The sequence below is a fragment of the Diospyros lotus genome, chromosome 14 (genome assembly GCF_014633365.1).
Source record: "Diospyros lotus cultivar Yz01 chromosome 14, ASM1463336v1, whole genome shotgun sequence".
Lineage (NCBI taxonomy): Eukaryota > Viridiplantae > Streptophyta > Magnoliopsida > Ericales > Ebenaceae > Diospyros > Diospyros lotus.
Window position 1 is genome coordinate 1797372 of NC_068351.1, and position 72089 is coordinate 1869460.

Here is a 72089-nt window from a genome sequence, read left to right on the forward strand (position 1 = left end):
CCTTTTTTTTTTCTATTTTTCCTTACCTCACGCACCCGAAGCCGATCGTCTTCTCCGATTTCCCCTTCATCGGCCAACCATTGGTTTGCCTGGAATCCCTTGTTTTCTTCCTCTTTCTTGCTCTATTCTTCCTTCCGAACATGATGGTCTTACTGGTGATTCGAAAATCCAGCTAAAACACCCTCAAATCCGCTAATTTCAGTGCGTCTCCGACGGGTCTTCCAATTTTCCGACGAAGCTTCGAAACCTCTTCAACCCAACACCAAAATCCCTCAAACTCTCCAGAAATTCTCTCCCTCACTTAGAGAACAAAAGCCCTCTATCACTTTCCCTCAATTTTTCCTTGAATGCTCGAATTTCTTGGTTGAAGTTTGGTGAAAACTCTCGGCCATAACCCACCTATTTATAGTCGTTTTCGGCCGATTTTCTAGCCAAACCGGTCGTTTCTTTGCGTCGGTCATCTTCCCCTAGGGCTTGATGGCCTAGCCTCCTCCTTGAACATCAATTTGACGTCTGTTGTCGGCGGCCACAGTGTGACTGTCGGCTATTTTGCAGTGTTCACACTGCTATTTGCATTTTAACCCCTCAACTCTTGCCCCCTTTCACTTTGGCCCCTTGCTCTCAAGTTCTTAGGTTTCAAAAATTATACTTTAGCTTCATAACATTGAAAAATTACGTTTTTGCCCCAATAATAATAATACTTGAGCCCACAAAGATTTTCGAGTATTACAAACATTCCACCAGCTATGCCTATACATATATGTTTTATTTAATCAAGGCCTGCACCCTATTACATAGGGCTTAACATGCAACTAACGTAACAATCCCCTCCCTTTAGGGAATTTCTTGTCCTCAAGAACAAGAAATGTGTAACAAGCTGGCAGAGTTGGAAAATTGTTGGAGAAGGTTTGTCAAATACTCCCATGTATTGTTGTCCTTATGGAGGGATGGCCATTTGACTAGGACCTGGGTGAGAAGAGCTCCATTTCTGCGAATCACTCTTCTGTCTAGGATGGTAGTGGGTATTACTTTATCTCTATCTTATTTTGCTATAAGAGGGAGGTGAGGCGCTGGATCTCTGTGCTCCTATAGCTTTCTTGAGGAGGGAGATGTGGAATACCGGGTGCATCTGGGTCTCCTTTAGTAGTTGCAGCCTATAGGCTACTATCCCTATCTTCTCCACTATGGGGCTTAGTTTGGAGATGGGTTGATGGGTCAATGCCTTGAGATGATGTTGGTTAAGTTTCAAATAAACCTCTTCCCTGATTGAAAATTCTCTCTCACTCATTTTTTTGTTGGCCAACTACTTCATTCTATTTTGTGCCCTGGCCAACTCCGATTTCACCAATCTCATAGCCTCCTATCTCTGCTACAAATAAGTCCCCACTGCAGCTACTGTAGATTGCCCTCCAAGAGTTGGTAGAAGCCTTGGCTTATAGCCATCGGGGGCCTCGAATGGGATCATCTTGATTGAGCTGTGGAAGCTTGAATTGTACCACCATTGGGCTACTGTCAGCCATTTGTGCCATCCCCTTGGCTATAGAAAGCTGAAACATCTTAAGTACCACTCTAGGCATTGATTCACCCATTCTAATTGGCCATCAATTTCAGGGTGATAAGCAGTAAATATCAACAGCTTAGTGCCTAGTAGTCTCAATCAACTTCCTCCAAAATAGGTTGGTAAATATCTTATCCCTGTTCGATATTATGGACTGTGGGATTTCATGTAGCTTCACCACACTATCCATGAATGTTCTTGCCACCTCTTGTGCTATGAACAAGTGAGATAGGTCGATGAAGTGGCTGAACTTAGAGAATCTATCAACCACCACCATAATGTAGTCCTTCTCTTTTGATCTTGGAAGCCCTTCTATAAAATCCATAGTTATATTAGTCCACCATTGGTCTGGTAGTGCCAGGGGTTGCAAGAAGCCAAGATGGGCCACGGTCTCATGTTTACATCTTCTGCATACATCACATCATCCCATATACATCTCCTTAACTAAGGCCAAAAGAATACCTGTTGTACCTTACTGTAAGTATTCTGAATGCTTGAATGACCTTCAATTGGTGACTCATGTAATGCGTGTAGGATCCTTCCCTTCAATTCCTCAGTATCTTCAATTACCAACTGTTTTTTATACCTTATTACTCCATTAGTAAATGAGTAATTTGGCTTACTACTGGCATTCAGGCTGTTCCAATAACCCTTTGGTCCATTCTCCCTGTTGATAGTTGTTTGTAACCTTTTGTAGATATAGATACACTTACTCCTTCTTCGTGGTAGTGAGACAAGGCATTTGCTGCTACATTTTCCTTTCCTTTCCTAAATTGGATTATATAATCCAATCCCATGAGGTTGGTCATGCCCTTCTTCTGTAATTAAGTATGTAGCCTCTGTTGCAACAAGAATTTTAGGCTCTCATGATCCATTTTGATAACGAACCTTCCCCTTTTCAAATAGCATCAATTGATATTTTACTCTTGTGTTGGTTTTGATGATGGAAAGCAAATGATTTATATCTTAAGTTAAATATATGGTTTTTAAGTTTTCAAACAAAAATCAATTTCAAGTACCTTTGTGAAAATGAAAAGCAAATGATCTATAATTTTCTATAGATGGAGATTTGCATGAACAAGTATAAAGATTTAAAAGAATCTCCTAAATGATTTTTCAAATATTAGTTTTGAACCGTTGGTCAAAATAAAGCAATATTTTTTTGAAGGCAAAAGGAACATCTTTGTGTTCTTGATAGATTGATATTTTGTCTTTGATATATCTTTGATGATAAAAATCAATGAAATTATTTTATCAATGGTTATTATCTTGGTGCTCCAAATTACTTTTATATGATCTATTAAGCACCAAAATTAATTTCATCATACAATTAAATGTCAAAAATATTGTTATAATTTTCTTGATGACATTTGAAATGTTATGTTTCTATTTGATCAAATTTATTGAATGAAAATTAAATCCAATGCCAAAATATCTTGTGATAATTTTTTTAATGGCATTTGAAATATTATGTTTTTTAATTGATTAAAAAGTGTTTCAAATCTAAAATCAAGCGTTTGTTATAGTCGGTTGATAAAGTATTCAAATTTTAGTTTCCATTTGTCGACTAAGTATAGCCATCTGTTGACTAATAGAATATATAAATTGTTTCTGTTGATTAAGTATTGTTTTATTGCTTAACTTTGTCAGTAGAAGGTTTGGCTTTGTTGACTAACAGATTATGTATTTCAAGTTTTGTCGACTAATCTTTCAAGTCTGTCGACTAAGTCTTAAATTGTTATATGAATCTGTCAACTAACAATTTTATTCTATCGACTAACTCTCTTCACAGAAAACCATAACGGCTAGTTTTTGGCACATTAAATCTTGGCCAGCCACCCCAACGGTCAGATTTTTGGAATTTTCCACCATCAACTATAAATAGGTGGTTGAAGAAACATTAAATAGCTTTTAGATCATTCATTGCCCAACTACCAAGCATTCAAATCGTCCTCGCGCTTGAAAGTTTTATTCTCTCTTTTACTTTCATATTGAGGCTTTATACTTAAATGTTGTTATTCATTTCAAGCCTCTTATTTTCTATAGGTGAGAACTTGTAACTAAGAGTTTTCACTCTTAAACTCTCTTATCTCTTTGTATTGTACTTTACCTAGCATGAGCTAGAGGGCCAACGTGTGTAGGAGGTTTGTAATTCTTCTTAGTCTTGGACTAGATGACCTACTTGGTTAAATAGGGGGATTTAATAGAATTATTTTCAAAATCTTTAGTGAGGAACTAAGATAGTAGACTAGGCTTGAAAAGCCGAACCACTATAATTCATTGTCTCCTGTTATAGCTTTTAATTTTCACTTCGTTTAGTATTACATATTGATATTCATTTTCAAGTTATCAATCATCGTTGCAAATCCAGAATTTTTCAAACTTAAGTTAAATTTTTAAAATAACCCAATTCACCCCCTCTTAGGTTTTGGTGCCATTGTTATGCGTTTATATCATCAATCTCTAGCATAAATGGCCTGCTAAAATCAGGTACTCCAAGCACTAGTACTTCACTCAGTGCTTTCTTCAACTTCTCAAAAGCCTCCTCAGCCTTAGGGTTCCATTTAAAACTTTCTTCAGTAACTCAGCATGAGTGACTTCAACTCTTCAAATTTGAGCTGAAACTCGTGTACCGTTCCCCCTTGCTTCAATTTGTTAAACTCCTTCACAATGTCCACAGTCCTCCGTTCACCAAATCTTTCACACAGACCTCTAGCGAAGTCATCCCAACTGTAACCTTCTCTCACCCCTAACCAGCCTTGAAACCAGATATCTCCTACATCGTTCAAGTATGTTGCGGCCAGATTAACCTTTTGGTCATCAGCCACCTAGTGGATGTTGAACAACTTCTCGCACCTCCTGATCCACCGCCTTGGTTTCATCTCATAAAAAATGGGCAACTCTAATTTATGCACTGGGAAATTAGAGTGGCCAGAATTCACTAGAACTCCTGGCCTCCTCTTCACTACGTCTTCCCCCATTCACATTGGATCACCCCCCAATTTAGAAGATCCGACCACTCTTTGACTTGTGCCAATACTTGGAAGTATTGGATCTGAATGTTCACGAGGGGGAAAGTTAGGGGATATCCTTACCTACACCTGGTTCGAGATCAAATGCAGCAATTCATGCTGATGTTCTGAAACCATGTTACTGTGTTCCCGCATCTCCTCGTGAATCTGGTTGCGCATATCTCCTTGTAACCGATCCGCCACGGCCTCCAACTTCTTATCCACCATAATTCCAATCATATCCTACATGGCTTCTACCCGTTGCTGCACCTCCATCACCGTAGCAGTCACCTGTTGCAGCTGCATTTCCATCTACTTCATGCGGATACCATTGGCCATTGTAACTAAGTCTTTGAGAAGCCTCGGCCAGGAAAGCTCTCTAATACCAATTTGTTAGATTCCCGATATGACTAGAGAGTTCTCAATTGCTTGAGAATGGCTAATGTGGGAGAATTGGGAAGTTTTTTTTTTTTTTGGGGGGGGGGGGGGGGGTGGGTGGAGAGAATTGAGAAGTATAGAAAGAGAGAGAAGGAGAATTGAGAGGGAAAGAGAATTTGAGAGGGAAATTGATTTCCAAATTTCACTCAACATATGGGGGTAGGTGTGGATCAGTTGTATTTATACTGATCTATGGCCTAAATGGGCGCCAAAAAGAGTTATCCCACCCCACTTGCCTTACAACTTGCCATGTGACATGCTAGAACATTCCACCAGCTATGCCTATACGTATATGCTTTATTTAATCAAGGCTGACAGCCTATTACATAGGACTTAACATGCAGCTAACTTAACACATTTTTTCTTGGTAAATCTACAGTTTCCAAATGTGTTTTTGTCACTAGTACAAGTTTCTGCATCTACCTCTATATGTACAATTCTCTGGAGTGTTTCACCGCTTCAGTTGAAAAGAACTTACACTAAAATTATTTACTATGTTACAGGCATTCTCTGGAACACAGAATGTTTCTAGTCTACAAAAGGATGAAGCATGGAGAGTTAATGTACCAATCCAGGGCCGTGACCTTGATCATGGTTATCTTTGTGGCACCATGGAAGTTCTTAATGTTCCTATGGAAGACACACCAGTAAGCCACTTTTGTTTCTGTTAGGATAATGGATGACCATTACATCCATTTATTTGTTTTTGCTGTGGATTACACCCATTTATTTTATGGTACGTAAACTTTGGTATATAGTACAGCAACTGGGAGCAAACTTCTGGAATGCCATTAGATCTATAAGGCTGTCAATACTATTGCAAACTGCAATTAGCAATAAAATTCTAGAGCAGTGGGGTTTTATTTTATTTATTTATTTTTTGTTTTCATTTCTCTTTTTTGGTGCTAAGTAGTGGGGGTTTTGTTTTGTTTCAACCCAACATGCGTGCCCTCCATCCGATAAGTATAAGTGCTTGACAGTCACTGTGTTTTTAAGGATACCTATGAGGGTTTTGGTTCTTGGTTTTTAGTTGGAAGTGTTTCTTCATTGAAGCTGTACTCGTCGAGGTCGAGATAGATCAACCTCCCCGAATATATTTTTTGCCTGTGACAAAAAAAGATTTCTCTGGGGTTTATAAAAGAACCATGCCATAGAGCAGCAGAGTCTTTACGGTTTATAATTTAGCAATGCCATGTAATAAAGAGCCATGCTTTATGCATCCATGTGTGTCATGTGCCTTTCCCCCTCATTTTCGTGTTACTGGAGGACCTTGCTTGCCATTTCAATTTGCTCAAGTGATATCATCATGAGTGATACATCATCACTTATTTTGACTTGCCTGCACCTAGTTTTTCAGGTAGGAGAGAATTCTATAAATTTCCAATATGGAAATAGTGTACTTCGGATGCATTCAACTGCTTGTTTGCTTAGTTGCAGCTTCTTTTTTCGAAATGCCCAGTAATTTAACCATCCAAGCAAAGTTTCACTGTTACTTTGCGAACTTCATTGAGCACTCATTGCCTCTGTTGGTTGTGTGATTTTCAGGTTGTGACCTTCTGGGAGGGGGAAATTGTCGACACCAAGAATTATACATTCTTCACTGGGAAATGGGAGGCAACATATGTTCTTTTTCTTTTCGTTGGCCTGGAAATCATTTATTTTCAAACTAAGATGATAAACCAGAGTCGATTATTGATGAAGTTGAACTCCAGCTATATAGTGGGAAAGCCTTTTCCCTCATCTCCGAATTGTTTTCAGGTCAGAAGGTGACGTAAGGCACTGGACCAAGTTTCCATCTTTCTCTCCCCTCCTGGTAAGTAGTCAATAGTTCTTCACATGCAGATTTTGCGCTTCCCTGACCAACTCTGCTCTTTCCAGAGCCAAGTAGAAGTTGATGGGGGCAGATCTCTCGAGCTAAGTAACTATCCATACATATTCATGGTAACCTGGTTCGAATTTCCACTGGCTGGTAAAGAAGCTTTGCTTGGTTAACTAATTGCCTGGAATTACGTTTGTCTTGTCTTTGACCGTGCAGAGATGGAAAGAGCAGTACTTTGTGAAGAATCATGTTAGAGGGTATTATGACGAAAATACCCTGCGCCTCACATGCGTCTCACGCGTCTTTATGCGCCTCATGATGGGTTTTTTTGTCATTGGTACACCTTTATGTAGCTCAAAGAGTACACAAAGGTATACCAATAGCATTTTCTCTTTGTGAATGTTAGAACCGACTGTGGGTTGACTATTGCTGGTTTCTACCATGTTTGCTTCTCCTGTAGCGATGGCTCCATCAATGGCTTCTACTGTGATCCTAATAGCAGGTCAGCCTCCTGACCCAATGATTAGTCAACCAGTCTCATTGTTGAAAACACAAAATTGTTGCTGTGGTAGCTTCTTGTTTCTGCCCTGTACTGAATTGCATGTTTGCTCGCAGTTTTCACATTCCTCGCTCTCTAAATCTTATACCTTAAATCCTAAACTCTATGCATTACATTTTTATGTTTTCCTCTTCTAACAATTGATGAAGACTACCCAACCCTCTCTGCAGCCCATTTCAGAAACTTGAGCTGAAAACGACGAATGAAGGAAGATCAGGGTTCAGCTTTTCTTCCTGGGGTGCATTTGCGCCAAGTAGACTGTGAAAACACTCATCAAGTGCTGATGATTACCCGTCTGCTTATGTTGTTGTGGTATTTGCCGTCTGTAGGTTGTGAACTTTTCTGATTGTAGCTGGCTTATAAAGCTCGCTTATGGAGACTAGTCTTCATCCATTGTTACTGCAGTATATGTGTGTGTGCGTGTGGGTAAATTTCATACATGTACTACCTGGTGGTTTGATGCGATGATTATGGGTCCACCAACCATCGTCGATCACATGTTAGAATATCGATGATTATGTACTACATGGTAAATTTCATACATGTAGTCTGTGTGTGTGGTTTGATGCGATTATTATGGGTAAAGAATAGTCTTCTTCTCTCTAGATCCACCACAAGCCATCGTCGGCTTATGGGTCCACCAATCAGTAGCAATTCATTTCGCCGATCACATGTTTTGTTTTTTGTTTTTTTTGGTTTTATAAATTTAATTAAATGTAAATTAACTATAGATTATTTTAATTTTATAAAGAGTATCCCTAATCAAATTACATCATTTTAACTTATACTAGACAATATTAACATTTAAAATTTGAAAAAAGGGGTGTGCGCTAAAAAAATAGACTTTAAAAGTTAATTTTAAAATACAAGAAATGTTCTGAAAAATAGCATCAATTGCAAAGGTACCTTATATGTATGTACAACATACTCTTCTTCCTCTGCATAAATCTACACACACACACACACATATATATATATATAAGAATCAAAGCAAATAATTTCATGCACGAATCAACAAACAAATTAACCTTTCCTTCTCTCTCTCTCTCTCTCTCTCTCTCTCTCTCTGTGGTAGAGTAAAAGCCGGCTGAATCTTTCATGCGAAACTGTTTTCAATGTTGCAAATTACTTTGTTCGCTTCCTCTCTGTCGATCATTGCAGAGTAAGTACTAGCTTTTTCTTGTATGAATCTTCTCTCTCTCTCTCTCTCTCTCTTCATGGATTAATCATATTCAGTAATTGTAGTAGTATTCTCATGTTAGACATATTTTCTGTCTTAAATAAACACGCAGAGATGGAAAAATTGGATGGTTGAGTTAGTGGCTGTTGCATGCTTATCTGTAGCCTCCAAGTTTGGTGAGACAACCCATCCTTCTTTGCATGAAATTCAGCTAATTGTAACCATAATTAAGGACCTTTTTCTATATTTTGTGCGTTTGTGTGTGTTGTAGTCTTGGGTGCATAACGTGAAATCTCTCACCTTAAAGGCTCCCACACACTGTCCCACGTACGTGGGAGGAATTAATCATGATACGTAGTGGCTCACCAGATAGGAGACACAGTGCATGGTGTCCACAAAGAATCACTCCTACAGGAGGGTGAAACTCTCACATTACGACTGCTATGATTCGAATCTGCGTCTTTGTATCCAATCTGCTACCTACATCCTTGTGTGTGTTGTAGTCTAACCTGGCTCTATTACAGTTTATTATTATGTATATGCATACGGTGAGATTGCAGATGGAAGATCTGGACCATTCCTTTCAGTCTAGCTTGATCCAGTGGATAGAATTGACACTTCTCAAGGCGTTAGGGTGGCGATTTGGCTCTATAGCACCTTATTCTTACGTAGAATTACTGTTTTTTTTTCACCCTGCCTCTAGAGCTACACTGAGGAAGTAAATCGAGAAATGTGCCTAAATGATTAGGGCGATAGACCTTAACACCACTAATATCACTCTTAAAGTCCTCCCCAGAAGGAAGCATTCTGCTTTCCCCATGAATCGAACTCATACTAAAAATCACCAAACAAGTTTTCAGTCTATCCCTTTATCACTTGACTATGCCCCTGGGGCTACGTAGAATTACTGTTGATGTGGAATAGAGATGCCCTCAGTTATTTCCTGTTTAAAGAGTTAACAGCCAGACTCACTGAGTTGCTTCTGTTCACTCTTTCTGGTAAAATTAATATGAATATATTATCTATCAATTAAGTAAAATGCCAACCATTTTCCAAATCCTTTTCATTTTTGATTCATGTATATATATATATATATATATGATCTTTGTTAATATTTGTGATTCAAAATATATCGATATGTTATATATTTAATAAATCAATTCATGTAATTGTCATATAGCATATATTGTTATATTTTGATGTTAAATAAATTGATGTTTTTTACATTTGGGTTGCATCACATTTGCATATGAGTTTATTTTATTATGTATGCGGGTTGCATTTACATGTTCTTTAATATGTTCTAATTTGGGTTTTGCATATAAAATAGGCCATGGGTCGTTGGTGTTTTATAGCGAATCGAGCCTAAGCCCAAGCCCAAGTCTACCATTTATCATGAGTTGGCCCGTGTATATAACCTTCATATGGGCAGCTGAACAGTTTTTTAATTCTAATGTGCAAGTAGCAAACAAAACGCAAGGGAGAATGCAATCGTGCAAGAGAGAAATCATAATTTTGTATCTTCTCTTTCATCTTAAAATCAAAGTGTTGTGATAGTGAGAGAGAATGGCGAGGGTGAGTGCTATGAATGACTTGTTTCCTTAAAGTTCTTATACTCGTTTTTCACTGATTGTAAATACTATAAGTGGTTTCTTTATTTCTTATTGATTGCTTGTGATATCTGTAAACCTATTATATATATTAGTGGATTGACTAGGGGTTGAAAGTCTCTGTTATGAATAGGATTCAATTTGGATCCGAACACGTATATCTCTTGTGAGTCTTGTTTTTGGGTGCGTTGTGTTATGATTTTTCATTTTTGTTTTAATTTTCGATTTCGAATCATTTCTTTGTACTTCTCTTGGCCTTAATCTTGTGGCTGTGTGATTGATTTCCAGGTAACATCAACAATCTTGATGTACTTAATAGAGTAGATATACCCATTTCAGTCAACTTTAATTGATCTTGTGTATTTTTCATAGTTTTCTAGGTTTATATGATCATCAAATTTGAGGGTTCTTGTATATGAATCCATTAAAAATCAATTTAATTTTGCAGATTCCAAGTTCCTTGAGTTTTGGCCATGCGTCACCGCCATTTCTGCGCTAAGATGTACCATCGAGGACGCGGCTCCATTAACAAATAATCCTCACCTCGCCCATGTCACCAATCTCATTCCAGAAGATCAAAAGGTGAAAATAATTATTAGATATTTCATTCATTTGCTAGCTGTGATGTTAAATGAACACTGCATGTCTTGCTTAGATGTTGAGGAAGGTTGGTTTTTTGGGATTATCGTCATTGTACAACTCTTGGTATTCGTGCCTTCGATTACATTAGGAGAGATAAATCATCATTTAACCTTTACATAGGATAAGAATCGAACTTGCAACCTATTAAATTGACACTGACATATTACTCATCCGATCACTCAACCTATTCTTTGATTTCTTTTTTTTTTGAGTAGCGTCCCATCACGAACGCTCTCACTTACTGACTCCAAAATATGATGAAAGAGTTAAATCAAGGAATCTGATAGTCTTTTTTTTTTTTTTTTCTGTTGAGGAAGCTTGGTTTCTGGGTTTTCCTCTGCCATTATAAGATCAATGGCTCCAAGAGGAAGATGATCTTCCTTTATTAACAGGCAAGTTTTTGCAAAATGAACCCTTTTTGGTCCATTCTGTCCCTTTCATGGCTACAAAGACTAAGGCCGGCAGCACAATTGGAGCGACCGACTTAATCTAAAATAATAGACAATTTTTATTACAAAAACATTTATATAATTTGTACATTATCATTAATTAACTTACTATGACACTATTATTATTATTTACCAAAAAAGATAATACTATTTCACAATTTTATACATACAAAATTAATCCATAGAACAAAATATTTTTTATTTTAGCTGTCTTATTTGAAAAAATAGTCTTTTGAGTATATTAAATGAGTAGAACACCCAACTCCTCATTTCATCTTTTTCTTCTTTATCAAAATTCTTCAGCCACTTTATTCGTATGATGCACGAAAATGTTTATGGGATACTGTTTTTACATTTTTAAAATATTTTTTGTATTAAAACGTCAAAAAAATACTAAATTTTTTTTTCAGTCGTTTCTGTAATTTTAAAAACCTTTTGAGATTATTTTATAATATTAAAAAATATTAAAAATGTATTTTTAATTGGAGAAGTTAGAAATAAAAAAAATTATTTTATATTATATAATATAAAAATATAGAGGATTTCTTTTATATTATATATTATAATAAATAATTTTCTATATTAAAAACGACATTTTAAAAAAAATATCATTTTCCATTTCTATGCCATCTTCTTGGCACCAAGTATAAGTTTGAAACCATAAACGATGATATGTTTTTTCTTCTCAATTAAAGATATATCATCCTTACAATAATTATCATTTTTACAGAAAATTTAGAAACTCTTCAATAATAATATTTTTTTAATTATTTAACAAAGTTAGAATAATTCTAAAGCTATTCTTATAAAATATCATTTTTCAATTTAAAAATGAAAAATACCTAATTTTTTGTAATATGTATAATTTTGAAAAAAAATCAAAATAAAAAATTACTAAATTATCCCTTAAATCCCTTATTCTTACAAAGAGAAAAATATTTTTTTTAATATTAATAAATACAATATTATATCCAGACTACTTAAGTTGTATGAAAACGAAAATAAGAAATAAATATAATATAAAACAAAAAAAAAGAAAATAACATTATAAAAAAAAGTAAGAAATAGAAATATGAGAAAATATGTAAATACAAACAAGTAAAGGACCTTTCATAAATCTAATGTTTAATATAAAAAATAATTATTTAATCAAAAAATAAACATAAATTTCATAATGAATTCAAACAAATATAAATAAAAGTTCTATTCTCCATGAACCATGATTTATTAATTAAAAATAAATAATAAATTTAAAAAAAAGTCTGTGTCTAATCAAAATTTTACCTCTAACTCTTCGTGGACAAAATCCATAAAGACAGTTTATAATATTTTTTTAATATTAAAAAATAAATTTAAAATATTTTTAAAATTATAAAAATGAATCAAAAATATGTTTTTAGTATTTTAAGATGTTTCGATACCTAAACACTTTAAAAACGTCAAAATGACGCTACCAAGATATTTTTGTGTATCATAATAGACTGCAAACATTTTCAACATATTATTGTGGAAGCAAAACACAAAAAGGAACACCTCACATGGTAAGAAAGACTTTTAAGAGATGTTTTTACATCGAAGTCTTCGGACCCACCCCACCCAAGAGATCTATTTTAAGAAAGTAGATTTTTTGACAATTCATATAGCATTCAGTACTAATAATTAGAAAATACTAATTATTACTTAATTAACTAAACACTTTTTACGTCCTTCTAACATGGGGAAGTTTCTGGGCACTTTTCGGACTGGCCAAAAAAACGTGCCCACAAGAAACAAAACAAGAGGAATGAAGGAAAGGAAAGGAACCAACCAACCCAGGTTTCAATATTATCCTAAAAAGTTCAAAGTCCGAGTCACCCCTCCCCCCTCAATCTCCCCCAATCTTCATCCCCTCCGCGTTCACAGTCATCCCCACCAAATATATGGATACATCGTCCCCTATTTTCCCCATGTTCAAACTTTCTTCGTTCACATTTCAACTCCAAGCTCGCTTTTCTCATTAAATATGTTGTCCTTTTGATGGAAGTCTCTTCCTTTCCGTTTCTCACCCAGGAGGTTTACACCAGTTTCTACAGCTTGTTCCTGGATTGGGACGACGGTAGCCCCAAGATGCCGCCGAACCCACATTGTTGTTGCTCAACCAAGTCGACAATTTCATGAATTACAATCCCGGGCCCCAAGCCATGTACGAGAATTTCAATTTTTTGGGCCCCTTTTCGACTCCTACGGCATGGGCCGTAGTGGCCCACGCCTTAAGCTGCAAGACTTCGGCTTTTCTTTTCAAACTAGTAAGTCTACGTTTAGTCATTAATAAAATAAAAAATAATTTTATCTTGTATGCAAAAAAGAAGACTAGACCACGTCATTTTAGATATTAATTGTAGCATCATAAATAGATATAAAATATTTAATATAATGATAATAATACCTTATCATGTTGTTGACGTGATATTTTAATTTAATTATAATAATATATTATGTATTTATGATTATTACCAATTATTAAAATATCAAGAATATTAAACATTTATCTTTTTAGTGATTCATGTTCTGATCAGATTATAGATTATAGCATTACTCTATACGCATCCATTCACATAAGCTGCTATATCATTGTTGTTCATCTCTACTAAAGATGAATATCATTATTCATAGATTTATATAAATATATATTTTTTGTATACATTTATAGATGAGTGTTAAGTCTATAAATTAATATTCAATACACTGAAATTATTGTAACAATATCATCATAGTAATATTTTATTTTTTCTACTCGTGTTTTTTATTTTTTCAATTTAGATTTTTTGCATAAATTTTTTATATTCATTCACGTCTTTGATGGTTTGATCATAATTTATTTTTTCATACTAAATTTGTAGCTAGAATCCCAATTGTTTAAATGCATCTATATCCAAGATAACAACCTCCAGGGATGGCAACAATCCAAATTGTTCAAAACCATTCTTGAAATGTCAAAGGATCTTTGGCTTTTGTCCAATAAGATTTGTTTCATTTTTAAAATTCTCTAATAATTCCTTAAAATATATTGTGTTCAAGAAAATGGACTCAAAGATTGACTAAGTCCAAAAAAGAGGTCCAAAATCCTTCCAAAGAAGAAATTCACACAAACAAGCTACAGGTGTTGGAAGCCACCTGATGATCAAGAGTGAGAGACACTAGTCCGAGTAACCAAGAGACCTAAATAAGTGGCTTGCCAGAGACTGAAGCAAAAAACTTGGATGAGGGATCGGTGTGTCCGATAGGTTGGTGAGGTCACTTGAGGATTAGTATGGCTGAGAGACTAAGAAAAATTGAGCCAAATTTACCTTCAATGTGCTTGCCTACAAATTTGAAAAAAGAGTCTGTAATGCCCTCCAAAAATTCTCTCCTTCCCTCTATTAGTCTTCTCCTTTGTCAAAGGTACACTCACATCTCTATTTAAACTATAACTCTACTTGTTTTTTATACTTCGGGCACGAGACTGACTTAAGTATATGATGGTTCATTTAGGACACTCACTCGTTCCCTTAACTAGTTTTTTTCTCTGTAGATGTTCTAGATACTACACTTAAGACATTCCTCCACTATCTAATCACTCGCAAATTTATTGAGACACTCTGCCGCACAAATTTTTTTTATTATTGTATTTGATCAACAATAAAATCCTTCTATCCCTCCTCAACAATTCCCCCATGTTGGAACTAGGTGCTTGAGTTGGTTAGTATATTGGTTGTACTAATTATTCAATAATTGCTTAACATGACATTTGGACAAATAGATTGTATGAAATTTTCTAAACATTTAATTAAAACCGAAAGAAATAATTAGATTTCACACATAGCTAAAACCTAAACTATAGATAAACAACTAAACTAATAAACCAAATTTCATGCATAACTAATTACTTTAAACTACAAATATGAAGATTTTTGCGTATGAAGATTGCAATGAGGGGATGCAGGCATGATGATTGGCCAGTAATGGCTTTCCTTGTCGTGTCGTTCATCGGCGATGATAGACACAGAAAGTGGGAGGCGATTAATGGTGGCAGGTTATAGAAAATCCTTAGATGAATGATGAATGAAATTGGTTTTAACCCATTTAAATGAGTCAGGTCAAGTCGAATCTAGGTTAGGTTAACCTGATCCATGAGTGACTAATGAGAGGATCTGGGTTGGTCAACTCAACCCATTAGTGAATAAATCCTTGCGGATCTAGTTAGGGCTGACCCAACCCAAATTGCAACCCATAATTGAATTCATTTAAAAAATGAATTATGAAAAATAAAATATATATTATTTATATATAATATTATGAAAAATCTTTTGTAATTTGAAATTTATAATAAAATTAATTTGTTAGTCATCAAAGTAGCCAAATTTTTAAAGTGAATAAATTTTAAATTATAAATTATTTTTAATTACCCACAAACCTTATGTTTGATGATGATATTAATTTTTGGTATTGTCGTCAAAATACGACAATTGATATTTATAGTGCAGAAATTATGTGTGATGGCGCACACCGAGAGGAATGAATGGGCTCCAGGAACATTGATTCCAGGAGTAGGAAAATGGCTCCAAGAGGAATGAGCTGGCTTCAGGAAGAAAGCACGCCCCAGGAAGAAAGATCTGTCAAGGGCAAACATGTTGTCCAGGAGGAATGATCTGACCCAGGAAGAAATAACTGTTTCGGGAATGGTGGTTCAACTTGAGAAGAATTAACAGATTGGAAAGAGGAATGGTGGTTCAACTTGAGAAGAATGAACAGATTGGAAAGAGCACCCTGTCACGCCCCAGGAAGAAAGATCTGTCAAGGGAGAACGTGTTGTCCAGGAGGAATGATCTGACCCAGGAAGAAATAACTGTTCCGAGAATGGTAGTTCAACTTAAGAAGAATGAACATATTGGGAAGAGCACCCTGTCCAAAAGGAATGGACTAGCTCGGGAGGACTTCACTATCTAGCTAGCTGGCTTCCTTGATAGATCTTTCTTCCTGGGGCATGCACCCTGCAGTCAATATACACTAGCTCGGAAGGACTGCACCCTACAGTCAATAGACACTCGGACAAAAAATTCTTAAGACAAATGAGAATGCAGTTGTAAAGCTCTTGTCACTTCAAGTAGATGTCTATGTTTACGCTCAACAACACCATTTTATTAAGGAGTGTACATACATGTTCTTTGTTGTAAAATTTCTTTAGATTGCAAGAAGGTGGAAATAGATTGGTTAACAAATTCAGAGCCATTATCTATCCGAACTATTTTAACAGAGGTTTGGAATTGGTTTTCAACTAATCGAAGAAAGCCTTGAAGGAGAGAAAGACTCTGACTTTTGTGTTGAGCCATGTAGATCCAAGTGGCTTTTGAATAATCATCAACAATGGTAAGAAAATATTTTGCACTTGTAACACCCCGCTCTCCCAAGGGCGTTAGGTAACGTAAAATTTCGGGGATATATATATTTCCTTCCATCGAATACTCAACACAAAATCGTTCCTCGAAGATCCTGTTACACCTTCTCAGTATATCAACTATGAACCATTAATAAACTAAGACAAGTATATCACCTCAAATGTGGAAGCTAGTTCAAAACCTCAATAAACATAATCGAAACCATTTTATTTATAACATAAAGTCAAACCAACGCTTACATGACGTCCTCAAAATAAACAACATAATTGAAAAGCAACATATTATAAACTATCCACTAATCGTCGTCACTCCTCGGCAATTCTTTTTCCTTTCACACTGTTACCTTAATCTGGAACGTTTGAATATTCCAAGAATAAAGTCTATATTAGATGATGAATCATCTAAGTGAGAGTTCAAAATCACGTTTTCATGAATGAATGCAAGACATGAAATAAACCAACACAACCCGGTAAGCCCTAGCCTAAGAGAATCTCATAACGCTTAACCCTACCACGGGAAAAGAGCAATCTTTCTAAAAGCCAACCCACTATACCGACATCGACACAACGTGGTTCTAACTTAAGAGGGGCAAGGTCAACACATCTCCCCAACATCTCGAGAACAATCATTACCAACTCTTGGCCCAGAAGAGTCACATCAAGCAGAAACCTGGCTCACCACATTTATGTTGGGAATTACGTTCCCATTCTAAGCATCTAGGAACCACTACACAATCCCAACTCAAAATCTCATATGGACCACCTAGTCATCCTAGTGCAACTTCCTTGACCAAACGGCCCGGCACAAAAACAAAGGCGACTATCTCGGCATGCACTCCAGCATAAGATATCTCTATTATTCCGTCACACCCTTGGAGAATTATGGCTGCACTATCCAGACAACATTTTAGGCTGACATTCCATATGAACAATCACAAAACGCATAACAATGCCACATTTCACGACTCAATGCATTATATAAACAACATTTTATAAAATACAATGTCCAAGTATAAAACATTTAGGGACGAACCTCCCTCATAAAATCAACCTCCACCGGTTATCGTTTGCATGTAACAAAACCATTTTGCATAAAATCACAACACGTTTAAATAGAATGGGTACCAAGTTTTTTGGGTAGAAGCACCCTTAGTAAATCAAATTTTTCGATAAAACACTCATCTTGAAAGTATTCGGATTCTCTCGATCCTTGTGCACGACCTCGATTTGCGCGTCAAATTACAAACGCTAGTACTTGTACTCAACCTCGAGCAATGACACTCCTTAAACATCATATTTAATTAAAGAGTATCAAAATCTATTTTTCTTTAATTTTTCCATAATTTCCTTTATTTTTCTCCCAATTTTCACCTCGATAATTCAAAAATAATTATCTTCTCAAACTTTTTCCCAAATGTTTCAATATAATAATTTCTAAAATAATTTAAGAAAAATATAGAAGCAAAATACCAGATTTGCCCTTGTCGCACGCACCAACACACGCCTAGCACGTGTCTACGCATGAAATGTGGCGTGTGCAGCTCACGCGCCACCTTTTTCTCCAATTTCTAGTTGCTGGCGACGGCTCCAATGGTCGATCTTAGGGTACCCCTTTGAAGCCCTCAACCAGTCGATCCCAACACCACCAATCTCTGGTCGAAAGGACACTGGAAATGCCCCCAAATCGTGAGTTGTAGGTCTGCGGAGGCGGACCACCTCGCATTTTTTGGCCAAGCTCGAACCAGCTTCAAACGCACTTCAAACTCCACCAAATGCTCCAGATCTCTTCCTCTTGATGCAAGGATCAAAAGCCCTCTATCTACTCTTTTCGATTCACACCAAAACGCGATCAATTTGATGCCAAAAATGTCGAAACCCTTAGCCCATTTTATAGCCAAAATCCAGCCACCTCTCGACTAATCACCGACCAGCACTTAGCCCCCAAGCAACCCCACACTGTATACAACCTTCCCAGGTCTCCATCGGCCGTCCCATCGCAGTAAATGGCGGCCACATAGGGTGGAAAGCGGTGGCCAACTTCTTGCTTGCTATGTTCACACCAGATTTTCCTTTTATTACACTTTGGCCCCCTAGTTTCTTCCAATGCCATTTTGGCCTTTTCCAAAGCACCCCTGAACTATCCAACTATACCACTAAGATCCACAAGTTTTGTACTCTTCATTTCATCATTGAAATTTTTGAAAAACTATCTTTTTGACCTCTCTCGGGCAATTTTAAAAAATTACACTTAGGCCCTGCTGATCGTTTTGATCCTAATTCCCTTCGATTCAACCAAAATTCGCGCAAGGGTTGTTTTATATGTAAAATATTGGTCCTTATAAAATTCCATTGACTTTCCGGATGTTCCCTGCATTGATTCTGTTTTCTCAGCCTGGTCGACAGTTGTACCGAAAACTGTTCCCGATCCAATTTCTTTTATCACCTAAAATCATACCTCGAATCACTCGTTAGTACTATTCTATTTTCCTTTAATATCTAAGGTCCGAGGTACTCCCTTCAATCAATTTGATTTCTTAAAACTGCGATAGTATACCCTATAACCTCATTATTTCGATAATTCCATTTATACCCTTTGTAAAATACCATTTATACTCTTAAGGATTTCTTGGGTATTACAGCACCAGTCAAAGAAGGAGTTGAATATGGGCCCCAAAAGTCAACATGTAAAAGTTACAAAGGGTTGGTGGTTGTAGGATCTTGAAGGGCAAAGGGCAATCTGGTTTGTTTGGCCAAGGGATAAGTTTCACAAGAAAAAGTATCATCAAACAAATGTAGTAGGTATGTGTTTCAAGTTTCTAATAAGCATATGTCCTAATCTATTATGCCATAAATCAGAAGTAGAAGCAGCAACAAGAGAAGTATCATGACATGGCAGAACAATAGGCATATTACATGAAATGCTGGTAAAAGTTTTATTCTGGTAAGGAAAAATGTCAGATACAAAATAAAGGTTGAGAAACTTTAGCGAGGAAAGAAATTTGGTGATAGAAATGTCCACATGAAAGCTTAATTTGTTCAGTTTGTACAATTTTCCTTCAACCTTGCCTATAACAACACTCTATGCGTCTTCAGGTCCTAAAGAAGACAACCCATGGGAAGAAAAATTACTAACAGTTAATGATCTAATAACAACTTGTTAACAGACAGGAGGTTAAAGTGAAATGAAGGAATGGACAAGACATTATTGAGCTCAATTAAAGGACTTAAGCAAATGGACCCTGCTTGTGAAACAAAAGTAATAGTATGGTTTGGCAAATGAATGTGTTGATACTAGAAAATTAGAAAAGGACTTAATGATGTGGATGAGATGGCCTTAACATTTTATGACAAATTCCTTCATTTAAGCCTCGGAATTAGCGATTTTTCTACTTTTGGAAATAATGGATTCCCTAATAACTTTCATTAGGGAGTGAATTTTTATATGCCATTTTGAGAGATTTTCCTTATTTCTTGCTGATTTTTAATTCTGTAATAAAATCTCAATTTTGCTTTTTTTGGTAAGATTCGAGATTTAGGGTTTTTTGAATGTTTTCCAAATTATAGCCTATAAATTCTTTGTCATAGGAGGTTTTGGATCAATTGATTGATTTTGAATAAAATTTCTATTGAGATTTTTCCCTTAACTCTCTTCAATTTATTCGGTATTCTTTAAGAATCAACGAGTTATTGGTTGAGTCCTATAATCCGGCATTCGTGAACGAATCAACGGATTATTAGGAGGCTTCTGTTATGTCACTTAAGCAAATGGACCTTGCTTGTAGGATGTGTTAATACTAGAAAATTTACATTTGGCTAAATGTTCCTATTAATTGGAGGATCAGTTTCATGGAAAAGTACGAAATAGTCTATTATCATTGCATCTACTATGGAAAACTGAAATCGTAGCATTCTTTGAGGCCACTAATCATGGTTTATGGTTGCAAAATTTTATTTCAGGGCTTCAAATTATTGATAGTATTGCCAAGCCGTTGAAAATTTATTATGATAACTTTGTAATAGTATTCTTTTCTAAAAACAACAAGTATTCCAATTGTGCTAAACATATGAAAATTAAAGACTTGGTCGTTAAAAAAGAAGTTTAGTGTCGACGTTTGAAATAAGTCGACCGTGATTCGTTGGTCCGCACTAACGAAATGAACAAGGGAATAGAGAAAATGAGAAAACACGCTAATAAGCGTTGTATGGCTCGGTCTGCGTTCCTCTGACCAGTTGGCCCCCTACAAGTACTTCGGCGTTCAAGTAAGTAAGGGAGTAGGAAAAATGCAGCGTATTAGTAGGTTAGCAAAGAAAGCATACCTTGGCTCTAGAAAGAATTTATTGATATAAGAGGAGGAGATGTCCTCCTATGCACATGCATTGTACATCTGCATGTGATAAGACTGAATATCCGGCACCGGCGGAGGTACCCAAATGGCGGCATAGTACTGACGAGACCTTCATTAATGAGGATGGGATCTCCCATAAATGAGGATAGGATCCACCATATATGAGGATAGGATTTAAGGTGGGTGTATGAATATCCAGAGGCGACTGCAATGATGCTGCTTGCAGGATGGTATAAGGCCAAGATAGGACTGGCATGGGCCAAGAAGTGGGCTAAGAGGATGGAGCCAGATTGGGCTTGAATGACCTATTCAGAATAACACCCATCTCATCGCTACTCTTTGGTTATTTCGCAGTCTCCTTGTCATGCAAGCTAAACAGTTCGGTCAACGAGCTGGGAGCCTCGCTTGGAGAATACTTGGCTAGATTAGTGAACTGGAAATGTCACTCGGAGCTCGCTAGAAGTATCGTTGGGAGCTCGTTTAAAGCTTGCTTGGTCCCGCGGTTGAGCTTTAATTTTAGCGATGTGTGAGCTTGTTTCGACGAACTCAGCTCGGGGCCTATTGGGCTTTAAGCGATTGGGCTGTCTTGTTGGGCTTTAGGCAATTGGGTCGGTCTGTTGGGTCGAGTCCAGCCTATAAGGTGTAGTTTGGGAAATACTTGTAACATTTAGAAACAAAAAGTATTAATCGAGTATATTAACACCAATCTTATGATCGCAGATCTTATGACAAAAATGACTGTCGCCCAAAATATTTAATGAACATGTTGAAATGATGGGTATTTTTGGGTTTTATTAGAGATAATGTAATTTTACTCTATTAAAGTTTATACAGTTTACACTTTGAGCTCATTTATGTGTTTATGATATTTTCTATTTTCTATTTGTATGCATAATTATCTTAGAATGATGTTGATAGAAATAGTTTTATAAGAAAGACATTAAAATTGGACTTTTATAATTATCTTAATTTAAGATAATGTTAAGTTAAAAGTTAGTATTGTGGTAGATGAAAGCGAATGTGTTGAAAAAAATTGAACATTAGTGTTATTGGACCATTATGATTATCTTCATTTAGTTTAAAAGATATGCATAACTTCTTATGAGTCTTGGAAGACTACTTCTACTATTATAAATAAGGATTTAGTCATCTTTCTACAAAATACCAAAAAAATAAAATTACAGTTATATTTTATATCCATCATTAAGCTTGGGATTAAGGGAAAAAATCAAATTCATGCTATTTTTGTCATCAACTGACAATCTCCTTTACAAGCTTAATTTCTAATGGATCAGGATACTTTTATCGCACTACATGAATTACATGAAGTTCTATAATTTATGGACATGATGATTTATTATTTATTATTATTTGTACAAGTAATATTATAGTTTACAGATAAAGCACAATCACATTTTATTCACGTTAAAATACAAGAATTAAATTAATTTTAAAATATAAGTCCGGCAAAATAATCAAAACAATAAAAATTTTGAATTATCACACGAAAAAAAAATCAAAGTACATATGTTAAATTGATTTGAAAATGTAATTTCATGAATATAATCGAAATAACAAAAAATTCAAATAATCACACGAAAAAAACATAAGAGCAAAGAATAAATAATATAGGTTTGGCCATTAATGGTTGGTTTCTTCTTCAAATTCTTGTTTCTCTTATCAAATTAAGGCTAAGCTGGGTAATTAATAAAACAAGACATAGTTTTAATTATAGTTTAAATCCACCCAGTTTTTCATTTCAGCTGGGGATTTAAGAAGCTTCCAAATAAATTGGCAAAAAGCTTAGAGCCATAGGTACATACATCATTAAATAGTAATTGTTAAATGTGATGAGTTTCGCTATTTGTACAGAAGGCGCTTTACAGAATGATTTACATGAATGATAAAATCAAGATAAATCATGATATATTGAATATAAGTTGGAGCAATTTATCGCGAGAAATTAAAACATGAAAAATGCAGTAGATAGAAGCGGGAGAAGCTCAAGCAATTTGTCAATATATTCTTTGCTGCTCTACACTCTAGCTAATTTCTTCCAACCACCGGTGAAATAGAAGACGGGAGAAGGTCGGCCAAGGCATCATTGGGGAGCTTTGAAATTGATAATTGAAGTAATCATGAAAAAATGTCGAAGAGGGAGGGAGGGAAAGAGGGTTCGAGAGTGGTTTTGATTGCTTCTGTGGATTGGTGGTTTTATTGGTTTGCATAAAAATCCTCCCTTTTTGATGGATTCAGAGGGAGAAGAAGTATTGAGAAAGGAGAAAGATGAGGCACCCAAGTCAAGTGAGGGAGAAGAAGCATTGAAAGGAGAAAGATGAGGCACCCAAGTCAAGTGAGGGAGAAGAAGCATTGAAAGGAGAAAGATGAGGCACCCAAGTCAAGTGAGAGAGAAATGGCTGTTGGTTCACTCAGTTTATATACATATTTATACAATTTGGGTTGCTTTCATACAACACAACAATCTTTTCTCCGTGGGTTATTTCTAATTGAGCTCTCCCTCCCTCTTTCTCATCTTTGTGTTTCGAACTTGACAAAGCATAAGTAGAGAGAGAACTAAAAATGGTGGTTTGATCTAAGTAGATCAGTAAAGAGAGAGAGCCAAACGGTGGCCGTGAGAAGGATGGCTGGCGGCTGGGGCAACGGTGTTCCGAGAGGGAGAGGCAGGTGGTTGGAGAGTTGGGGCCGATGGTCTCTACGAGAGGGAGAGCGAGAGAGAGAGAGAGATGGAGGGAGATAGATGGTTTTGGGTCTTTAGGGTTTTCAATGGATCTTTTATCACAGGAGCAAAATAGTCATTTAACTGCCTTTTGTAAGCTATTCTGTTAACCACGTACTGTACAAATAGCGGGACTCAACGTGATTAGTATGCCACCTAATTTCTATGACGTTTCCACGCTTGACTTGTATGTAACCCAATTAATTAATTACTATTAGTAATTGTTAAACGTAATTAGTAATCGTTAAATAGACAGAGAAGGGGAGTCGCCCGCAGTCACAGCCATGCTACTCAAGCTTCTGGTCCTTCTTCTTCCCTTGTTCCCCCAATCTGCGACCGCCGATGACCCCCACTTCGCCTTCAACGGCTTCAAGTCGGCCAACCTGAACCTCGACGGCATAGCCACGTTCACTCCCGGCGGCCTCTTGGCCCTCACCAACGGCACCAAACAGAAAACAGGCCACGCCTTCTACCCAAGTCCCTTCCACTTCAAGAACTCGCCCAGTACCGGCTCGGCTCTCTCCTTCTCCACCACCTTCGTCTTCGGCATAATTCCCCGGGACCCCACTATCGGCGGCCATGGAATTGTCTTCGTCGTCGCTCCACAACCCGGGCTTCCCGGCGGCCGTCAGAGCCATTACCTTGGCCTATTCAATGAGCGTAACGATGGCAAGGAGACCAATCGTGTTGTGGCGGTGGAGCTCGACACAATCTACAACTTCGATCTCAATGATCTGAACGACAACCATGTCGGAATTGACATCAATGGATTGAATTCAGTCGAAGCCGCGACAGCGAGCTATTACGTCAAAAAAACCCACCGGTTTCAGAACCTGAGCCTGATCAGCGGCAAAGCGATGCAAGTCTGGGTGGAGTACCATGGCTCGGAGAAGAAAATGGACGTCACAATCGCTCCGATCGGTGTTGAAAAGCCTTCAAAACCTCTTCTGTCTTTGTCTCGAGACCTTTCTCCGATCATAAACCAGACCATGTACGTCGGCTTCTCCTCCTCCACCGGCTCACTCGTCACATCCCACTATATTCTCGGTTGGAGTTTCAAGATCAACGGCGAGACTGAACCGCTTGATCTTTCTGAGCTTCCGAAGCTTCCACGAATGGCACCCAAGAAGACATCCATGTTTTTGACAATTGGGTTGCCTCTGATTTCCTTGGCTTCGGTGTTCGCCGCTATTTCCGGCGTGGTTTTCCTTCTGGAAAGGAGGAGAAAGTTTGCCGAAGTGGTGGAAGAATGGGAACGTGACTATGGCACTCATAGATTCAAGTTCAAAGACCTATACATCGCCACTAAAGGATTCAGAGATAAAGAGCTTCTCGGCAGTGGCGGATTTGGGAGGGTTTATAGAGGAGTATTACCAACTTCAAAGCTTGAGATTGCAGTGAAGAGAGTCTCCCATGAATCCCGGCAAGGGATGAGGGAATTTGTGGCCGAAATCGTCAGCATCGGCCGGCTCCGGCACCGGAACTTGGTCCCGCTCCTAGGTTACTGCCGGCGGAAAGGCGAGCTCCTTCTGGTCTATGATTACATGCCCAATGGAAGCCTCGACAAGTTTCTCTATGACCAACCAAAATTCACCCTCAATTGGCAGCAAAGATTTAAAGTCATCAAGGGTGTGGCGTCTGGGCTGTTTTATCTACATGAGGAATGGGAGCAAGTGGTGATCCACAGAGATGTCAAGGCCAGTAATGTTTTACTAGACGGCGAGCTGAACGGAAGATTGAGCGATTTTGGGCTTGCAAGATTACACGATCATGGAACTGGTCCTCAGACCACTCATGTCGTCGGAACTATCGGGTATTGCTGAATTGTTAATCACCGCTTCATCTAAAGTCTTATACTTACACATTTACTTTGAACAGGTATATCGCGCCGGAGCACACCAGAACCGGCAAGGCCTCGACAAGCACGGACGTGTACGCTTTTGGGGCGTTCTTGCTAGAGGTGGCGAGCGGGCGGCGCCCAATAGAGGCCAGCAGCATGGGGGGAGGTACGGTGCTGGTTGATTGGGTATTCTGTTTGTGGAGCAAAGGCGAGATTTTGAGGGCGATGGATGCCAATTTGGGAGGCAAGTATGTGGTTGAGCAAGCGGAGTTAGGACTGAAGTTGGGGTTGCTGTGCTCGCACGGTGAGCCGGCGATGAGGCCGACAATGCGACAGGTGGTGCAGTACTTAGAGGGAGATGTTGGACTGCCGGAGCTGGAGTCGATTGGCATCTCGGAGACTGAGCTGACGTTCTCAAACCCAGAAGGATTCAGTGACTTCGCTTTGTCGTACTCGTATCAGTCTTCCATGGAAAAGGGGTCGTCTGTTGCGGAGTCGCTTCTCTCTGGTGGTAAGTGATGCCGCCATTCATGGCTATTGGCTTGTGCTCTGTTTCCACTTGAAGTGAAAGCTTTTTGTCAGCTCTATCTCTACTGTTAATGTCCTGTAACTTTTGTCTTGTATTGCAATATGTTTCTGCTAAATTTTGTTTGTTAATTCCATTGACTTTCTATTTTATTATTATTTACTTTTTTTTAATTTATTAGAGATTATTTTTTAAAGCAATGTTTAGGGAGCTTTACGGCTACTGACCTGCCTTTTCATCTAAACTCTTGTATTTGTTTTAATTTATTAAGATGAAGTCTTTGCATGCATACTAATTTTCACATATTAATCTAATTTAATTTATAATTCATATTAAATTGTTCAAACTTTTGATTCATTTTGAAATACTAGATTTAAAAAACATGAAAAATAACTTTGAGCATCCTAACCAAAAATATTTAAAAATCCTTAAAATAAAATTTTATATCATTACAATTCAAAATATAAACTTAAAGATCTTTCGTTTCTATTAAAATAAAATAACGTACCTTAAATAAAAACTTAGTTTGTATAATGAATTTATCACAAAAATAAAATATATACATGTTTTTAATACATCACACAAAAATACACATAGTATCTAGAAAACATGATATATCACAAAAATAGTAAAGTTTTCAAAATCTACGCTTCAAAAATTTCTTTTCCCTTCGAATTGTTCTGTCTCACATAAAATATTTGAATATTTCTAAAAATAAATTCATGTAAAAATATGAATATTCTAAGTAAAAAATTAGTAAAAATAAAATACTTATGTTGGATGTTTGCATATATAAAAGAAAATAAAATTTTTTATTCTACATTATCATTTATGAGGATATGGACATACAAAATGATGAGTGTAATTTTGTTCACTTCTTTTAATTAGGAGTAAATGTGAGCCTCGATTATTATAAAGATTAAAATGTCATTTTATGGGTGGGTTTCTCTAAAACCCACCCTATTTATCTCTCTTCTTTTTTTTTCTTACCTTTATTTTTTCGACAATCCCTTTTGTCACAAATGAATAGGTAAAAAAGTCATTTGACCTATTCATTTGACTAAATAAATTATTATTCAACTTAAATTTAAGTTTATTTTCTTAAATTTTCGAATATTTTAAAAATATTGACTCGATGAGTTTTTTCTTCTTCTTTAAAAATTACTATATTTTCTCATAAATAATTTTTTTTTCTAATTTCTCAAGAAAAATTCTGCTAAAATTAAAGAGATTATTCTTACAAAAATTTTACTACAAATTATATATATGTATATACTTATTTGTGCAAAATGCTAAAGCGTCAACAATCATTTATTCTTTATTTTTCTATATTTTATATATTTGCTATTGCTATGTGATAATTTTTTGGTAAAGTTTAATAGAATTTTTAATAAAGAACTAAGTTGTTATAATATTCAGATGGAAATCTAAATAAATTATTATGTATACACACACACACAGATATATATATATATATAATGTTATTCTATAAATGTACAACAATCCGCTCCGTACCTGCCATGTATGGAAAAGTGTCAGGAGTACCATTTTAGCATTTTTAAAATATTTTTTATATCAAAATATTGAGAAACATAACAAAACAAAATAAAAAAAAAATATTTGGGGACATTTTTATAATTTAAAAAAGTTTTGAAGTCATTTGGTAATATTAAAAAAATATCATAAACAAGTTTCTTTTTTTGACAGAATTTTTTCTGAAAAAATTGTCTCTAACCAGTTTAGAGAAAAAAATTTATTTGTTTCTAACTCAAATTTTTTAAATTTATTATTTGTTTTTAAAAATAAATAAAATTTTAAAATTATTATTTTTATATTTTTTTATATTTATTATTTACTTTTAATTAATAAATTATAGTTTATGAGTGATAGAAATTATATTTATATTTATATTTATTTGCATGTGGAATTTATGTTTGTTTTTTAATTAAATAATATTTTTTTATAATAAAAATTATATTTAAAAAAATCAACATATTTTTTCATTTATGAATTTCAAATCGTTTTCCCATTTCTATTTCTTTTTGGTTTCTATTTTTTTACCCTTATTTTTGACAATTTATTTAAGATAGATTTACAGTGCCATTAAAAAAAGAAGAAGCAAGATTTGTATTAAATAAGAGGTAGCACGAGAAACCGGTTCAAAGTGAACCGGCTATTCTTCTATATAAAATAAGAGGTAGCACAGGAAACCGGCTACTTTATTTTATCTACGCCAAGTTTCGGCGGCGGCGGCGATTGTTTCCCTTGTTCGATCAGAAAATGCCGGTGAGAGTGGTTGATAGTTCGGCGCCGTCGCAGGCGTCAGGTATTGATACAAAAATCAAAAGGATCATGATTTATCCAGATTCCTAGTTGTAATCTTTTTGTGTCACTGAAATCGAAGCGTTTGTTGTTATATTCTTTGCGTGATCTGAGCCAAAGCATCGATTTTTTTCCATTAGTCGCGGCCATATTACTAAGATCAACGCTATATCATGTTTAATTCCATTGTTAGAATCTGGGTTTCTGAATAACTTTTCTCCTCTGCTTCGGAGAGCTGTTCGGTTGCTAGAAATTGGAGGATAGGAAAATGGGGTGGAAATTCAACGGACTTCTTTGGCGACTGTCTGTGTTGGACAAAATGAAAGAAGGCGACCTAGTTATCAATTCAAAACAATTAGCTGAACTGATGAACTAGTTGTATAGATGTTTCAAATGATCTGTAACATCTATACTCTCATTTTGAAGTTATGGCTTGTGGACCCTTAGTTAAGTGTGAATGAAGTCATGGCTTGTGAAAGCAGGCAACAGTTTTCTAAGCATCCAAACAGTTTTTACTGGTTGGTCTTTGTTAACGGGACAAACTGGATTATGTTGGCTTAATTGGGGCAATATCATACATGATCTGTTTAGTGCATGCTAGTTCGCCAACTTAGACCTTTTATCAACTGAATTTGTTACATATTGTGTGTGTATATCTATATAGGTACATACATACATATTGCTAATATCTGTATTTATATGTTGAATATTGGTTATAATTCCAGATTGTTGTTATCTGTTTTGTATGTCTATTCTCAGTTCATGATGATGGTTGTTAGGTTTTGCTTTACTTTGAGCATCTTTCTATGTCTCCTAATCTGAGATATATATTATGCACGTTTAGATCTATCATGAATAGGAAAAGGAAATATCCAGGCTTTGGTTAATAGATGCCACATTTCAATGGTAAGATATGGGGAGTTCTTTTCCTTCAAATCCGCAAATATTATTGCTACACTGGAACTGGGATTTTTGGAATGGAAAGAAGCAGAAAGGAAAATAAATACTTATGTGTGTGCATGCATGTAGATAAGTTATGCCATTTTCTTTTCATTTTTCTTTCAAACATAAAACCCCTGTTCCAAACATAGCCTAACTGATCCAAAGTGGACAGTAAATTCATCTTCAGCCACTTGAAATTCCATTCCTTTTGACTCTCTTCCCCAAAATGTCGTGGAGACGCAAGCATGGATTTGCTCTGCTTAGTTGTCTCATCAATGAAGTTCCATGTTACTTCTGCTACGAAGTTAGGATACAATTTCAGAATGGAAAAAGCTCTTCTTCACTTATTATGGGTTTCTCCCATGTTTCATATACTAAAATTTGCTAATCAGTGAAAAAAATCCCATGCTGAAAATTGAATTCTGGTCTTTCAACTTAATCTTTATGGTATCTTCTAGCAATCAGCTGTTGGAATCCTTAGTAGGTAAACTAGCAGGAATATGTGCTGATTACCATTGAAAAAAGAGGACCAGAAGTTGAGAACTTTGCTTAATACTTAAAGCATTCACCATCAATGTAATCTTACTACCACATGCATCCAGAACAGTAGTTTATTTTTTCATTGCTCACTAAGCCTTCCAACTTGAGCTGTTTGTTCCTTGATCCTTTTCAGGTTCTTAGAATACATATTATGTTAAATTGAATTTCATTATTTAGAGGGATTCATCTGCATGTTGTGGTTTAGTTTACTGTTGGAACCTTCTTCTAAATATTGGCTCCTGAAATTCTAATACTGCTGTCATTCTTCACTCTGAAGGTGCAAATCTTGGCAACACTTCAGCCCTTGCTTGTACACTTTTAAGTGTTGGACAGGTGAATTTCTACTTGTTTTCCTTCTTGATTTCTATATACGGTACTGTCACATTCCAAGGGCAGTAATTATAATTTTCTTTTCCTTTTTGTTACAAATATTTGTTTTTTGCTATAGGCGGTTATGATTTCCGGTTGTACTGCACATGTGTGCATGGGCTGTGAGGCTATAAATAAGCCACAACTAGAGTAGGAGAATTCATGTTGAGAAATGAATTGAATATACTCTGTTATTTCTCTCTCACTTTTTGTTACCTTTCTCTCTGTCTCTCGAACATTCTCCCCCTTCTTGCGGTTTCCTTCCTTCCATCTGAGTTCTCCCTCCTAATTCTGCTCTCCTGCTCTCTTAACCTTCTCTATTCCCTTTCTAAGCTCTAGCCCTGTTATAAATTGGGAGTACTGGCAGCCTTTAAACCCTCTAAGAAACCGATCAAACAACCCTCCAAACAGTCACAACTCACCGGAAACACACAACCAACACAACAGTCTATAAAAGAACAGAATTTAAAGCATAAAACAGAACAAGAAAGAAAACATTCAAACCATATAAGAAAGGGAATAGAATTTAAGATTTCTGTTTTATCAATGTGATTGGGTGGGGCATTTGAATTCTGAGAACAGAACATTCTTTTCTTTGTTTTAAATAATACCAGTTAAAAAATTTTCTTTTTCAGTGACTATTCTTCCCTATTAGTAAAAGTCATACAGTCTTTCAATTTTTTTTTTTTTTTTAACTCAGGTAATTCTATGTTTCTTTTTTCTGAGCATGTTCAGTTTGAGGATCCTTGTACATGTGTTAATGATTCATCAATGTGTTTTTAAGGATACCTATGAGGGTTTTGGTTGTTCCTGGTTTTTAGTTGGAAGTGTTTCTTTGTTGAAGCTGTACTCGTCGAGATAGATCAACCTCCCAGAATATATTTTTCTCCTGTGAGAAAAAAAATTTCTCTGGTGTTTATAAAACAGCCATGCCATAGAGCAGCAGTGCCTTTGCGGTTTATAATTTAGCAATGCGATGTAATAAAGAGCCATGCTTTATGCATTCATGTGTGTCATCTGCCTTTCCCCCTCATTTTCGTGTTACTGGAGGACTTTGCTTGCCATTTCAATTTGCTCAAGTAATATCATCATGAGTGATACATCATCACTTATTTTGACTTGCTGCACCTAGTTTTTCAGGTAGGAGAGAATTCTATAAATTTCCAATATGGAAATAGTGTACTTGGATGCATTCAACTGCTCGTTTGCTTAGTTGCAGCATCTTTTGTCAAGATGCCCAGTAATTTAACCATCCAAGCAAAGTTTAACTGTTACTTTGCGAACTTCATTGAGCACTCATTGCCTCTTTTGGTTGTGTGACTTTCAGGTTGTGACCTTCTGGGAGGGGAAATTGTCGACACCAAGAATTATACATTCTTCACTGGGAAATGGGAGGCAACGTATGTTCTTTGCTTTTCGGTGGCTTGGAAATCATTTATTTTCAAACTAGGATGATAAACCAGAGTCGATTATTGATGAAGTGAACTCCAGCTATATAGTGGGAAAGCCTTTTCCCTCATCTCCGAATTGTTTTCAGGTCAGAAGGTGACATAAGGCACTGGACCAAGTTTCCATCTTTCTCTCCCCTCCTGGTAAGTAGTCAATAGTTCTTCACATGCAGATTTTGCGCTTCCCTGACCAACTCTGCCCTTTCCAGAGCCAAGTAGAAGTTGATGGGGGCAGATCTCTCGACCTAAGTAACTATCCATACATATTCATGGTAACCTGGTTCGAATTTCCACTGACTGGTAAAGAAGCTTTGCTTGGTTAACTAATTGCTTGGAATTAAGTTTGTCTTGTCTTTGACCGTGCAGAGATGGAAGGAGCAGTACTTTGTGAGTGTTGGAACAGACTGTGGGTTGACTATTGCTGGTTTCTACTATGTTTGCTTCTCCTGTAGCGATGGCTCCATCAATGGCTTCTACTGTGATCCTAATAGCAGGTCAGCCTCCTTACCCAATGATTCATCAACCAGTCTCGTTGAAAACACAAAATTGTTGCTGTGGTAGCTTCTTGCTTTTGCCCTCTACTGAATTGCATGTTTGCTCGCAGTTTTCACATTCCTCGCTCTCTAAATCTTATAAAACCCTAAACACTCTATGCATCACGTTTTTATGTTTTCCTCTTCTAACAATTGATGAAGACTACCCAACCCTCTCTGCAGCCCATTTCAGAAACTTGAGCTGAAAACGACGAATGAAGGAAGATCAGGGTTCAGCTTTTCTTCCAGGGGTGCATTTGCGCCTAGTAGACTGTGAAAACACTCTATCAAGTGCTGATGATTACCCGTCTGCTTATGTTGTTGTATTTGCCGTCTGCTTATAAAGCTCGTTTATGGAGACTAGTCTTCATCCATTGTTACTGCAGTATATGTGTGTGTGTGGGTAAATTTCATACATGTACTACGTGGTGGTTTGATGCGATGATTATAGGTCCACCAACCATTGTCGATCACATGTTAGAATCTCGATGGTTATGTACTACATGATAAATTTCATACATGTATTATGTGTGTGTGTGTGTGATTTGATGCGATGATTATGGGTAAAGACTAGTCTTCTTTTCTCTAGATCCACCACAAGCTATCATCGGCTTATGGGTCCACCAATCAGCAATTATAATGTCATCGATCACATGTTTTGTTTTTTTTCTGCTTTATAAATTTAATTAAATGTAATTTACCTAGGTTATTTTAATTTTATCAAGATTATTTCTAATCAAATTACTTCATTTTAACTTATACTATACGGTATTAACATTTAAAATTTGAAAAAAGGAGTGTGTTGAAAAAATATAGACTTTAAAAGTTAAATTTAAAATACAAGAAATGTTCTAAAAAATAGCTTAAATCACAAAGGTTGTACCCTATATGTATATACAACATACTCTTCTTCCTCTGCATAAATCTACACACACACATATATATATATATATATATATATAAGAATCAATGCTCCATTTGACACGACTAAGGAAGATTACCAACAAGCTTTTGTCGCATGCCTGCAGAAAGAAGCAACTTTTTTGCCTCAAATCTGGATATACCAGCACCTTCGTCAATCTGCCCCTCACTTGAATTCTCTTCAACTCAAAGCAATGCAGTGGCTTGTAAAGGTTATAAAGCTGCTAGATAATTTCATGCACGAATCAACAAACAAATTAACCTTTCCTTCCTTCTCTCACTCTCTCTGGTAGAGTAAAAGCCGGCTGAATCTTTCATGGCGCCAAACTGTTTTCAACGCTGCAAATTACTTTGATCGCTTCCTCTCTGTCGATCATTGCAGAGTAAGTACTAGCTTTTTCTTGCATGAATCTTCTCTCTCTCTCTCTCTCTCTCTTCATATGGATTAATCATATTCAGTAATTGTAGTATTATTCTCATGTTAGACGTATTTTTTTTCTTAAATAAACACGTAGAGATGGGAAAATTGGATGGTTGAGTTAGTGGCCATTGCATGCTTATCCGTAGCCTCCAAGTTTGGTGGGACAACCCATCCTTGTTTGCATGAAATTCAGGTAACGGTAACCATAATAATTAAGGACCCTTTTCTATATTTTGTGCGCTTGTGTGTTTTGTAGTCTAATCTGGCTCTATAACACCTTATATTCTTATGTGTAAGCATATGGTGAGATTTGCAGATGAAAGATCTGGACCATTCCTTTCAGTAGCTTGATCCAACTGATGGAATTGACTCTTCTCAAGGCCCTAGGGTGCGGCTTGGCTCTATAACACCTTATTCTTTTGTAGAACTACAGTTGATATGGAATAGAGATGCCCTTGGTTCTTTCCTGTTTGAAGAGTTAACTATCAGACTCACTGAGCTGCTTTTGTCCACCCTTTCTGGTAAATTTCATATGAGTATATTATCTATCAATTAAGTAAAATGGCAACCATTTTCCAAACCCTATTCATTTTTGATTCATATATATGATCTTGATGCACTTATAGAGTAGATACACCCATTTCATTCAACTTTAATTGATCTTGTTTATTTTTCATAGTTTTCTAGGTTTATATGATCATCAAATTTGAGGGTTCTTGTATACGTACGAATCCGTTAAAAATTAGTAATAATTATATTCAGTGATGTTGATGGTATTCTATTAATTAGTAATTGGTACTCTTGAGATATTAATTATATTCAGCGATTAATTTAATTAGAGCCATTCTTAAGCAAAAAATCTAATTTTTGTACCTTAAGACATTAAGAGTTTATTTTTATTAAGGAGAATCAAATACATTGTTCCTTTTACTAATAAACGATCGATAATATATTTTTTCTTCTCAATTAAAGATATATCATCCTTACAATAATTATCATTAATTTTACAGAAAATTTAGAAACTCTTCAATAAGAATAATTTTTTTAATTATTTACCAAATTTAGAATAATTTTAAATTTATTATTACAAAATAAAAAAATTAGAGACTTTTTTGTAAATATAATTTTTAATATAAAAAATAATTATTTAATATAAGAACAAACATAAATTCTATATTACATTCAAATAAATATAAATATAAGTTCTATCATCCATGAATTATAACTTACTAATTAAAAAATAATAATAAATTTTAAAAAAATCATGTGTCCAACCAAATTCCATCTCTACCCCTTCATGGATGAAAATACGTTTTTGATGTTTTTTTAATATTACAAATAGTTTTAAATTTTTTTTTTAAATTATTAAAATTGTATGTGTAGATAACATTTTGGATTATTAGTAGATTGTTATGCAACACTTTGGTTTTTCTTTTCAAACTAATAAGTCTACATTTAATCATTAATAAAACAAGAAATAATGTTATCTTGACCTGCATGCAAAAAGGAAGACTAGCAGACGACGACAATGGTAGCACCATAAATAGATATAAAATATTTAATATAACGATAATGACATCATATCTTATTGACGGGATATTTCAATTCAATAATAATAATATATTATGTATTTATAATTATTATTAATTATTAAAATATTAAAAATATTAAATATTTATTTTTTCGGAACTCACGTTCCGATGAGAGTATATATTTATATAAATTTTTTTTTGTATATATTATAAATAAATGTTAGGTCTATAAATAAATACATAATATACTAAAATTATTGTAATAATATTATTATGGTAATATTTTGTACTTTTTACTTATGGTTTTTTTTAATTTAGGTTTCATTCATGTATTTAATGGTTTGATCATAGTTGTTTTTGATACTAAATTTGTATAAACTTAATGGAGCTAGAAATCCAATTGTTCAAATAAGTATATCTCCAAGAAAACAACCTTGAGGGAAGAAAACAATCCAAATTGTTCAAAATCATTCTTGAAATGTCAAAGATCTTTTGTTTTTGTCCAATAAGATTGGTTTCATTTTCCAAATTCTCTAATAATACCTTAAAATTTGTTGTGTTCAAGAAAATGAGTCCAAAGATTGGCTTAAGTCCAAAAAAAAAAAAGCTCAAAAAGCCTATTGAATGAAGAAATTCATAGGAATAAGTGATAGGTGTTGAAAGTCATCCCATGACTGAGACTATATTATTATGTTATACAAAAATATTTCATAGGTGACATTTCTTCGTTTTAAAAATATTTTTTATTTTCGTTTCAAATCTTATTTATACTTAATTTTTTAAAAAAACGTCCGTTTTCACGTTTTCATTTCTTATATGAAACATTTTTTTGTTTTCGTTTCCATGCCACGTAATACCAAAAAAGTCATAAGTTGCTCCAGTGGCTGGCGGCCGGAGTCAAAGTCTCCCTCAGTGGCGCAAGGCGGCTGGCGGAAGTGGAAGTCTTCGGCCCCACCTATGAAGATAGATAATGGGATGCCAATAAATAATAATTGTTTTGAAGATAATAAATATATATATATATATACATATATTAATGCTAATTCATTTAAATTCATTCGAAAACTGTGTAATTAAGGCTAAGCTGGGTAATTAATAAAACAAGAAATAGTTTTAATTATAATTTAAATCCACTCAGTTTTCGTTTTAGCTGGGGATTTTCTTTTCCCTTCGGCATTATCACAAATCCAAAAATATCTTAACTTGTATGCAACCCAATTAATTAATTAATTATTATTAGTAATTGTTAAACGTAAATAGTAATCATTAAATAGATAGAGATGGAGAGTTAATCGTGTTGAATTTTTAATCTAACGCTGGATTTATATGCGAGTACATATGCATAGTAGATTATTAAATAATGTTAAATTTAATTAAAAGTGATTTATTAATTTTGAATTTTTTGGGATTTAGTGTATTTAATAGGATGTGAAGCTTTAATGTGTAGTGATTTTAAGGGTAATTTTTATTTTTTTTGATGAGTTAAAATATAAATATCAAAAGCTAAGAAGAAAATTATCATATATAAATAATGCTTATGGTTCCTGAATCACACGACTCAATTTTATTATTTTTATATTTCAGACAGATAAAATTAAAGAGTTCTTTTAGAAATAGTATTAATCTAGAAGGTTAATTGTACGATTCTTAATAAAAATAATTTTTATAAATTTAAATAATTATTTATTTATTTTTTTATATTATTCTTGATGATTTGATATGAATATTAGTGCACTTACAGTTTTCACAAAGATTTATTTCTCTGCAATACGCTGCGGTCACAGCAATGTTACTCAAGCTTCTGGTCCTTCTTCTTCCCTTGCTTCCCCAATCTGCGACCGCCGATGACCCCCGCTTCACCTTCAACGGCTTCAGGTCGGCCAACCTGAGCCTCGACGGCGTAGCTACGTTCACTCCCGGCGGCCTCTTGGCCCTCACCAACGGCACCACACAGAAAACAGGCCACGCCTTCTACCCGAGCCCCGTCCACTTCAAGAACTCGCCCGCCGGCTCGGCTATCTCCTTCTCTACAACCTTCGTCTTCGGCATCGTTCATCAGTACCCCACTCTCAGCGGCCATGGAATTGTCTTCGTTGTCGCTCCACAACGCGGGCTTCCCGGCGGCCTTCCCAGCCATTACCTTGGCCTATTCAATGAGCACAACGATGGCAAGGAGACCAATCGTGTTGTAGCGGTGGAGCTCGACACGGTCTACAACAGCGAACTCAAAGATCTGAATGATAACCATGTCGGAATTGACATCAATGGATTGAAGTCAGTCGAAGCCGCGACAGCGAGCTATTACGTCGAAAAAACCCACCGTTTTCAGAACCTGAGCCTGATCAGCGGCAAAGCGATGCAAGTCTGGGTGGAGTACGATGGCTCGGAGAAGACAATGGAAGTCACAATCGCTCCGATCGGTGTTGAAAAGCCGTCAAAGCCTCTTCTGTCTTTGTCTCGAGACCTTTCTCCTATCATAAACCAGACCATGTACGTCGGCTTCTCCTCCTCCACCGGCCCAGTAGTCACATCCCACTATATTCTCGGCTGGAGTTTCAAGATCAACGGCGAGGCTGAACCGCTTGATCTTTCTGAGCTTCCGAAGCTTCCACGAATGGCCTCCAAGAAGACATCCAAGTTTTTGACAGTTGGGTTGCCTCTGATTTCCTTGGCTTCGGCTATTACCGGCGTGGTTTTCCTTCTGGAAAGGAGGAGAAAGTTCGCCGAAGTGGTGGAAGAATGGGAACGTGACTATGGCACTCATAGATTCAAGTTCAAAGATCTATACATCGCCACTAAAGGATTCAGAGATAACGAGCTTCTCGGCAGTGGCGGATTTGGGAGGGTTTATAGAGGAGTATTGCCAACTTCAGAGCTTGAGATTGCAGTGAAGAGAGTCTCCCATGAATCCCGGCAAGGAATGAGGGAATTTGTGGCCGAAATCTTCAGCATCGGCCGGGTCCGGCACCGGAACTTGGTCCCGCTCCTAGGCTACTGCCGGCGCAAAGGCGAGCTCCTTCTGGTCTATGATTACATGCCCAATGGAAGCCTTGACAAGTATCTCTATGACCAACCAAAATTCACCCTCAATTGGCAGCAAAGATTTAAAGTCATCAAGGGTGTGGCGTCTGGACTGTTTTATCTTCATGAGGAATGGGAGCAAGTGGTGATCCACAGAGATGTCAAGGCCAGTAATGTTTTACTAGACGGCGAACTGAACGGAAGATTGGGCGATTTTGGGCTTGCAAGATTATACGATCATGGAACTGGTCCTCAGACCAGTCATGTCGTCGGAACTATCGGGTATTCTGAATTGTTAATCACCGCTTCATCTAAAGTCTTATACTTACACATTTACTTTGAACAGGTATATCGCGCCGGAGCACACCAGAACCGGCAAGGCCTCGACAAGCACGGACGTTTACGCTTTCGGGGCGTTCTTGCTAGAGGTGGCGAGCGGGCGGCGCCCAATAGAGGCCAGCAGCATGGGGCGTGGTACGGTGCTGGTTGATTGGGTATTCTCTTTATGGAGGAAAGGCGAGATTTTGCGGGCGGTGGATGCCAATTTGGGAGGCGAGTATGTGGTTGAGCAAGCGGAGTTAGTACTGAAGTTGGGGTTGCTGTGCTCGCACGGTGTGCGGGCGATGAGGCCGACGATGCGACAGGTGGTGCAGTACTTAGAAGGAGATGTTGGACTGCCGGAGCTGGCGTCGATCGACATCTCAGCGACTGAGCTCACGTTCTCAAACCTAGAAGGATTCAGTGACTTCGCTTTGTCGTGTCAGTCTTCCATGGACAAGGGGTTTACAGGCTCGTCGTCTGTTGCGGAATCGCTTCTTTCTGGTGGTAGGTGATGCCGCCATTCATGGTTATTGTCTTGCGCTCTGTTTCGACTTTGGAGTGTGTGCTTTTTGTCAGTTGTCTCTGTAACTAATGGTGAATATAGAAAGGAGACTGGTTGACAAAAAGGTTTATAGAATTACATAATCGGGTTAAAGGATGAAAATGCATCCGTTTATATTTTATTGTACTTTTTTTAATTTAATGTTGGCAAGGATATTTTAATTTTTTAGCTCTTATTTTATAAATTTATTTATTAATTTGTCTGATCTGTAAAAGAATTCACGAATATATATAAAAAAAATATATAAATAATGAATTAAGAAAAATTCTTCAAAATAAAACAAATTGACAAACAAACTTACAGAATAAGGGCTAAAAAATTAAAATATTCTTACATACATTATATTGCACTTTTTTAATGTAATATGAGTGAGTATATTTTAATTTTTTAGCTCTAATTCTGTAAGTTTATCTGTCAATCTGTCTTACAATATATTTTTACATTATAATTTAAAAAAAAATTTAAAAAAATATTACCGGTAAACCTCTGCACTTATTTATTAGAGATTTTTTTTTTAATTTATTAATATGGAGTCCTTTTGTGCGTACTTATTTTTACAAATCAAATCTAATTTAATTCATCACTCATTGTTTAAATACTCAATTTGAAAGACACAAATTTTTTTTTTTTGACATCCTATCTAGATATCTTTAAAATAAATTTTTAATTCACTACAATTCAAAATAAGAACACAAAAGTCTTTTGTTTTCATTAAAATAAGATAACGTGCCTTAAATAAAAACATAATTTGTACAATAAATTTAACATGTTTAATAATACACTTGATATTATAAAAATAAATTTATATATATATTTTTATAAAACATGACATATTACAAAAATAGCTGGTGGCACATGAGTCGTACTGTTGGACTTCCCTTTTCTTATTATTATATATACGTATATTTTATATTTTATTATTTTAAGTTATTTGACTCATTCATTTGATAAAAAAAAAATTATTATTCAAATTAAATTCAATTTTATATTCTTAAATTTTTAAATATTCTAAAAATATTTTGCCGTGTTGCATGAATGCTAGTGAGCACCACCTATAATCGTTGTTGTAAACTTAATGTTAGAAGAATGTGGATGAGTTCTTTCTTCTTTTTAAAAAAAATCTCTATATTTTCATCCAAATCACTTTTTCTTCAATTTTTAAAAAATTTTCTGCTAAAATTAAAGAGATCATTCTCTTTCCTTACCAAAATTTTACTACAAATTATATATATATGTAAAATTATATACATATATATTTTGCAAAATATTCAAAAAAAATATATTATTTACATTTTTTGGGTTACACCTTAAATTACACAATACAACTAAAGTGACAAAAATATTCTTCACTGAAAACAGTGTAGCGAGGGGGTGAGTTGATGAAGTGTATGACTAAAATATCACTCAGTCAAAACAATGAGATAACATGAGGAGAAAAGATGAGATAGTGAGATGCGGGGACTATTTTAGTTATTTGTGCACGTGTATAATTCAAAATATAATTTGTACAAATAATATAGTCTTATTTAGTTAACAAATGTATTGATGTACTTTTTAATATTAAGAGGACGTAACAAGTGTTTAGTTATTTTTGTTAGAGATATGCTATAATCTTTAAAAGGATAAGTCCAACACAAATTGTGCTTCAAAATTACCTAATACCAAACATACCCCTAACATAAAAGAATTGAAAGTCATCAACAAAATCAACCAAATAATAAATGAATCGGACAGTTGAACTCCAACAAGATGAACAGACCCAATATATATATATATAGCCAGCCAAATTATTGGGTTTCCAGTGAACCATTCTGAAGCAAAATTTTTTATTAACGGGAAAGAAATTGACCCATCTAGATTGGGCAAAACCCAGATCTGGGTTTCATGAAATGGGATATGGGTTTCAAACTTATACTTGGACCCAAGGAGAATAGAGAAGGTGAAGAGGAGAGAAGTAAGCTTGCACCCAAACGAATAAACACATGTTTAATATTTTTTTAAACATGTGTCTAATATTCATGAAGTGTTTCTTTTTAAATATAACCTCTTTGTGGACGGTTAGAAATACATTTTTAATATTTTTTTAATATAACAACAATAACAATAACATATCCAGTTTTTATCCCACTATGTGGGGTCGGCTACATGAATTCTAGACTTCCATATATTTTTGTCTTTTGTCATATCCTCATTTAGATCCATATATTTCATATCAAATTTTAATGTCTCTCCTAAAGTTTTCTTGGGTCTATCTCTATCTCTTTTTGTGACTAATTGTTCCATTTCATCAACTCTCCTCACAGGAGCGTCTCTTAGTCTCCTTCTCACATGACCAAACCATCTTAGTCTAATCTCTCTCATCTTTTTCTCGATTGACACTACTCCTACCTTATTACGAATAACTTCATTTCTAATTTTATCCTTTCTTGTATGTCCGCACATCCATCTTAACATCCTCATCTCCGCTACACTTGTCTTTTGCTCATGCTGGTATTTGACTGCCCAACATTTTGAACCATATAGCAAGACTGGTCTTATAGCTGTCCTATAAAATTTTGCTTTCAATTTTAATGGGATTTTACCATCACATAACACCCCCGATACATTTCTCCATTTTAGCCAACCTGCCTTAATTCTATGTGCGACATCCTCATGGATTTCTCCATCTTTTTGAATCACTGATCCCAAATATCGAAAATGGTCTTTTCTTTGTAAGATTTGATCTTCTAATTTTATTATAACATCATCCACTCTTGCATTTTTACTAAATTTGTATTCCATATATTCTGTTTTCTTTCTACTTAATTTAAATCCCTTAGATTCTAAATTATTTCTCCACAACTCAAGCTTAGTGTTCACTCCTTCTTTTGTTTCATCCACCAACACTATGTCGTCTGCAAATAGCATACACCATGGCATATCTATCTGAATATCTTTAGTGAGTTCATCCATTACTAGGGCAAATAAGTATGGACTTAGTGCAGAACCTTGATGCAGTCCTATTGTAATTGTAAATGGTTCAGTATCCCCTCTGCATGTTCTGACCCTTGTCTCTACACCATGACACATATCCTTAAGGGCTTGTATATAGGCTATTTTGACTCATTTTTTTCTCTAAAACCCTCCATAATACTTCTTTAGGGACCTTATCATAGGCCTTTTCTAGATCTATAAACACCATATGTAGGTCCTTCTGATGATCTCCATACCTTTCCATTAGACGCCTCAGTAAATATATAGCTTCCATTGTTGACCTACCAGGTATAAAACCAAACTGATTTTTTGACACCTTTGTTTCCTTTCTGAGCCTCTGCTCTATTACTCTCTCCCAGAGTTTCCTGGTATGACTCATTAACTTAATTACTCTATAATTTTCACAGTTTTGAACATCTCATTTGTTCTTGTATATAGGAACCAAAGTACTCTTCCTTCACTCATCTGACATCTTTTTTTATTTAAGGATGGTGTTAAATAGTTGCGTTAGACAGGAGATGCCCTCTTCTCCCATGCATTTTCATGCTTCTATTAGTATATTATCTGGTCCCACTGCCTTATGATTTTTCATCTTTTTTAATGCTTGCCTTATTTCATTTGAACTTATGCGTCGATAGAATGTGTAGTTCACATTCCCTTCGGAGTTACTAAGATGTCCCAACCTAACTCTTGTGTCACCACCATCATTGAATAATTTTGTGAAATACTCCTTCCATCTCTCCTTAATCGCTCCCTCATTTACTAAAACATTTTGATTGTCATCTTTTATGCATTTCACTTGATTTAAATTCCGTGTTTTTCTTTCTTTTGCTTTAGCTAATTTATATATATCCCTTTCTCCATCTTTTGTATCAAGTCGTTTATATAGATTCTCATATACTTTTGATCTTACTTCACTAACAGCTCTTTTTGCTGCCTTTTTTGCTTCTTTATAATTTTTTGATTTTCTTCATTGTTGCATTGATATACCGCCTTATAGCAAGTTTTCTTATTTTTAATTTTCAATTGTACCTCTTCATTCCACCACCAAGACTCCTTAAGGTTAGGGGCTCTACCATTTGTCTCTCCAAGGACTACCTTTGCCGTGCTTCTTAGAGCATTAGCCATTTCTTTCCACATTTGATTTGTCTATTTTTCTCCATTCCATTTCCTTCTACCCCTTAATTTTCCTTTAAAGATTAGTTGTTTCTCCCATTTTAAATTCCACCACCTGATTCTTGAATTTTGTTTTATATGATTTTTTCTCTTCCAATTTCTTACTTGGATGTCAAGTACTAGAAGTCTATGTTGAGTAGTCAAACACTCTCCCGGTATCACCTTACAATTCCTACAACATAACCGATCTTCTTGTCTCATGAGGAAGTAATTTATTTGGGTGCTTGAGGTGATATTTTTATATGTGATTAAGTGTTCATCCCGTTTTTTGAACCTAGTATTGGTTATAATGAGCCCATATGCCATAACAAAATCTAGAATAGATTTACACTCATTATTAATTTCCCTAAATCCATACCCTCCATGTACCTCTCTATATCCGTTTCCGTCTCTACCCACGTGCTCATTTAAGTCACCTCTTATAATCACTTTCTCTCCTCTTGGTATCATTTGTATGAGTCCCTCTAGATCCTCCTAGAATTTTGCTTTTATCTCATCACCTAACCCTGCTTGTGGTGCATATGTACTAAAGATATTCATAGTCATTCTTCCTAGACTAATCTTCACCATAATAATCCTATCCCTTATTCTCTTTACATCCACTACCTCATCTATTAAGCTTTTATCCATAATAATCCCCACTCCATTTTTCGCTCTATCAGTTCCTGTGTACCATATTTTATATTCAGCTTCTGATAAAGTTTTTGCTTTTTTTCCTACCCATCTCGTCTCTTGAAGGCACATAATATTAATTTTTCTCCTAATTATCACATCCACCACTTCCATAGCTTTACCTGTTAATGTTCCTATGTTCCATGACCCAATCCTTAATCTATGATTTTGTTTTTGGCCTTGACTTTGGATTTGATTTTTTTTTTGCCTTGACTTTGAATTTGATTTTGTTTTTGATTTTGATTTTGGTTTTGGTTTTGGTTTTGATTTTGATTTTGATTTTGGTTTTGATTTTGATTTTGATTTTGATTTTGGTTTTGATTTTGATTTTGGACTATCTTCTTTACCCACATCCGTCCAAGCAAATGCGGGAACCCTTGCTCATTTATCACTACATCCGGGCATCGATGCAGCGACCCTAACTCACTTGTCACTACACGGGGGCAGTGTAGCGTGTCGCTATGAAGGGTTACGCCCACGCCCAAACGATTTTTCATAATTTGTCTAGAGTTCATGTTTTGGATCCGACTAAGTTTTACGTTGGCTGTCGGCTACCTAACACAACCCTTCTCCTTTATCCGGGCTTGGGACCGGCAGTGGATAACATCCCCAGGCGGAGTTTTTTAATATTTTTTTAATGTTATGAAATAATTTCAAAATATTTTTAAAATTATAAAAATGATCTAGAAATCTTTTTTTTAATGTTTCTCAGTGTTTCAATACAAAAAATATTTTGAAAATACCAAAACGGTATCCCGTAGGCATTTCTGTGCATCATGTCAAGTGAATGAAGAGTTTTGATAAAGAAGAGAAGATATGAAATGAGGAGATGGGGTTCTACCCATTTAATATATTGAAAAGATTATTTTTTAAATAAGACAGGCAAAATAAAAAATATTTTGTACTATGGATTAATTTTGTATGTATAAAATTGTCAAACAATATTTCCTTTTTTGGTAAATAATAATAGTGTCATAGTAAGTTAATTAATGATAATATACAAATTATATAAATGTACAGCAAGTGAAAATAAGTGATGGCATGATGATGATAATACTTGAGCAAATTGAAATGGCAAGCAAAAGTCCTCCAGTAACACGAAAATGCTAAATTATAAACCGCAAAGGCTCTGCTGCTCTATGGCATGGCTGTTTTATAAACCCCAGAGAAATCTTTTTTTGTCACAGGCAAAAAATATATTCTGGGAGGTTGATCTATCTCGACGAGTACAGCTTCAACGGAGAAACACTTCCACCTAAAAACCAAGAACAACCAAGACCCTCATAGGTATCCTTAAGAACACATTGATGAATCATTAACACATGTACAAGGATCCTCAAACTGAACATGCTCAGAACAAAGAAACATAGAATTACCTGAGTTAAAAAAAGAAAAAAACATTGAAAGGCTGTATAACTTTTACTAACAGGGAAGAATAATCACAGCAAATTAAACAATAAATTTTAACTGGTATTATTTAGAAAGAAGAAAAGAATGTTCTGTTCTCAGAATTCATATGCCCCACCCAATCACATTGATAAAACTGAAAGCTTCACCAGCACTGACTGTCAACCACTGATACTTATCAGATGTAGGACACACATGTTGGGTTGAAACAAAACAAAAACCCCACTACTTAGCACCAAAAAAAGAAATGAAAACAAAAAATAAATAAATAAAACCCCACTGCTCTAGAATTTTATTGCTAATTGCAGTTTGCAATTGTTGTATTTAAGTGAGGCTTCAAACGACAGCGTTTTGCGAAGGGTAGGAAGGTCTTCTGGCAACTCTCATGGCTGCCCAAAATTGTTGCGTTTTGGTCCCTGAGTGAAGGGCCAAAACGGCAACCCTTGCCGTTTCATTTGGCATGCTTCAGCTTGTCCTTTAGCCTGCCTCTTTCCCGATCGTCGATATTCTGTTGTGCCTTTATACGATGCAATCTGTATCGCTTGTATTCTTTTTATATCAGCTACAATCGTCTCGAGATGTGGGAAGCACAGTCTCCGATTATCAGCTTCGTTTAGGGTTTGTCTGCTCATTTCTTTGGTTTCATTCTCTTTGTATAACCTTTACGATTGCTTATTTTCTCTCTAGGGTTTGTGCCTCTAACCTGTAGTTCTGTGGTTATGGGGCCGATTTGAGTTGAGAGTTGTTTTTGTACAGTGAGATTTGAGAGTGAGATTGTACATTGTGGCCGTAATCGATTTTATCCTGATAGTGCAGTGAGTTTCCTTTGCTGGAGCTCAACATAGACGGAATCCTCTTTAACGGATGAACCACGGTAAAAATTGCTGACATTTTGTGTATGTTTTATTTCTATATCTTGTATATTTGCATGCTTACACTAAGAAAGCCTCGGAGAATGTTTGTTGGCTCTATTTGTTTACTGTTCTGAGTTTTGGCTGAGAGTTGTCTCGACCCAACAGCAATACTATTGACAGCCTTATAGATCTAATGGCAGTCCAGAAGTTGGCTTCCAGTTGCTGTACTATATACCAATGTTTACTTACCATAAAATAAATGGGTGTAATCCACGGCAAAAACAAATAAATGGATGTAAGGGTTATCCATTATCCTAACAGAGACAAAAGCGGCTTACTGGTGTGTCTGCCATAGGAACATTAAGAGCTTCCATGGTGCCACAAAGATAACCATGATCAAGCTCACAGCCCTGGATTCGTACATTAACTCTCCATGCTTCATCCTTTTGTAGACTAGAAACATTCTGTGTTCCAGAGAATGCCTGTAACATAGTAATTTTAGTGCAAGTTCTTTTCAACAGAAGCAGCAAAACACTCCAGAGAATTGTAAGTATAGAGGTGGATGCAGGAGCTTGTACTAGTGACAAAGAAATACATTTGGGAACCGTAGATTTACCAAGAAAAAATGCATCTAAATAAATAAAGTACTTGGAATGGCCTCAAGAAGTACCTTACATAGAAATGAAGAAGGAAAACAAGTAGAAATTCACCTGTCCAACACTTAAAAGGGTACAAGCGGGGGGCGAAGTGTTGCCAAGATTTTCACCTTCAGAGTGAATAATGATAGCATTATTAGAATTTCAGGAACCGATATTTAGAAGAAAGTTCCAACAGTAAGCTAAACCACAACATGCAGATGAATCCCTCTAAATTATGAAAATCAATTTAAACACAATATGTATTCTAAGAACCCGAAAAGGATCATGGAACAAACAGATCAAGTTAGAAGGCTGATAGGAACCCGATTAGAATAATTCAAACAGCAAGCAATTATCGACAACTATCAGGATTCCCAGCCAAGAAATTAACAAAATAAAAAGAAGTGTAATTTCGAGAGGTCCACACTCTCCCAATATTCTTACTAAAATATTTCCCCCTTCTACTCTATTTGCTTATCTTATTTATAGGAATATGTTGCCCTCACATGCCCCCCTCTCTTTACTCTTCCCATTCTACCCCTTAACTGAATTTGTTAGTCTGCATATACATCAATTGGCCTTCTCTTATTTTAATTCCTATTCTGTCCTTATTGCTGATAGCGGAATATTATGGGAAGAGAGGGGGGCATGTGAGGGCAACATATTCCTATAAATAAGAGAAGCAAATAGAGTAGAAGGGGGGAATATTTTAGTAAGAATATTGGGCGAGTGTGGACCTCTCGAAACTTCACTTCCTTTTTATTTTGTTAATTTCTTGATTGTGAATCCTGATAATTGTCGATAATTGCTTGATTGTGCAATGAAAAAATAAACTGCTGTTCTGGATGAATGTGGTAGTAAGATTACATTGATGGTGAATGCTTTAAGTATTAAGCAAAGTTCTCAACTTCTGGTCCTTTTTTTTTCATTGGTATTCCTGCTAGTTTACCAACTTAGGATTCCAACAGCTGATTGCTAAAAGATACCATCAAGATTAAGTTGATAGACCAGAATTCAATTTTCAGCATGGGATTTTTTTCACTGATTAGCAAATTTCAGTATATGAAACGTGGGAGAAACCCATAATAATTAAGTGAAGAAGAGTTTTTTTTAATTCTGAAATTGTGTCCTAACTTGGTAACAGAAGTAACACGGAACTTCATTGACGAGACAACTAAGGAGAGCCAATCCATGCTTGCGTCTCCACAACATTTTGGGGAAGATCGTCAAAAGGGATGGAATTTCAAGTGGCTGAAAGATGAATTTACCGTCCACTTTGGTGCAGTTAGGCTATGTTTGGAACAGGGATTTTATGTTTGAAAGAAAAATGAATAGAAAATGGCATAACCTATCGACATGCATTAATTACGCACACACACAAGTACTTATTTTCCTTTCTGCTTCTTTCCATTCCAAAAATCCTAGTTCCAATGTAGCAATAATATTTGCGGATTCGAAGGAAAAGAACTCCCTATATATCTTACCATTGAAAAGTGGCATCTATTAACCAATTAAAGCCTGGATATTTCCTTTTCCTATTCATGATACATCTAAACTTGCATAATATATATATCTCAGATTAGGAGACATAGAAAGATATTCAAAGTAAAGCAAAACCTAACAACCATCATCATGAACTCAGAATAGACCTACAAAACAAATAACACAATCTGGAATTATAACCAATATTCAACATATAAATACAGATATTTGCAATATGTATGTATGTACCTATATATATAGATATACACACAAAAATATGTAGCAAATTCAGTTGAGAAGGTCTAAGTTCGCGAACTAGCATGTACTAACAAATCATGTATGATATTGCCCCATTAAGTCAACATAATCCAGTTTGTCCCATTAGCAAAGACCAACCAGTAAAAACTGTTTGGATGCCTAGAAAATTGTTGCCTGCTTTCACAACCGTGACTTCATTCACAATTAACTAAGGGTCCACAAGCCATAACTTCAAAATGAGAGTATACATGTTACAAATCTTTTGAAACATCTTTTGAATTGATCAGTTCTTCAGTTCAACTAATTGTTTTGAATTGATGACTAAGTCGCCTTCTTTCATCTTCTCCAGCACAGACAGCCGCCAAGGAAGCCTCTTGAATTAAGTGGCCGAGTCAAGAAAGATTTTTAGTTGTGGTCAAATTATATTTATAAATTAAATTTTATTATTTTTATAATTTTATTTTTATTTAATTTTTAAGATACAAAATTTAAATTATTAAATTTGACAATTATATCTATCTAGTTAAAGTCAAATTATAATTTTAACCCTAATCAAATTATAATTATCTATAATAATATATATAAAAAATAAAAAAAATAAAAAAATCAACTGACGACAAGGGCCATCTAGCCATAACATGGCTTCGCCATTGCCTGAATTTCCACTCAATTGTGGGTGTGTTCTCAATTTTGAATAAGATAATGCTACTTGTCAATCAAATATTACTAAATATTACTTTTATAACATAACAACACCAAACAAACATTAAATGTCAATCAAAATATTAAAATTGTATGTGTAGATAACATTTTGGATTATTAATGGGTTGTTATGCAAGACTTTAGCTTTTCCTCTCAAACTAATAAGTCTACGCTTACTCATGACTAAAACAAGAAATAATCTTATCTTGACTTGTACGCAAAGGGATGACTAGCGGATGACGACGACATCGTTTCAAATATTAATGGTAGCATCATGAACAGATATAAAATATTTTATATAACGATAACAACACCTTACCGTGTTGACGCGATATTTTAATTTAATACTAATAATATATTACATATTTATGATTAGTACCAATTATTAAAATATTGAGAATATTAAAATTTATATTTTTCATGACTCCTATTTCAATTAGGTTATAGATTTATCTAAAGTGTTATGCTTATAATAGGTACCTAATAAGATAAAATTATTGTAGCAATATTATTATAGTGATATTTTATTCTTTCTGTTCGTAATTTTTTTTAATTTAAGTTTTTAACATAAAATTTTTATATTCATTTGTGTGTTTGATGGTTTAATCATAGTTATTTTTTATACTAAATTCGTATAAATTTAGTGGAGCTAGAAACTCAATTGTTCAAATATGTTTAAACCTTAAATTTTAAACCCTAAACAATCATGAAAACAATTCAAATTGTTCAAAATCACTCTTGAAATGTCAAAGGATCTTTTGCTTTTGTCCAATAAGATTCATTTGACTTACTATATTCTCCAATAACACCTTAAAATCTGTAGTGTTCAAGAAAATGGATCCAAGGATTGGCTCAACGAAAAAAAAAAAAAAAGGTCTAAAAGCCTATTGAAAAAAAATAAATTCACAAAAACAAAGTATAGGTGCTGAAAGCCATCTGATGATTGAGAGACCTAAATAAGTGGCTTTCCAAAAACTTGCGAGAGACTGAAGTAAGAAACTTTGATGAGGGACTAGTGTGTCTAAGAGGTCGATGAGGTCACCTGAGAACTAGTATGACTGAGCGATTGAGAAAGATTGAGCCAAATTTATCTCTGATATGCTTACTGCCAAATTCGAAAGAGAGTTCGTAATGCCCATAGAAAATTGTGGTTCTCCCTCTATCTATCAGTCTTCTCCTTTACCAAAGGCACGCTCACACTTCTATTCAAATTATAACTCTACTTGTTTTCTGTACTTCGAATACAAGACTAACTTAAGTATTTAAAGGTTCGTGTAAGACACTCACTCGTGCCCTTAACTAGTTTTTTCTCTGTAGATCTCCTGAAGACTACACCTAAGATACTGTCCCATTGACTAATCACTTGCAAATTTATTGAGATACTCTGTTGCACAAAAAATAAAAAACAAAAATTATTATTGTATTTGATCAATAAAAAAATCATTCTATCTCTACTTAGCAATTCCTTGACGTTGGAACTAGGTGATAGAGTTGGTTAGTATATTGGTTGTACTAATTATTCAATAATGGCTTAACGTGACATTTTGACAAATAGATTGTATGAAATCTTCTAAACATTTAATTGAAATTGAAAGAAATAATCAGATTTCACACATAGCTAAAACCTAAACCGTAGATAAACACCTAAACAAATAAACCAAATTTCAGGCATAAGTTATAACTAGTTACTTTAAACTACAAATCACTTAATAACAAGTTAAATTTTACATTACTACCCTTTACTAAATCACTTAACAAAATGGAGATACATAATCTCTGATAATCGGATATACAACGTTAAATTCGATTGAACAATGATTTTTTTTGTTTAATTTTAAAATCAAATATAAAAATCTTAAAAACCAAGTCACAAGTTGCTCTATTGGCTGGCGACCATTATCAAAGGCTCCCTTACTGACATAAGGCGGCTGGTGGAAGTGGAAGTTTTCAGCCCCGTCCATATGATAATGGGATGCTATATTTGGGCCAAATTTTTATTTTTATTTTTTATTTTTATGTTTTTTTGTAACTATTTAAATTTTTTAATATTTCAATTATGAATCTAATTTTTAAATCAATTTAACTCTCTGTACTTTAATTTTTTTGTGTAACAATTTAAAATTTTATTATTCCGATTATACTAATATCTCTGTATTTTCAACTTAATTTAATCTTTGTATTTTCATGTGTAAAAAAATAAAATGAAATGAAATGATAATGTAAGAATTATCTTGTGCCTCACATGATAATTGATGAAAATGTCTAAGTAATAATTATTTGGTATCTTACATGATAATTGAAATGAATATTTTATCTAATACGATGGTGTTAATTTAATGAGATAATTAAATGATTTAATAAAATAATTGATTATCTTAAAATTCAATTTAATTGGTTTAGAAGATATATATAATTCCTAAAGAGTCTTGATAGGAAACTGCTTTTACTATTATAAATAGGGAATTGATCTTCTTCCTATTTAACCTAAAAAAATAAATTACAGTTATATTCACAAGAATTATATATATTTACAAGAGTTTCGAAACTATTATAAAAGTTTCAAAACTATTATATATGTACATAGCAAGCTGTATTTACAGTTTCGAAACTCTTTTGAATAAGTTTCAAATGTTTTTCTGAGTATGCATGTTGTATTTCAAAACATCTATGATTTAAGTATTTGTTTCGAAACTACATAGTATGTTTCAGAACCTTTGTCTCTTTCAACAGAACATTTAAATAACCAAGATGCTTTTTGCTTTACTCTTTTTCATTTTTGTTCAAAAGCTTCTCAAAAGTTGTTCTTTAATTCAATCTCCATGTTCTGATAATTTAAATTCAAATTTGAAAGTGGAGAACAAAACAAAGTCATGGTAAGCATTAAACTTTGTCTCCTACTCATTCCTGTCTCTAAGTGCAAGTCCAGTTAGAAAGACTGGATGTCTCAAAACATGAGAAGTATGTTTCGAAATCTTAGTGTATTTTTGTGTTGTTTCGAAACCAATAAGACACGTTTCGAAATCTTCCTTCAAATCTTATCTCTAATGGCTATAATCAATCAAATCTCTATCTCTAAATATATATAGTAGGTCTTTGAAGACAAGTAGAGTATTGTAACACCCCGTTTTTCTCTTACAGAGCGTGTCATTATGCTGGGGCCCAAAATATAAATAAATTATTTTTTCTTTCTTTATCGGTACATAACTTAACCTTAAGTACCGAATTCCAAATAAAACCCCCAGCAAATCATTAAAAATGCGGAAGCGATAATTGAAACCTGATATGGTACATAATCAATTCACTTTATTTATAACATAAGAATCCGTACCATAGTTAACATCACATCCTCAATATTGAACTACATAAATACATGGAGATTCCATAATATTCTAACAAGGCTAATAAATCATCAGCTAAAATATATCCAAGTTAGTTCGCTGAATCCATCGGCCTCGTCATCACGTGCCATCATATCTCAACCTACTCCTTGCTTAAGTTGCAAGTCTAAATTGGAACTTGAATGTTCTAGGGGCATAACCCATTAGAAGATGAAACTTCTAGTGAGGGTCCAAAAACATATATATGAATACATGATACGATAACATGAACAACATTTGCCCCTAATATAACTTCTCAAGCCCACCAGCTCGGCACAAAATCCTAGGCAAATCTCAACCCTCTATAAGATAAGCCTAACGTTCTTCCATCATTGCCCTAGGGGAATTACGGCTACACTCTGGGGGCGACATCCCATTCCCATACACAAATATCAATATGACAATAATATCGTGTAATGCAATTATCACGACTTTTCATGCAATATAACAAAATGAATATTGCATTCATAACAACATGCATATGTATAAACATATCATGAATATAAGTTCTTGTGAGAAAATCACTCACAAAGCATATTTAGGATAAAATTACTCACATTTGCCTAATGATCAGGACACCTTGAAAAGTGTGCATCGCCTTGATATGCGTGCCCGACCTCAATTTTCGTGCCAACTCTTGAAAGTTGCACCCATCACATCTCCTCGATCACCTCAATCATAAAAATGATATTTTATTACTAAATATCTCAAAATTCTATTTATTTCATTTTCCTTCCATTTTCTCTCATTTTTCCTTCTAAAAATTCCAATAAATACCATCGAGACTTTTTTCTCAAATCTAATTCCACAACAATTCATAATATCATATGAACTTCAAAGGAAAAATACTAAACTTACTCGAATGCTGCGTTATCACGTAAAACAAGGCTCTTTGATGCTAAAACCAAGACATCGTGAAGCCCAAACCCAAATCTTTTTGCACGAATCCCCGCAAAATATTTTTCTAGATTTTTAGGAATTTTTCCCAAAATTTTTGGACTGCCCACACTCCCGCATGCGTTTGCACGCGCTAGGGCGACTAGGCGAAGGTGAGAGGTAGCAGGTGACCGGCACGCACCGGTCGTCTTCTCTGGCTACGGCCGTGTCGGAGTTCTGGGATCTCAATGCCATATTGAAGCCCTCTTCCTGTCGATCCTCACGGCATATCCCACAGCTTGAAAGAAGCTCGCGAAGGGCTTAAATTTGCCGACCAAATGCTAGGCCAAACCGCCTGCCTCCAACTTCGGCAACCTCTCGAAACACCCTCAAACCTTAACAAAAATGCATGAAACTTACCAAAAATGATCTACATCTCATGGGCTTCAAAAGCCCCATATTTTGGAACGCCAATTCGTTCGATTTTGACCTTAATTTGAAGCTTCTTCTTCCCCATTTTCTGCCATATATGAATGCCTATTTATAGGCATTTTCGAGCGACCAAATGCCCGAGATCGGCCAACTCATTGCCTTAGGAGCTAAAACCTACCTTAGATCGACCTCTAATCGACCTTTCCTGACCACAAAAGCGAGTGGCAGGCTCGCGATAACCCGATCAAATTTTTGGTCAATTTTCTTGCTTTTTCTGGCAACCTATGGGTTGTTGTCGACCACGCTTTTACAAAAGATGCTCTCTAACCATCTCTCGTGCCATCCCTATGGCCGAAATCGGCCATGGCTGACCGGCCATGTGCTGGTCAGATTTGCCCATGCTGCCATTTTTGAGTTTTTGCACTTTTACCCCACTAATTTTAGTTTTCTCATTTTGGCCCTCTTTCACCAAGCCCATCGACTTTTGACAATTGCCTATAAGTCCCTCAAGTCCTAAAACGTCCATTTGACCCATGAAGATTTCGAAAAACCCTTGTTTCGGCCTCCCTCTGGAATTTTTAGGAAACTACACTTAGGCCCGAATCTTCGTTTTGGCTCTCAACCTTTTCGTTTCTTCCTAAAACCACTGAAGGTTGTTACTTATGAAAAACCGAAGCCCCCTCAAGCTTCTGTTGACTTCCAGAAAGTCTCCTATAATAATTTGGTTTTGCAGCATAATTGGCAGCTGCCATTTTGTTGTACCAAAAATTGTTCCCGATCCGACTTCTTTCGGCACCATAAATCCTATCTCGGGGTGTTTGTTAATGCGCCATCATTTTCCTTTGTCATCTCGGCTCTAGGACACTCCCTGCAGTTGATTTGGTCATCTATATGATAATAAATTACCGTTATACCCTTCATTTATCCTTAAATTCCATTTCTACCTCCAAGACAATTTACCTTTGAGTCCTTTAGAATTTCTCTGGTATTACATTCACCCCTCCTTAAAGAAATTTCGGCCTCGAAATTTTTATCTGACCGTTAAGGTAACTAAGACAATACATAGTTCATTACCTGAACACTTCAGATCAAATATCCATTTAGTCCTTGACAAACGCTTCAGTTTGCATTTCTTACACGTCCGATGCCTGCAAGTAGACATGGCCAAAATTGAACCGGACCGACGGTTCGAACCGGAACCGGACCGGCCGGAACCGGCCGAACCGGAACCGGACCGAACCGGCGAAATTCGGTCAGGTTCCGGTTCAAGGTTCCGAAGAACCGGAACCGCTGGTTCCGCGGAACCGGAACCGCCGGTTCCGGTTCCGGTTCCGCGGAACAGGACCGTTGCCCCCCCTCCCCCCCCCGTGCTCCCCCCCCCCGTCCCCGTGCGGCCGTGCCCCCCCTCTCCCAACGGTCCAAAATTGGACCGTTGCCCCCCCCCCCGTGCTCTCCCCCCGTCCCCGTGCAGCCGTGCCCCCCCTCCCCCAACGGTCCAAAATTGGACCGTTGGCCCCCCCCAACGGTCAGCCAATTTTATTTTTATTTTTTTAAATTTTATAATTCCTATCTATATATACCCCTCCCTCCCCCACTCATTTTTCACACTTTCTCTCTCTCTCTCTCTCTCTCTCTCTCTCTCAAGTCTCAAGCTATTATTCTCTCAATTTTGTCTCTCATTTAATATTTCAATTTCAATTTCTTCAATCTTCTCATTTTGTTATTTATCAATTTATTCAATTATATTGTTAATTATTTATTACTTGTTACTATATTATTTTATCATTATTATATTTTTTTATTATCATACTTTTTTCAAAAAAATGGCAAGTGAAGGTAGAAATTTTGAAAATGTTAAAAATGTTGAGTTTGAAACTCAAAATTTTCAAACACAAGAGAGTGAAACTCAACAAAAGGGAGGTGGAAAAATTTCTACTTCTGATATTTTTAATATTCATTTCAAGAAAACACCAAAAGGAGATGGTAAATTTGATGTATCTTGTAATTATTGTAATCAGGTATACAAATTCAAGCAAGGAGGTGGATATGGTACTTTCGCCTGACATTTGCAAACAAAGCACCCGCTCAAGGTTGGATTGAGCCGCGATCAAACACAAATATCCGGGTTTGCTACCTCTTCAAACTCTTCTCAATTATTTCATTATAATGAAGCTAATTGTAGGTCTGGTTTAGCTGAAATGGTAGCAATTGATCATTTATCTTTTAGTTTTGGTGAAAAATTAGGTTTTACTCGATTTTGTCAAAACTTTGTTAATCCTAGTTTTAAATCAATTCCTAGAAATACTTTGAAAAGGAATTTGTTAAAATTGTTTAAAAACTCAAAAATTGAATTGATAACATATTTTCAAAACAATAATATTAATGTTTCTATTTGTAGTGATATTTGGAGTGATCATTGGCAAACTCATTCATATATGGGTATTACTTGTCATTGGGTTGATGAAAATTATGTTTTACAAAAAAGAATTCTTGCGTATCGATGTTTTGATGAAAGTCATAATGCTGAAAATATTTGTAGATTAATTCAACAAATTTTACAAGAATATAGATTAGTTAATAGAATTTTTTCAATTTCTTTTGATAATGCATCGGCTAATACTGCTTCTATTAATGAATTGAAAAGAATTTGCCAACCAAATTTTGGTGGAAGATTTTTTCATGTTAGATGTGCATGCCATGTTTTAAATTTATGTGTTCAAGATGGTATTAAGTCACTTAATTCTTATTTAGATCCAATTAGAAATGTTATTTCTTATATTTGGGTACACCCTCGAACTGCAAAAGCATGGGCACATTTTTGCACCTCCAATGGTCAAACCCCAAAACGTTTTTCAAAAGATGTCCCTACTCGTTGGAACTCAACTTTTAAATTACTTAATCAATCTTTTGAATATAAAGATTTATTGTGTTCTTTTGCAGCAAATTATATTCCACAATATCCTATTTTTCCAACTATGTGGAATGTTTGTAATTCAATTTTGAATATTTTACGAATTTTTAATGATGCTACTCATACACTTAGTAGTGTTTATAAACCAACTTCACATCAATTTTTAATAGAAGCAATGAATGTGGCCGGTGTATTAATGGAAGGAATTAATGTTGAAGAAATTTGTCATGCTGTTTTAGAAATGAGAGAAAAATGGTTACGTTATTATCAATTTATTCCTGAAATTTTTCTTGTTACTATGGTATTTGATCCTAGGTGTAAATTTGATGGTTTAATTGAGTGTTTGTCTAACTATTATTCGTTGTTAGGATTAGAAAATAATGAAGAAATTGATGTGAATATTATAATTTCTAAGGTTAGAACTTTATGCAATCAATTATATGAAGCATATGTTATTGCTCCTAGTAGTGAAGAATCATTTCCATCCATGGCTTCGCATTCCTCTTCCTCCCAACCAATGAAATTGGGTCATAAATTTTTAGATCAAAGGAGGAAAAAACCTAGATCGAGCTCACATTCAGAGTTCGAAACTTATCTAACCACAGTTTTTGAGTTTGGTGATGATACAGGTTTAAATTTTGAAATTTTGGAGTGGTGGAAAAGGCACAAGGAGACATTTCCAACTCTTGCAATTATTGCAAGTCAACTTCTTGTAGTTCCAGCTTCAACTGTAGCCGTTGAACAAACATTCAGTAGTGGAGGCAACATTTTGGACGAAAGAAGATCAAGATTGGCTCCAGAATCATTGGAAGCTCAAGTTTGCCTCGATGATTGGGAAAGAGCTAACATGCGACGTCAAGAAGAACTTATCCATTCATCATCATCTGACGAATGGGTTAATGATGGTTCAACAACGGCGACTTCCGACTCCAATGAAGATGCGTAGGATCCAAGTCCATATTTTATTTTTTTTCACATTTGTAAAAATTAATTACTTGTATTACATTTTTGTTGTAATTATTTTTTAATGAAATTAAGTCTAATTCTATTTTTTATTTTTTATTTTTCACATTTGTAAAAATTAATTACTTGTATTACATACTTGTTTAGTTGTTTTAATTATTTTTAATGAAATTATTACTTATATTTCTTCAATTTTTAGTAGTGTTTTTTTATTAAAAATATGGTTGAGAATATTTATATTTACAATTACATTTAACAATTAAAAATCGAAACCAAACCGAACCGAACAACGGAACAAGGACCAAAATTGAATACAACAATATTTAAAAAAAATTAAAAAAATTCGGTTTGAACCGGAACCGGAACCGTTGACCGAACCGGCTCAAACCGTTGACCGAACCGGTCCAAACCGTTGACCGAACCGGCACGAACCGGAACCGGAACCGAACCGTCCCAAACCGCTCTTGGGCGGTTCGGTTCAGGTTCAAAGATTTCTTGAACCGGAACCGGCGGTTCATGAACCGGAACCGGCGGTTCATGAACCGTGGCCATGTCTACCTGCAAGCACGCCGTGTTATTTACATAATTTCTTGTTGTGTCTCTTTATAGATAGCCACATATCTTCCAACATCCTAGGCATGCACATTCTACCCCGAAACTTTTAAGAATGTCATTTTGCATCTCGAAAATCATAACCCTTGGGCTGACCACAATCACCAATTATAGACAATAACACTCGTCAATCACACATGCTTTTCGTATCTCGTTCACTAGATCTAGCTAAACCGTTAAGCCAGCGATAGAGACAAATGATCCATTTGGTACTACGCTCATAGCCAGCAGACCAACAAGCCTCTAACATCTGACACTCATAGCTATCCACCCAGGTTATGCGTCGACACTTCACGGCCACGCCCCGGGTGATACGAAGTAGTGCAGTCGTAATTCTCAAGGAACTCTATCCACCATCGCTACTACTCGTTTAGCTCATTCTGCGAGAACCCGTACATCAGGCTCCTCGTTTAGCTCATTTTGGTAGTGTCTCCATAACCTTAAGAGCACATACCCTACTCGTTAGTTCCAAGTCATATATTGGGTAGTTTCCTTTGTGCTTTGGTGTAATCCACACGTAATCATTTGGTCATGTTGCACTAACACGCAATCCAATCTTTTGAGCTATCATAAACTCTCACTGCCTCTAGCAGATCATTCTCATTAGACTTTTCTCACGAGTCCTATTATAGGCACAACTATTCCAAAGTGTCCAATCACGACCTTCTGACAACAGCTTACCAAAACATCTTATTTTGAAACATCTTAGCATTCTATTTCGAATTTGGTTCGCAAAAAATTTCATTTCAAACCCTACGTTGTTCCATGTTTCGAAACATAGGGTCGGGACTATAAATACCTAAATAACCCCGAACTCAACTTTTGCGTGTCTAGATAATTTTTTTCTTCTTGCTAAAATCTTCAGAATAATAAAACACGTTTTTCCCATAAAGAAGAATTTTTTTTTTCTTTTTCTCCCTTATTTCTTCTTTCTTCTCCTTCTTTCTTCTTCTTCTTCTTCTTCTTCTTCCTTCCTTCCTTCCTCTGCCGACCCTGCGTGCGAACAGCCACCGGCCACCGCTGCCTTCCAGCATCGCCATCACCTCCGACGGTTGCCGCTGCCCCCTCTGCAACCTCCTCCGGTGCCTACCCCGCCATCGGCCGCGAGCCACCGTGCGGCTTCTCCGCTCCCCCAGTCGCCGATCACCATCTCCGACGGCCCAAACGACCCTTCGTCGGCCAGATTTGGAAGCCGCCACAGCTACTAACTACCTCGCGTAACCATCGGCCACTGCCCAGCTTCCCTCGGTTGCCACCTCAACCGTCGTTGTTCCTGCTAGATCCGGGTCAATTCGACCTGACTCGGCCCGACCCGACCCGACTCGACCCTCTTCAGGTTTGACCCATCCTTGATTCAATCCATTAGATCTGACCCATATCTGATTTGATCCATCTAGTTAGATCTGACTTATATCTAATTTGTCCAGATCTAAGATAAAACCTAGATCTATCATGCCAAGGTTCGACTCATTTCAATGCGGTGCCTGCCGAGTTTTGAGGAGACAGTGTACTCCACACTATATCTTTGCTCCTTATTTTTGTAATGAGGAAGGATCCACTTATTTTGCTGCCATCCATAGCATTTTTGGTTCCTGAAATGCCTCCATCCTCTTGGGCCATCTTCTAGTAAGTGACCGGCTTGGAGTTGCTATGACACTCTTATTTGAAACTCAAGCCCGGCTTCAGGATCCTGTCTATGGTTGTGTATCTCACATTCTAGCCCTTCAACAGCAGGTTAGTGATTTGCAAGCTTATCGAGTTTATTTGCAAGATTCACTGTTCGCATATTATTCTTCGAATCCCTAACCTGTTCCTCAACCTGATCAAAACCCAAGCTGGAATTCCGATCTTCCTATCATCCTAGAGGATGTACCTCATCCTAGTTTCTTAGAGACTACCCTTCCACCCTACCCTGGAGAAACCAGCAATAGCCAGATGCCACCCCCAGATGACATCGATGAGCTAAGACCTGTCGTGTTTGGCAACCATTGTCGTCTTTGAGCATCGACCACATTATCAGTTTTATGGTTTGCCTTTTTTCTTTGAGTAATTGTACAGTTTGATCTCCTGTAACTATTTTGAACATATGGAATGAATATTTATACTTTTGGTACTTTTAACGTCTCATCCCCTTATCCTCGATTGCATATTGATCATAAAATATCTCAGCCTCTTACAACTGTTTAATAAGTCATCAAATCAAGATAAAAGCATTGGCTCTTAATTTTCACCTGATAATTCACATCCTTAATCAAGTCACACATAACTAAGTATCCAATAACCTCAAGCTATCATTGGCAATTTCATCATTAAGAAATAATCCCGTTAAATCTTTCGAGCATATATCCTGGTTATTTTCCATTTCTCTTACGGCTTTTCACTGACCACAGGTGCCTATACCTCATAACAATAGGCCTCTTACTATCATTTTAATGATTGTCCAACTATATATCTCTCAATTTGCCTATCAGGGCTACCTAGACTAACTATCTAGCTATATGAGAGTTCCATTCTACAACATCAAGAGTCTCGGATCCTCAATCGATCTAGGTCTGCAGCTTCCGTTACTGCGACCTATTTTTCTGGCATATTTGCCCTTACTTGATTCTCTCAATCACATCAAAGATTTGCACGATCTTCAAGACGACAATCCATAACCATACTACCAACTAGAGCAGGTAGGTACTTACATCACCTATAGTACTCCAATCATCGCTAGATTTCTCCTCGAAATTCTAAAGTTTCCTCACGATTCCTTAGATCCTCAATCAATTCTTTCAAGAAATTCCTCAAGAATCTCAAACTGATTTATCCTCGAAAATCTTGAATCAAATCACGATATCTAGTTCTAATTATCTTCCAAGAATTAGATTTCCTTAGCCATCATGGCTCTCAATCTACCATTCATAATGCCTTTAGGCCCTTTTTGCCGGGTTGACCCCCGACAATTTTACCTGATTCCGCAGGTTCATTTGGCACATTGAAACGTAGTCACAACCTCTGTTGACTAGGTCTCCTTATCATTCCTTTATGGTCAATACGATCCATCGATCAACTCTTTCTTCTTTTTAGTACTTGAACTCTACCTTGAGTCGAGACTTCCATCTCAGAACTCATCGGCCAAGTCTTTGGACCATTCATGCTCCACTACCTGAAATCTCATTTACCAAGAATCAATTGACTCTTGCTTTTCGTCCTTCAGATCCAATTGACTATCGGCACATGACCATTGAATTAGTTCCTTTTAGGCACTACACTTACTGTCAGCCAGCACACAAGCTATCATCATTACCCCAATCACATAGTAGGCTTACTCCTACATCATACGTTGACCCTCACATGGGTACATCCTGGGTGAAAACTGCATGGTCTCGTTGTAGCCCTCCTAGAGTTATCATTCCTTGTCGCTGCCATGAGTCGAACTCCTTCTACATGAACATTCATTCTAGGCCCTCGAGCCTCCCATTGCTCGTCGTGTCATCAATCCCAAAGATGACCACGAACCTCGATAAAATCCTTTAAATAGGACACTCAGTCCATATTCAATACATCTTACCTTAGGTTGATTCCCTAGGCTTCCGGCCTCGATCAACAATAACTAGCGGCACACCTCTAATCCTAGACCATTGGAACTTGAAATTCTCTACAAGGTACAGACCCTATTATTTTGTCCCAGATTTTTAGTATCTGATCGTCTCCTCGACAGTTCACTAAGCAACTTAGACCCTGGGTCCCAGACCCATACCATGAGATAGTTTACAAGCTTCCCCAGTACGTTAATCATAAGCTTATTACAAGCCTTCTGCCTTGGTCCCTAGATCTAGATCTGTCACCGCGAACACCGACCAATAGTGTCGTCATGCTGCTAGGGTTTCTTTATCCTGTCTTTGCAAGTCACGTTGGTTGCACCACTTTTAGCTTATCAATTAATGCAGTCACGCGCCATCATTTGGCCATCTTTGACCTCTCGTTCGATCCAATCCGATGGATCCCTTATCTTTACATCATATTTCCGAGATACTAAATGATTCTCGAAAATTCTTATCCTTCGATCCTTAAATACCCAAATCTTATGGTGGCTTTGCTTTTCTAGCCACACACGACCTTTTCCTTAGGTTCGCTCTAATATTAACTATACTAGAGTCACTTAAGGCTTAGACATTTCCTATGTTTTCAACAATTTCGCTCTGATACCAACTATAACACCCCACTTTTCTCTTACAAAGCGTGTTACTATGCTGGGGCCCAAAATATACATAAATTATTTTTTCTTTCTTTCTCAGTACATAACTTAACCTTAAGTACCGAATTCCAAACAAAATCCCCAGCAAATCATTAAAAATGCGGAAACGATAATTGAAACCTGATATGGTACATAATCAATTCACTTTATTTATAACATAAGAATCCATACCATAGTTAACATCATATCCTCAATATTGAAATACATAAATACATGGAGATTCCATAATATTCTAACAAGGCTAATAAAGTATCAGTTAAGACATATTCGAGTCAGCTCGCAGAATCCATCGGCCTCGTCATCACGTGCCGTCATATCTCAACTTGTTTCTTGCCTAAGCTGCAAGTCTAAACTAGAACGTTGAATGTTCTAGGGGCATAACCCATTAGAAGATGAAACTTCTAGTGAGGGTCCAAAAACATATATATGAATACATGATGCGATAACATGGACAACATTTGCCCCTAATGTAACTTCCCAAGCCCACCAGCTCGGCACAGAATCCTAAGCAAATCCCAACCCTCTATAGGATAAGCCTAACATTATTCCATCATTGCTTTAGGGGAATTACAGCTACACTCTGGGGGCGACATCCCATTCCCATGCACAAATATCAATATGACAATAATATCGTGTCATGCAATTATCACGACTTTTCATGCAATATAACAAAATGAATATTGCATTCATAACAACATGCATATGTACAAACATATCATGAATATAAGTTCTTGTGAGAAAATCACTCACAAAGCATATTTAGGATAACATTACTCACCTTTACTCAAAGATAAAAAAACCTCAAAAAGAGCGCATCGCCTCGATATGCATGCCCGACCTCGATTTTCATGCCAACTCTCGAAAGTTGCACCCATCACATCTCCTCGATCATCTCAATCATAAAAATGATATTTTATTACTAAATATCTCAAAATTCTATTTATTTCATTTTTCCTTCTAAAAATTCCAATAAATACCATCGAGACTTTTTTCTCAAATCTAATTCCACAACAATTCATAATATCATATGAACTTCAAAGGAAAAATACTGAACTTACCCGGATGCTGCGTTTTCACGCAAAATGAGGCTCTTTGATGCTAAAATTGAGACATCGGGAAGCCCAAACCCAAATCTTTTTGCACGAACCCCCGAAAAATATTTTTCTAGATTTTTAGGAATTTTTCCCAAAATTTTTGGATTGCCCACGCGCCTGCCTGTGCTTGCACACGCTAGGGCGACTGGGCGAGCGTGAAAGGCAATGCGTGACCGGCATGCGCTGGTCGTCTTCTCTGGCGATGACCGTGCCGGAGTTCTGGGATCTCAATGCCATATTGAAGCCCTCTTCCAGTTGATCCTCATGGCATATCCCACGGCTTGAAAGAAGCTTGCGAAGGGCTCGGATTTGCCAACCAAAGGCTCGGCGAGACCGCCTGTCTCTAACTCCGGCAACCTCTCGAAGCACCCTCAAACCTTAACAAAAATGCATGAAACTTATCAGAAATGATCTACATCTCATGGGCTTCAAAAGCCCCTTATTTTGGAACGCCAATTCGTTTGATTTCGGCCTTAATTTGAAGCTTATTCTTCCCCATTTTTGGCTATCTATGAACGCCTATTTATAGGCATTTTCAAGTGACCAAATGTCGGAGACGGCCAACTCATTGCCTTAGGAGCTAAAACCTACCTTAGATCGACCTCTAATCGACCTTTCCTGACCACAAAAGTGAGTGGCAGGCTTGCGATAACTCGACCGAATTTTCGGTCGATTTTCTTGCTTTTTCTGCCAACCCATTTGTCGTTGTCGGCCAAGCTTTTACAAAAGATGCTCCCTGACCATCCCTCGTGCCATCCTTGTGGCCGAAATCTGCCACGTGCTGGTCAAATTTGCCCATGTTGCCTTTTTTGAGTTTTTGCAGTTTTACCCCACTGATTTCGGTTTTCTCATTTTGGCCTTCTTTCACCAAGTCCCTCGACATTTGATAATTGCCTATAAGTCCCTCAAGTTCTAAAACGTCCATTTGACCCCTGGAGATTCTAAAAAACCCTTGTTTCGGCCTCTCTCTGGAATTTTTAGAAAACTGCACTTAGGCTCGAATCTTCGATTTAGCCCTCAACCTTTTCGTTTCTTCCTAAAACCATTGAAGGGTTGTTCCTTATGAAAAATCGAATCCCCCTCAAGTTTCTGTTGACTTCTGGGAAGTCTCCTATAACGATTCAGTTTTGTAGCCTAATTGGCAGCTGCCATTTTGCTGTACCGAAAACTATTCCCGATCCGACTTCTTTCGGCACCATAAATCCTATCTCGGGGTGCTTGTTAATGCCACATCATTTTCCTTTGTCATCTCGGCTCCAGAACACTCTCTGCAGTTGATTCGGTCATCTATATGGTAATAAATTACCATTATACCCTTAATTTATCCTTAAATTCTATTTTTACCCCCAATTACCCTTGAGTCCTTTAGAATTTCTCGGGTATTACAAGTATCCTTACAAGCACATACACGAGAATACACAAGCACAAGTAAACGAAATCATTTTTGACAAACTCTCAAAGAAGACCCATTCATACAATCATTGATGTGCATTCTGGTGTAAAAAGGAAAAGCAAACTGAATTTGTAGTCTCATCTTTCTAGCTTTCCTTACCTCAAACCAAAAGGCTTGTACAGTCAGTTGTTAAGGTTTTTTTATTGCTTTCAATTTGTTGGACTGTAAAGGATAAGGTTTATTTATCTTGTTAATGTTTTTAAGATTTGAGTTTAGCCTTAAAACTCATTGTGGTATAAGGTTTGAATTGATCCATAAAACTTATCGTGTACAAGGTTTTAGGGTGAATCGTGGTAAAACCCTTGTTATGGTTTATCATTAGTGAAAGTGATTGTGTTTGAAAATATTTCAAGTGGATAAGCTTGAAGGTGGTGGATTAGGCGGGGTGTCGAACCACTATAAATCTCGGGTGCATTTGTTTTACTATTTTACTTGCCTATTAATCTTTATTCAAATTTTCAAAGAACTAAAAGTTTCAAAATAAGTAAAATAGAAAGAAAAGTTTCGAAACATATATAATAGGTTTCGAAACCTACTTAATAAAAATGTTGATTTCGAAACATACTCCTTCATATTTTGAAACATAGTGTTATGAAAGCAATCTGCCTTTAAGCTATCGAAGAATTTACCTTAATCCCAATTCACCCTCCCTCTTGGGATATATTTGCCATCATTTCGATGGCTTGAACTACACCTATTGGAAAACAAGATTGAGGTATTTATTAATGCAAAGTACTGAGTTCTATGCATGCATATCTAGAACTATTACTTTACCGGAACCACCTATTGAAACTTGGAGTGAACAACAAAAACACATTAATAAAACAAATGCTAGACCTGTCAATATATTACTTTGTGCATTAAGTCCAACTGAATTTAATAGAGTCATTTCTTATACCACGACAAAAGAAATTTGGGATCACTTAGTTGGGATCACTTAGAAGTAACAGATGAAGGAACCAAGAAATTGAAAAGCACTAAAATTGCGATTCTTAGTAGTGAATATCAAAATTTCATAATGAATGCTAGTGAATCCATTAAAGAAATGTTCACAAGATTTAACGACATTGTAACAAACTTACAAGCTTTGGGAAAAACAATAGCCACTGAAGAAAAGGTTCAAAAGATCTTAGGAAGACTACCATCTAATTGGGAACATAAAGTCACAGGTATAGAAGAAGCTAGAGACACATCTATGCTTACAATGGATGATCTATTAAGCCCACTGTTAATTCATGAGATTAAGTTAAATAGAAAAGAATCTAAAGAGCTAAAAATGAAATCCTTAGCATTTAAGGCCAAAGAAGAAGATGAAAGTGAAACAAGTGATGAAGATGAAGACTTTACTTTACTCACAAAACTCTTTAACAAGTTCATAAGGAAAGAAAAATTCCATAAGAGAAAAATATATGACAACAAGAAGTTTTCTAAAGATACTCCTTATGAAATAAAATGTTTTGAGTGTAAGAAATCAGGACATATCAAGGCAGATTGCCCACAATACAAAAAACTAAAACACAACAAGAAGAAGAAATCATTAGCCATATGGAATGAAGAAGAGTCCCTCTCCTCTTATTCAAGTCAACAAGAAGAGGCTGCTAACTTTTGCCTTATGGCACAAGAAGAAAAAGAGGTAAGTTCATGTTCATCTAGTAGTAATTCTCTTCCATTTAATTATTTACAAGATGAATATAATTTACTATTAGAAACATATAACAAGATTCTAGCTAAAAATAAAGTTTTGAAAAATCTCTTAACAATTAAAGAAAAAGAATGCAATGATCTTAAGATTGCATATGATAACTCTAGAGAAGCTAGTATATATATCGAGAATAGTAAGGAAGAAAACAATACCAGTTAGATATCTTTTGGGCTGAATGTGGATAAAGAACTTTGAGTTAAGCGTGCTTGAGTCAAGGTAGCTCAAGGATGGGTGACCCCTAGAAAGTTTGCGTAGGCCCATCAGGGTAAGTCGATCCGGTCCTTCCTATCACCCGATGCGGGATATTACACTACGAAGGGAAAAATTAGATCGATAGGCCCCGCGACTGGAAGTGTCAAGTGTGTTGATAACGTAGAGATGGGAGTAGTAGAAGCATAAGGGAAAACATGTTCATGAAAAAGGACATCTCGAGAAATAAAGATTTTTTTGGTGGCTAAATCATATACCTGATAACCTTTGGTCTATAAGGGTAGTCAAGAAAGATACAACGAAGAGAACGAGCATTAAATTTGCTTGGTTTGTGGTGATGAATAGAGACAAAACAAAGACAACCAAAAACACGTAAATGATCATAAGTGGGTGATTTATGGAATAGTATCTCAAATGGTGTTTTTCCATGAAGGACTAGGGTTGAGGTACGATTGACAAGATAGGTGGCGGTTAGAATAGCATTACCCCAAAAGGTTTTGGGAAGGTTGTCTTAGAAAAGTAAGGAACGGGATACATTTAGGAGATGTCTATGTTTTCGTTCAACAACATCATTTTGTTGTGGGGTTGAGACACAACTAGTTTGGTGAATAATCCCTTTAGCATGATATGTGTTTGGAATGGAAAATTTAAGGCCATTATCACTACGAATGATTTTGATGTGAGAATCAAATTAGGTTTCAACAAGGTTTATAAAGGCAAGTAAGCAACTTCTAGCTTCAAACTTGTTGAGTAAGAGATAAACCCACGTGCATCGAGAAAAATCATCTACGATTGTGAGAAAATATTTTTCCCTTTGTAAAGTTGGGACATCATAACCACCCCAAATGTCAACATAAATTAATTCAAAATAAGATTTTGTGTTAATAGAACTGGAAGGAAAATGTTGCCTAGTTTGTTTAGAAACAAATAAAACAATCATTGATAAAATCGGCTTTGACAGAGTCTAAACATAAAGAAGTGGCTTGTAGATTTTTATATGATGGATGACCAAGACGTTGGTGCCAAAAATGAGGATTGATGGAAGTGGCGATGGCAAGGAAAACATGACATTTAGCATGCTTCGACTTGTCCAGGTAGTAGAGTCCAACTTGCTCAATTCTCATCCCAATCGTCTTCCTTGAATGTTGGTCCTGGACAAAACAAAGATTGTTGGTAAATGTTGCGTAACATGAAGAGGTTTGAGTCAATTTGGACACAGATATTAAGTTGAGTTTAAAAGAAGGAACACAAAACACATTATAAAGAACTAGTGAATTTGAAAATTGAATGGTCCCTATATGTGTGACTTGAGCAAAGAGCATGGTTTGGTAAATGAACATAACGATTGGTGACAGGTATAAACTAGTGAAGAAATGAGGGGAACAAACCATGTGATCAATGGCTCCCGTGTCAAAGATCTATCGAATGCCCTTATCATATGTGAGAGAGTTAGGAGAGATACCTTAAAGGCTACTCATTGTTGATACTTAATTGACAGTACTAACAGATTTTGTCATAGCAATTAGTTCAAGGAGATCATGATATTGTTTAGCAATGAGACTGTATGAGGAAGAAGTTGTTTCAGTCTTGTCAGATTTGAAATCCGCATGATAAGCTTTGGAAAAACCGTTTGAGGGACCTTTCGCATCCCCTTGAGCATTTTCTCGCTTGAGCCTGCGACAAACATCGATGGTTTGGCCTTTATAACCACAATGATCACACTTAAGGTGTTGGTGACAATTTGCAATGGTGTACCCAACAAGGTTTCAACGATCACATTTGAGATGTGAATTTCATGGTGAGTAATTTCTATTGGAATTTGGTGGTCCATTTTTTATAGCAAATGCAAATGCATCTGGTGTTTTCCCAATCACCTGTGAAGAGACATTTTGTTGTTTTTTTTTTTATCTTAAATGATGAGGGAAAATACCTTGTTCACAGGCGACAAAAGATCCATGAGTAAGATCTACCCTCTAGCTCCAGCATAAATAGGGTTAAGCTTCATGAGCAATTGAATAGTACGTTGCATTTGTTGGTATTCTTGCAATTATTTTTCCACATCGCCATCAGTAGATGGAAAAAGATGTAGAGCATCATGTGCATCCCACAAGCCCTTTAATTTGGTGTAATAATCACTAATGCTCATGTCCCCTTGAATGCATTTATGGATCTTTTGGTCAACTTGAAAGAGATGCATACTATTTACATGAGAGAAGTGCTCTTTCAATTGCATCCAGATCTTGAATGCATTGTCATTATACATCACACTTTGAGCAGTGTTAAGTGAAGTAACATTGAGGATCCAACCTTTGACGAGGAAATTGTAGCGAGTCCATTACTTGTGTTCTTTGGTGGATGTTGCTGAGGGCTCCATGATGGATCCGTCTATAAAGGCATCCTTACTTGATGATGAGAGTCATGAGCATGGCATGGCTCCAAAGGAAATAATTGTGTTGTGTCAATTGTTAAGGCACAAGAACCAAATCTGGTTGGTTAGAATGATGGATAAAAGGGGTCGCTTGGATCATCGTACATATTGGAAAAGGACATAGCTGCCTTTGAAGTTTCATCACTCTGCCATGAAAACTAGAAGGAATGGACGCTTGGAGTTGAGTGGATCTGAACAAATTTGATGGGTCAAATTTGGTTGAATAGGTCAGATTTGAGCTAAATAGATCTGAACGAGTCGAATCAAACCAGATTTGATTTGAGATTTGGATTTTCATTTTAGAAACTAATTAAAGGCTAAACAATGTGTATGGTAAACCTGAAGAAGTAGAACAACAAGGAATTGGATAGATCTGGGCATGTGGGTGCGGAGGAAACTGTAATACCTAGTATTTAATATCAAAGGTATTTTGGAAATTGTGGGGCCAAAATGAAATTTATCATAGTTTTGAGCCAACATGTAATATCCAAAATAAGAACAAAAGGCAAGTGTCCATGTCGAAGCAAGTCAATGAAGGTAAAATTGCTCAAATAATAAGGACTTGACAAAACCAAGAGATTCATAAAGGTTTGGGGTCGAAAACACGTGATTAGGGGTACCCGGGTCAAAGTGCAGAATGTGTAAACAACTCGAGAGAGGTCAAAAAGACAGTTTTTGAAAATTATTGAGGGAAATGAAGAGTTTTGAACTTGTATGCCTTAAGGCAATTAATGAAAAGTTCAGGGGAATCAAGGATAAGGGCAAACTGTAGTAGAAAATTATTTGGGGGGGTGTAAGTGCAAAATTGCATAAAGCAATGTGAAACCGACCAGCCGTCGGAAAGGTTGTCTGGAGGCTCGAGGATAGCCTCCAGGTGATGATGGTTTAATGGCGAAGGTGACCGGCCATTTGGCCGAGAATTTTGAGAGATTTTTAGGATGATTCAGGGATATTTGAATCATTTAGAAGCTAGATTTGGTGCTTAAAGGATAAGAATGCCTGAGATTTAGTGGGTTTTGGCATCAAGAACGAGTATAAATAAGGGTTGATGTGGTTGAAACCTTCAGAGATTTAAAGCTCAAATCAAAGGCGTTAGAGGGTAAATCAAGAAACAATGATAGAGGGCTTTTGATCCTTGAGAGTAATAGAGCATTTTTGGAAAGTTTTGTGAGCAAAGGAGTAGAAACGAGCAAGATTCGAGGCTTCGTCGGAGCCCTAGGAGGAAGGTTTGGCCGAGCCTTCAAGAGGTCGGTTGGACCCCTTCCGGTGCTCCTTTCAAGCCATTCTTGGTGCCATGCTGATCGATTGAAGGTGTAGAAGAAGATGGCATCGGAATCTAGCATCGTCGGTGTACCGGTATTAGAGAAGATGGCCAGCGCGTGAAGCTCACGCGCCAGTCTCACTCTCTCTTTCATGCACGGCGCGTGCAAGTGCATGAGGGGCTGGAAAATTCTAGAAAAATTCTTGAAAAATCGATAAAAATAAGATCTAATTGTTTGTGTAAAAGGTTTTAGTGTTGGCCTTTTTAGTTTCTCGATTTTTGCAACGACCAGCCTTATTTTACATGCAAACGAAGTATCGAGGTAAGTTCTGAAATTTTCTTTTGAAGTTCTTAGCATATTATGAATTTTTGTTTAGAAAGATATGAGAAATTAGTTAAGGAAATATTTATTTGGAATATTAGAGAGGAAAATGGGAGAAAAATAGAGAAAATTATGGAAAATTAAGGAAAAATGGATTTTGATGCCCCTTTAAATAAATATGATGTTTAGGGAGTATTGTGGCTCAAGGTTGAGTATAAGTACTGGTGTTTTAGTTGTGGCACACAAATCGAGGTCGTGCACTAGAATCGAGACATTCTGAATACGATCGGGGGGAGTGTTTGCTCCCAAAACTTGATTTATTGTGAGTGGTTCTACCCCAAAAACTTGGTTTTGGCTTGTGGGTGTTCCTACCCTAAAAACTTAGTATTTGTTTTACCTATATATGTTATGATTTCATGCAAAATGGTTTTGTTTCATGCTAACGATAACCGATGACGGTTGGTTTCATGTGGGAGGTTCGTCCCCAAAACATTTTATACATGTGTGTTGTATTTTGTAAAATGTTGTTTATATGATTTATTGAGTTGTGATATGTGGCATTATCATGCGTTTTTTGTTGTTCATATGGGATGTCATTCTAAAATGTTGTTTGGATAGTGTAGCCGTAATTCCCCAAAGGTGTTGCTGGAATAATGTAGAAGGGTGTCTTGTGCTGGTGTGCATGCCGAGATAGCCGCCTAGGTTTTCATGCTGGGTCGTATGGTTAGGGAAGTTGCACTAGGACGACTGGTAGTCCATATGGGATATGAGTTGGGATTGGGTAATGGTTCCTGAATACTTTTGAGTGGGAACGTTATACCTGACATAATTGTGGTGATTGGGGTTCCTGCGTTGATGTTGTAACACCCCAATTCCCGGGAGGGCGTTACGTAACGTAAGATTCCGGTGATATAAATTTTTTTTCCCAAACAAACAACAGAAACCCAACATAAACACCATTCCCCGAAGATCCCGTTACACCT

General features: G+C 36.1%; 4 protein-coding genes and 1 long non-coding RNA gene across 5 annotated transcripts; all 5 read left to right on the plus strand.

Moving 5' to 3' along the window:
• The first annotated feature begins 6804 nt into the window (after positions 1-6804).
• LOC127789656 (uncharacterized) lies at positions 6805-7883 on the plus strand. Its single transcript, XM_052318600.1, has 4 exons — positions 6805-6948; positions 7043-7197; positions 7287-7328; positions 7556-7883. The coding sequence occupies exons 1-4, from the start codon at positions 6844-6846 to the stop codon at positions 7647-7649; spliced, it is 396 nt and encodes a 131-aa protein (XP_052174560.1). The 5' UTR covers positions 6805-6843; the 3' UTR covers positions 7650-7883.
• A 519-nt stretch (positions 7884-8402) lies between these two features.
• Positions 8403-9214, plus strand: LOC127789660 (uncharacterized). Its single transcript, XR_008020628.1, has 3 exons — positions 8403-8547; positions 8678-8741; positions 9126-9214. It is a non-coding gene; the product is annotated as an uncharacterized LOC127789660 (long non-coding RNA).
• A 14829-nt stretch (positions 9215-24043) lies between these two features.
• LOC127789650 (L-type lectin-domain containing receptor kinase IV.1-like) lies at positions 24044-26121 on the plus strand. The gene is made up of 2 exons (XM_052318594.1): positions 24044-25575; positions 25641-26121. The coding sequence occupies exons 1-2, from the start codon at positions 24047-24049 to the stop codon at positions 26119-26121; spliced, it is 2010 nt and encodes a 669-aa protein (XP_052174554.1). The 5' UTR covers positions 24044-24046.
• LOC127790092 (uncharacterized) lies at positions 26121-32869 on the plus strand. Its single transcript, XM_052319376.1, has 8 exons — positions 26121-26153; positions 28432-28454; positions 30210-30265; positions 31629-31701; positions 31839-31893; positions 31959-32021; positions 32116-32243; positions 32466-32869. The coding sequence occupies exons 1-8, from the start codon at positions 26121-26123 to the stop codon at positions 32557-32559; spliced, it is 525 nt and encodes a 174-aa protein (XP_052175336.1). The 3' UTR covers positions 32560-32869.
• Positions 32870-36939: 4070 nt separating this feature from the next.
• On the plus strand, positions 36940-39202 carry LOC127789651 (L-type lectin-domain containing receptor kinase IV.1-like). Its single transcript, XM_052318595.1, has 2 exons — positions 36940-38459; positions 38524-39202. Exons 1-2 carry the CDS (start codon positions 36943-36945, stop codon positions 39008-39010), a joined length of 2004 nt encoding a protein of 667 aa, XP_052174555.1. The 5' UTR covers positions 36940-36942; the 3' UTR covers positions 39011-39202.
• Positions 39203-72089: the final 32887 nt, after the last annotated feature.

Coding starts and splice junctions, on each gene's coding strand:
- LOC127789656 (XM_052318600.1), top strand. CDS start 6,844: ATGCAGATTTTGCGCTTCCCTGACCAACTCTGCTCTTTCCAGAGCCAA. Junction 6,949..7,042: donor ACTATCCATACATATTCATG/GTAACCTGGTTC, acceptor TTGACCGTGCAG/AGATGGAAAGAGCAGTACTT. Junction 7,198..7,286: donor AGCTCAAAGAGTACACAAAG/GTATACCAATAG, acceptor CTTCTCCTGTAG/CGATGGCTCCATCAATGGCT.
- LOC127789650 (XM_052318594.1), top strand. CDS start 24,047: ATGCTACTCAAGCTTCTGGTCCTTCTTCTTCCCTTGTTCCCCCAATCT. Junction 25,576..25,640: donor CATGTCGTCGGAACTATCGG/GTATTGCTGAAT, acceptor TACTTTGAACAG/GTATATCGCGCCGGAGCACA.
- LOC127790092 (XM_052319376.1), top strand. CDS start 26,121: ATGCCGCCATTCATGGCTATTGGCTTGTGCTCT. Junction 30,266..31,628: donor CACTTTTAAGTGTTGGACAG/GTGAATTTCTAC, acceptor TGTGACTTTCAG/GTTGTGACCTTCTGGGAGGG. Junction 31,894..31,958: donor CATCTTTCTCTCCCCTCCTG/GTAAGTAGTCAA, acceptor TGCCCTTTCCAG/AGCCAAGTAGAAGTTGATGG.
- LOC127789651 (XM_052318595.1), top strand. CDS start 36,943: ATGTTACTCAAGCTTCTGGTCCTTCTTCTTCCCTTGCTTCCCCAATCT. Junction 38,460..38,523: donor CATGTCGTCGGAACTATCGG/GTATTCTGAATT, acceptor TACTTTGAACAG/GTATATCGCGCCGGAGCACA.